Source organism: Pinus tabuliformis, chromosome 3_2, assembly GCF_031772625.1.
Source record: "Pinus tabuliformis cultivar Carrire ecotype Pingquan chromosome 3_2, CPIR1, whole genome shotgun sequence".
In the NCBI taxonomy this organism is placed as follows: domain Eukaryota; kingdom Viridiplantae; phylum Streptophyta; class Pinopsida; order Pinales; family Pinaceae; genus Pinus; species Pinus tabuliformis.
The window spans coordinates 927,482,115-927,554,203 of NC_142302.1; positions in this window are offsets into that span (position 1 = coordinate 927,482,115).

Below are 72,089 nucleotides of genomic sequence, written 5' to 3' on the forward strand. Positions count from 1 at the left end.
TTCTTCCATTTACCAAGTCTTGGTAGCTATGCCAGCTCTTAGGAAGACCAAGGAGAGAAAGGCTCACCATGTCATTGTCGGCAGTCATGATCCTTACACTCCCAAGCTCATCCATGCAGGTGGTGAGATTGGTCAGGTATGTTGAGATTGTGCTTCCCTTTTCACACTTGATTTTCTGAAGCTTGTCTTTCAGCGCCAGCTTCCTCTGTTCATTTTTCTTCTGATATAGATCCTTCAATTTTTTCCACATTGAATTTAGTGTCTCCTTCCAATGGAGGCTCGAGACAATGTGCTCTCGAACTCCCTCCAGGAGGATTCTCCTCACTCTAGCCACACTTTTCTTCTATTCCACCAATTCTTGGGCATTAGTTGTTGTGGGCCTGGGGACTTCTTGATCAATGAATTCCTTCAAACTGTTTTCCTCTAATACCACTTCCATGTGATCCTTCTAGGCTATATAATTCGAGCTACCATCAAGGGCATACTCGAGTCTCAAACCATTGAACGCCATTGGTGAAATTAAGATGTGATAAGAACTCGATTTCTATAATAAGGAACTTGAAACTTAGAACTTCTCCCTTATTTTATACTGTGATTTGCTTCGATCACCTATCCTCCAATACCATGTAGAAATTCCCACTGTAGATCACCCGATAATGTAATATACTAAAGTAAAATACTAGATCTACTTCTACAACAAACTTTGTGGAAGCTTAATCAATTTGAGCAAGATCAAATAGAACACATATAATAGAGAATGAGAAATCATACGCATGAAACACAGAAGAATAATCTGGGAAAGCCTCGGCTAAAAACCCCAATTTCTACATTATCATACAAGTGAGAATAGTCTGGATTACAGAAAGCATTAGCTCCGAAGCTGTCCAACTCTCAGTACAATCCCTCAATACAGCTCAAAGACTAAATAGACACAACATATGCATTCCCTCAATCCTCCAAGCCTCCTATTTCCTTGCACAATTTTTCTTGGGGTTCAATGATTCCAACCATGTGAAGTCTAGCCTCATACAACTCACGGAACTTAGAGATAACTGCAAAATCCTTAAGGAATGAATTCCTTCTGCATGTAATAGATATTCACAATGGAATATTCCTACAACTGATAGTACATTGTCCCACCATTTGATCTCAACTAGGTCTCTGATAGAACTAACATGCATGCATGCATTAACTAACTGAACTCACAATCAATTCCTCCAACTGTTGGAATTAATCTAACTGGACTTAAATCGGTTAACCGAGCTAACTAATTACAACGCAAGATTACAACTCATCCTTATCTCTTTAACTAATGGATAAATTCCTCAATCAATGGAATAACTATTGCATGTCCTCACATAGACTTCATGTTTGATTTTCCTCAACTAATTAACTCAGTATGAATTAATTAATTATTTTACAAGCAACTTCTAAGATCAAATTCGAATTTTAATTCACAATTTTAGTTCACGGACTAACTAAAATTGGAATGCATCCTGAAGTGCTATTTATAGCAATGCTATTTTTAACACTTTTATATTTAGAATTTCTTGTTGCTATTTTCAACAAATTGCACTAATAATAAACATATTAGCTTAGTTTCATTAGGAGGATTGATTTCTCTTTAGACATATCATTGAATCTCATGAAACGTTTTCCTAGGTATTGAGATCATGTTCTTATAGAATCATTTTGACATTCTGTTTTTCATAAGATCAAATTCTTGGACTTCTTCTATATGTTTTTCCTATGGAATCACCCTTTTGAAAGAAATACCTCTTCCTTTAAGCTAATCTTTACTTTCTTTGAGCCTACCAAACACCATTATTTTTTACTCTCCTCTCATGAGCTAACCTAAATTCCTTCTCCTTTTCCCTTTTAACCATCACAACTTTCGAAATTTTTTCAACTTTAAGTCCTCCAACGATCTTAACATAACAATCGATCATATTCTTTTATTAGATTTACATGTTTTCTTCCTCAGTAGCACCTCATCTTTTCACTTTTTTGTCATATGCCTAACTTCTTGTCTTCCTACAAAAAAACGTTTATGTTTCCCACATACACAGTTATTTTATGCCTACTATCTATTCTTTCCCTTCTTACCATTATTCCTACTTCACTTCTACACACTCAATACCTACAAAATCTATATTTTCACGTACATATAGGTAAGCCTTGTTAGCTCTACTACATACTGTTGATTTTCCAAGAGGAGGAATAGGTTTGGTCCTTGGTTGCTGGCTCAACAATGGTTTATAATGGTTATTTTTGCCTCTCCCTATTTTCATGCTCACTTCCTTTTACTCTGTTACCTCAATTTCATCTTTCCCTTTCATTTTCCCTTTTCTCCTTATAACTCGGTTTCCCGCCTAATCTCTTCACAAACTCGTTTAAACCCTTTTCACAGCGCTCGCACGTTTTGTTTTAAACACTACAAAAGCCCCGCATTAACCTATTTTTCACGGCTTTTGGGAATTTTTGTTTTAATTCTATTAAACCCCATATATAAACTTATTATTTGTTTTACCCCAGCACTATAGTCCTAACCCTTTATAATGCATGCATATAATAAAAATCATAACCAGGCCCGCCCCTTGCCTATCACATCACTCCGAAACATATGCATTCACCCACAGTCATCCGATCATCCTGCCTTATCATCCGACGGTGTTCGCAAGCCCTCACCTCGTAAACCGCTCATTCGTTAGCCCGCGGGAAAGTGGTTTCCCTCGCTGACCTACCTGCCACGCGTCGTCATATTACTGCATCACACCGCACTATACTTAAGCCGCCAAGCTAGGGTAAGCGATGTCAGTAAACTGCTTACCGCCATCGTACCCTCCTCCCGCTCATTAACGCGCTCACATCTTTGTTACCCGTCAACTGTCGGATCTCCCCGATCATGATCCGACGGTCCGCGATCCTCCTTTTCAAATTTATTCTTGGTGGCTTCCATAATCCAATATTCACCATTCATTTACGTGATCCGACGGTTACTATTGATCCTTGCACCTTTGTGCCTTCCATCGCCTCCAACCATTAGATCTAGGCCGTCCATTTTTTCATCCAACGGTCAGTATCCGTTTGCAGGCCATCATTCATTTTCATGCATTTTTCAGTGTTTTCGGCCTGTTTTTTGCGTGCGAAGAGGGAAGAGATCATCCAGTACACTGTACATTGAATTCTCAACAACCACAGTTAAAGAGACAATGCGGCCAAGGACGAGAAGGATGATCCTCGAGCAGTTCAATGATTGCAGCAGTTATTGAAAGTCATGCAGATAACATTTCACCTGTTCAGGAAGGACATCAAAGTACAGAAAGAGCCATATTGTTCATTAAAAACAATCAAACTGTTATCAGAGACCCATATCTGATTGCAAATGTGGTTGGTGGTCAGTTATGACCCCTCCACGCATGAGTGATGCAGAGAAATTTTGTATTCAAACACCATATATACTTAGAAAAAAAATGTAATCAGATTGATGAGTGTTATTATGTTGTAAGGTTCAACTTCTGGAGATTGTAATTGCTGTGACACCTACAACGTCTGCTCTTCATTTTCAGCTAATGCAAGCTTCTTTTTCTGTTAATTGCTCACTTTCCACTTCTTTTTCTTCTTCCAGGCTGTGCCTGTTTTGCATTTATTCATGTGCTGTTAATGTTTACCATTAGAGGGGCTGTCATCCCACCTCTTTGTTAGGTTTTAGAATGTATCATTGAATTTGTGTGCAGGTTTCTATTATTTTAATGCCAGAGAGCTATCATCATGTCTGTGTATTAAGAAACAGACTTACAGACCTTTAAACTGGTTGCAGCTGGCCATCATAGGGTCCTGTGCATCTGTTGGTGTGATCAGTGTTCTCCATCATCACATTTTCTTTAAAACTGTGAGTAATTGGTGGTTAAAATCCTTGTAGTCAGGGGGTTTTCACCCATGTTTAAGGTTAAGCACAGAAGAAGTGGTTATCTAGCTTGAATATGCAGCATTTTTTTCATTCATCCACCATTTTTCCAACATTTTTGTTGAGTTTGTAATGTTCCTGAGCATCTTTAATATACAACCTAGGAGAGTTTCTTGGGGTGATAACATTAATTGGCGTCGTTGCCGGGGAGAGGAGAATTGTAGCTCAGCTTCCCTAGGAGAATGACGCAGCTTCAAGCTTTGATGATAGACAAGGTTTGAACACAGTTTCTGGTTGTAATCATCTATCTCGTGACTCCATTAGAGGAAGACAATCATTTGGTGACTCCACGTTGAAGTTCTGGCTCAGTTTGTGAGACACACTCGAAGAAATCCTCAGAAATCATCAACTGAACTAGTACCTGACCTTGAGAGGACTGTCAAATCGAAAAAATCTTTACAGAAAGGGGCATCAGGATCAGGTAAGCCTAAGAAATCTTATTCATATCTGAAATATAAAGTTATTGCTGAAGATTTACAGTTTGAAGATTTAGAGCACAGCATTGTTAATAAGGAAAAACATTTAGAGATTAGTTTAGCCCTTTGTGCAGTTAGTTCCCCTTTGAATCTCAGTCCAAAGAAAGCTCCCATTTCAATCCAAAACATCCCTTTATCTCTGCCATCCATCACATTACTCCCTACCATTCGATCTGCTAGTATTCTTCCAAATATCCCAATCATGGCAGGACAACAAGCACCTACGAGGATAGAAAGAATTGTTGCTGCTAGATATGGACCTCTCCTTTTTCCTGTCCCTTTAAATCCTATGCCTATGGGAGAATATCAGAAATATATGCCTAAATTAATTGGTACAGAGGGAGTAATAGTAGAATAACACCTTGAAATTTTTTACAGTTTTGCTGATAATTTAGATATAAGTGAAAATGATGTGTGGATGAGAGTTTTTGTTCAGAGCCTTGATGGAGAGGCTATGAAGTGGTTTAGAGAATTACCCCAGAGATCAATAATAGATATTGAAGCATTAGATGATGCGTTTTTTAAGAAATGGAGAGATAAAAAATATTTGTTGTACTACCTTACTGAGTTTGGTAACTTGAAGAGGGAAAATGGGGAATCAATACCTGATTTTAATAAAAGATTCAATCATATGTATAGTAAGATACCAGTTGACGTAAAACCTACCCCCACCACTGCAGGATGTAGCCTTAGAGGTAGAATCTAATATCATGGTTGTAGAGAAACTAAAAGGTCAAGATGACAAAAGGAGGCAGAGAGGTCAGGCTTCTACTTCTTCTGCATCATCTTCAGAGCCTAAATTAGATAAAATTACCAAGATGATAGAGTCATTAGCTGTTGAAATTTCTAAGCTAAAGGTTGAGCAGAACTCAGGGAAAAGAAGGCAACAGAACACATTCACTCCAAGAAACCCCAATCCATTCAAAAGAACAAATGAGCAGTTACAAATAATCCAGAGGGGTGAAGATGCAAAAGAAGATCATAAAGCTAAAGCTCATTTCCAAAATGTAGTCATGGAGGAGGAACAATTAGAAGAGAATGAGGATGAAATTCACTGCATGGAAGATAAAGGCAGTGCTACATTTTTTACCTTGGCTACTTATGAAGAAGCTTTGCTACAGGAGCAAGACAGTCAAGAGTGGGATAGAGAAGCTGTTCTACAAACTAAGCGGAAGCAGAGATATAATCTAAGATCCAATGCAAAGAATTTCAAAGAAAATTCTGCCCAAAGAGCTATTGTCCAAACAGAGTCACAGAATAGTAGGAAGAGACGACCAGCAGTGGATCCAGTCATTCTCAAAGCTCCAGTTCAAGAGGTAAAAGGTTTTGATAAGTTATCTTTTTCTTTTAGCTTTGAGTCAGAAGTCCAGAAATTGAAAATATTTGTGCCTCTGGTAGAGTTAGTGAAGAGTGAAGTATTTAGGAAGCCTATCCTTGGAGCCCTTTAGCTAGAAACCAAACAAACCTCCACTGACTCTATTAATTTGCAAGATGAAAAGCCTTCCATTTTGCTCAGCCCCATGATTGAACCTGCTGATAATAATTCTCCATCTTTTTATGTCTCTGTTACACTAAAATTTGTCACCATGACTATTTGCATTCAGTATGGCCCCATCAATAACCATACTGTCCTCCTTGGCAAGTCTTATACCTCTGCTCCTCATGTCAAACTCCAAAAAAGAGAGAAAGCCTTTAAAAAATCAATATAACTCTAGTTCCGCACTTTCTCTTACTCTTACATGCGGGCCCGCACCTGAAGTTCATAACACCTGCGTACCTGTACGCTCTGTCTGTAAAGGGGTGGGTGCGTACCCCTGTAAAATTCAAAAGGCACAAGTTTTACTTTAAAAAACTCACTTGTGGTCAATTCTAGAGCATTCTAGAAGATGGTTTGACGTGGATTGAGCGCCTCCAGATGGTTCATGCATCCCAATGAAAGAGGAACTTATCCCATGAAGAGGGGAGCTATCCCAATGAAAGAGGGACTTATCCCATTGATAGTGGACCTGTTTAACTTCCTCCAAAGCATTATAAATACAGGCATTGGGCCAGAGGCAAGGGAGGTTGAAAGTTGAACATTCCTAAGGGTAGATGCTGCTGAAATTAGGACTCCCTTATAGAGCTTGAGAGGAGAGATTACATTCCTTTCTTAGCTTCATTTGGAAGTGGGTGAGCTGATCAAAGTAGAGGAGAACTCTTGCTGGACCCTGGGAGGGACCTGCACAACACCAAGGCATTGGTTGTAAGGTTTCTTTTGTTTCCAATTAATACAATTAAGTTCATTTTTCTCAACAAGTTGTTATACATAATTTGTTTCATAAACTCCTTGGTCTTTATGATGAATATGTGTCATTATATGAGTTATTCAGGTGCTATGTAATCGTTTGCTTGTTTGTGTATGCAGGGCTTCAAGGAGAAAGAGCTCATCTGGATCGAAGAGGTTTGGCTGCTACAAACAGCGTTGGACTAGAGGTAAGCCTTAAACACCTGGTTGCTTGTATGTTAAATGCATATTTAGGGAAAGATAGTGCTTAATTGTCTTGTTTGTCACTAGAAAAGCCTTAATTTCTAGGGAGGTCGGTTTTGTCCGCAAAATTGACTCTTTCCGCATGACAAAATGGCGACTCCGCTGGGGAATCCATGGATTTGATTGATTTCTCTTTTGATTGATACTTTGATTTGAGAAACGTTGATTTCTTTCTAGTTTTTGACTGATTGACTGTGAATTTGGGTAGAATAGCTTAGGGTCGAGTTAGATTTTTTTTTTTCTTGTTTTTGAGAGAATTATGCACCCTCTGAGTTAAGCACAGTGCGTACCTGTACGCACTTCTGCTATACATACAGAGCGGGGACGCACCTGTGCAAACGGGCTGCCTGCGTACCCTGTCAAAAGTTTAGAAAATTTCCATTTTTTCCTTTTTTACCTGTTAGATCTTGTTGATAGTTTGTTAATTGCTACCCAGATCCACTGGTTACCTGTCAGAAGCTCTCATCTAGACTCATTTCATTGGCATCAAGGGTTTTAGTGAAGTTCATAGAAATTCTAGCCCTAGGTTTGATTTTTGCATTGGTCTTGTAGTGACTCTGGCTTTAGAAGTTGCAAAAACCTTGGATATCCCTGGTCTTTTCAGTCTTCTTAGGAGTTAGACCATTCGTAAAATCTACCTTTGCATGAGAAACCTACCTTTGTGTTGTCTCTTTGCGGAATTTCGAAAAGGCTTGTTTGTTAAGCTGTGAGTTTCATTCTTAAGAAAAAGAACAAGAGTTTTTTATTTTTGTTTTTGACTGATTTATGATTCTGCATGAATTAGTCCTTGGTTGAATTATAACTGAGTAAAACAACCTGGAATTATATTTTGTAGGCTTTTAGCTCATTAGATTTGTTTTTATGTAAATTTTCCTTAGATTCTCATAGATCTTGAAATTGATTTTTGTTAAGTAGTTTTGCATGCCTTGTTAAAGTAGGAAAAATACAAAATCTCTTTTGAAGAAAGTTTGTTTAGTAGCGTTTGACGTCTTTGAAAAGAAAAAGGAAGTTTTCATGAAATAATTAGTGGTCTTGTGTTGTGTGCTCTGGAAAGGATAAAGAGTTTTTCTTTGATTTTCATTGTTGAGAAAGTTGTCTTTATAAGTTTTGCATTCTCCAACTCTCTTAGCTAGGGAATTCATTGAAAAGGAAAGATTGTTTCTCATCCTAGGTGCATATTTTTAGTGGATTTGATTCGAGTCTACACATCATAAGTTTCCTCTCCGCTACCTTTTGTCCTAAAGAAAAGCCATAAAAAATAACGCTTAAAGTAAAATTAACTTAGTAACTTTTTATTTACTAGGGATCTGATACACCAACATAGATCAGGCTAGTGTCTTGGAGTAGGAGAGTAATTAACTCTCCAAGACAGTAAAAACAAACAAGTAGCTTATCTTGCGGTACGATAAATCCAATTGTTACATTTATGCTCTGGGAAAGCTCCTCTTAAAGGAGAAGCACGAGATCGTGTCCGAACCAGTGAGGGGATCTTTCCTCCTTCATTAGGAACGACGCAAGATATGCACGTACTACAAACGGTAAACCTTGGATTAACCATTGTCGAGGAGCCTGGGGTCACTTGTCGGTAAACCTTGGATTATTGTCAAGGAGCCGGCAAGGGGATTGAGCTTGTTACTCTGCCCTTGCATGTGTATCGGATCGTAGACTGTTCCCCCAGGTATATTTGTTGTTGTTGGTGACCTTAGTGACTATTATCTTTAGGATTCTTCCTAAGGTGACGGTGGAGGGAAGATCCCACTGTACCTGGAGCAGACGTCGGCTAGACTCACTTGGATTTTCTAGGGGGTTCACTTCACTCGAGACGGATATTAGTGGAGGAACTTGTGCCAGTCTATTCATTAAGCAGGTTGTCGGGGTTACTATTCCACCCGCCATTTCTATGTTGAACTTTGCGATGTTGGATTTCATCACCAAATAGCGTTTTCAGTACGGAAAGTTACTGTTTGTGTGTGGTTTGACGCCCTAGATTCTTTAGGCATGTGATTCGAATTTGTTTGGTTCTTTAGAGACTTTAGGCGGTTTTCTTTGAGATTTTACTTTGTTTGTGTGTGCAGTAGTTAAAAGTTTTTAACTATAGCTGAATTACCAAGACAGTCCTGTAGACTTCGGGGCCAGTCTCCTGAGGTTGTAACCGTGGCTGATTTGTTGAGGAAGTCCCGTAGACTTCGGGGCCAACCTCCCGAAGAAGTCCCGAGCCATTACGAAGGTTTGAAAGTCCTCGTAACTCCTAGTGAAAGTAGAGTTGGATCACCTGAAGAAGGAGAATCTTCTGTGATAGTTCATCCTGATTTTCAACCGTCAGTAGCAGAGTTTAATCCACTGTCAGTGTCTGTCTCTGAAGTAACTGGTAGTTTTTCATCTACTAGTGATGTAGGTGAAGAACCTGAAGTGTCAGAACCTGAAAGTGAATTGGTTGCTACTCCTATATCGTCGGTAGCTTCTCCGACTTATAGTGCTCCTGATTCACCTAGGGTAGAAAGAATAATTACCCAAGATCTTCCTTCTGGGCTTATTGCTATTGAAGAATTTGCTTCTACAGAAGAGGAGGAAGGTTTATCTGTCCCTGAAAATCAACCTATTATCGAACTAAGGGAGCGTGAATCGATTTTTTACAGTCCACCAAGGAGTACTACTTGGTATCTTTCTTTAACCAATTTCATAGAAAACCCAGGGTTATGTTTTTCACCACCTCGAGCTCCTTTTCACCCGACACCTAGAGGTTTTTATCCATCGTCTAATATATCGATACAGTCAACCGTGATGTCTCAATCAGTTGAATCTTTTATTCATGGTGGTCCCTCTGTTCCCGTTGGGTATCAGTCCCTTGCTGGTACTTTTTCAGGAGCATCTCCTCAATCCAGTCAACAAGGGTTATTAACTAGAAATGACGGAACTAAACGGTTAAGTGTAGAGGACATTCTTATGATGTCAGGTACAGTTCCTAGTCAGCAACCTCAAGGTGGTCAGTTACCGCCTGGGGGGCAGCCTCAAGGTCTCCAAGTCATGCCTGGGGGGCAACCTCAAGGTACTCAATTTGTGTCTGGGGGGCAACCACCTTCCGGTCAATCTTTTGTTCAAGGAACCGAAAATGTACCTTTAAATTATCAACCCTACCCTCAACCAGGTTATGGTCCTCAATACGGTCAACCTGCTATGAGTCCATACCCCGGAATGACGTTAGTGTGGAATCAACCTCAACCGGTGGTGCAACCGAATGTGCAGTCGTCATCTTCAACTGGACAGCCTTTAGTCTCTAGTTCAATCCAGCAACCTGTCCAGTCTACCGTTCAAACCTCTGCACCTTCTGTGGTTTCACAGCTTGGGCCTAGTACACCTCGTACTCCGCCCCAAAGAGCTGCTGCAACTGTTGCAACATCTATTCCATCTACCACACTTACGTCCGGAGTATCTACAGCACCGGTTTCTACTGCTCCTACCTCAATCCCTCAAGCATCTTTGCCTCAGTCTGGACCTACAATTCAGACTACGGTTCAGATACCTGTAGGGCAACCTGGTCCAAGTACGGTTGTAACAAGTCAACCTCAGTTCACTTATCAACCGTACCAGGGGCAGTACCAATACGGTCCTGCTGTGCAACAACCAGTATATCAGTATCAACCGTACCCTGGGTATACATATCAACAACCTCAGCAACCCCAGTATGGTCCGGTTAATCCTGGTTTCCCAGGAGGATATAATATCCCTAATGCGATTCCCATTCCTAGTTATCCTGGATATCCTCCTCCTGGGGCTGGTATAATGACTCAGAGTTTTAGGGACCCTAACCGTCAGTTACCGTTCATCGCAACTTTGGATTTACCTGACTTGTCGCGCCTAACGAACGATCCAATCAATTATCTTCCGTTCTGGCCGACAATGCCGAATAAGTTGCCTAGTGACATACCCAAGTTCGAAGGTAAGCCAGGAGAGGACCCATCAAATCACGTGATGACTTATCACCTCTGGTGTGCCTCTAATTCCATCTCGGATGATTCGATCCACTTATGTCTTTTCCAGCGCACTCTCATTGGTCTTGCGGCCAAGTGGTATATTGAGTTACCACGGGACTCTTTTTATAATTTTAGCCAATTAGCTACCTCATTTTTAACTCATTTTCAGTTGTCGGTCAGATATGATAATGGCACGGAGTTACTAACTTCATTAAAGCAATCGACATCGACTTATATTTCCGATCATATTCATGAATGGAGACGTCGAAGGTGTTTAGTGAAAGTTTTTATCCCGGACTAGATCTTAGCTGAATGGTTTGTTAAATCATTGTTACCGAAGATTACTGAAGATACAGTGTTGGAGATCTCTTGGCTCTCCTTCGCTAAATCAATCCCCGACGATTCTTAAGGCCTTCTATGGCTGTGGGTTTCATCCGTTTGGTATTCTACAGGACTTACCTATAGGGGTTGAAGGAAAAATCGTTAATCTAGATGTGGAGGTGGTTGATGTCCCTCTAGATTACAACCTTCTGTTGGGTCGAAGTTGGTCTTACGCTATGACAGCAGTCGTTTCATCGATTTTTCGAGTAATAAAGTTTCCACATAATGGAAAGATCGTAACAGTAGACCAGCTGGCTTATTTTTCATCCGACCCAGCCTCTTCAAAGAGTATTCAACATGTTGGTAAGACGGTTATCCTGTATAAGGATGTTGGAGTAGGACTAGTTAAAGATGCCGGTTTACTAGGCACTTTTCCTTTTCCTCCAATCAACGCATCATCTTCATTTGCATCCATTCATATGATTACATCAGACACCATTGTTTATGATGATCCTTGGATCATTCCTTCTGAATTTGAGATAGACTCATTTGGCGATGCTATGCCTTTGAGTCCATATGAAATTGCCTATCAAGCCGTGCAATCGTTTACCGACACTTTTTCAACCAAAATCGACTTAATGAATGTGGTCCGTGAAGAATCACTTTTCACATCAAACTCGAAATTGCTAGCGTTTCCCGAAGTTGTTTCATCTGACGAGCAGCTTCGTGAAGTCCTGTGTGTAGATGATTTACCATGGGACGATCTCCATCACAGATCTTCGTTCTTACCCGAGGATGATCGTTTTGAAAATGATTTCTCATCAATTTTTATAGATGAATATGTCAAAGAAGCTCAGAATCCCATGAAACATCCTGATTCAGAGTTGAATTTGGGAAATATTTCTCAAACTATTCCTATCGACATTTCGGTTAAGCCCGGAATTGTTGAAAACATTCATATAGGTGCCTCGTGTACAGATGACGAAATTCGAACATACAAGGCCCTATTTCAAGAATTCCGCGACGTGTTTGCCTGGTCCTATGAGGAAATGCCAGGAATTGATCCCGCAATTGTTGTTCATGAGATCAAAACTTACCCGGACGCTAAACCCGTCCGGCAATGTTTGTGTCAGATTCACCCAAGAAAAGCTGCTGCAATTAAAGCAGAAGTTGAGAAATTATTAAAAGCAGGGTTCATTTATCCGATCCCGTTAACGGATTGGGTATCGAATATTGTTCCGGTTAAAAAAAATAGGGAACAATAAGAATTTGCATCGATTATAGGGACATCAATCGAGCTTGTCCAAAAGACAACTATCCAACTCCTTATATCGATCAAATAATTGATGATTGTGCCGGCAGCGAGATATTTTCTTTTATGGATGGATTTTCCGGATACAATCAAATCAATATTCTACCTGTCGATCAACCAAAAACGGCTTTCATTTGTCCATGGGGGACATTTGCTTATTGCAAATTGCCTTTTGGGCTTAAGAATGCCGGGGCAACTTTTCAACGAGCCATGTCTTACGCATTTCATGACATCAAGCACATTGTGCAACCATATCTCGATGATCTGTCTGCTCATTCGTTACATCGATCTGATCACCTTGGCCATTTACGAGCAATCTTTATGAGGTGTAGGCATTATCGGATTCGGTTGAATCCACACAAATGTGTTTTCTGTATAGAAACGGGTCGATTATTGGGATTTGTAGTTTCGAAAGCCGGCATTCGCGTCGATCCCTCGAAGGTCGAAGCTATCATCAAATTGCCTCCTCCTTTGAGTCTTCGCCAACTCCAAAGTTTGCAGGGGAAAGCAAACTTTTGACGACGATTCATTCCTAACTACGCCGAGGTTACAAAGGGTTTTACCCGGTTGTTGAAACAGAATGTTCCATTCTATTGGGATGAGATAGCTCAGAAATCTTTCGATGCACTTAAACACGCGTTGACCCATGCGCCGTTGTTGCATCCTCCCAACTACAACCAGGATTACTTCTTGTATCTCGCCGCCGCTCATTCCACCATTGGGATGGTCTTAGTTCAGGAAGATGAATTCGGAAATGAACATGTGATATATTACCTTAGTAGAACTTTAAATCCTACCGAGCTAAAATACTTGCATGTGGAGAAATTGGCATTGGCAGCCGTTCAAGCTGTCCAACGTTTTCGTCACTACAATTTACTCCATAAAACTACAGTCATTTCGGATTGCAACCCTATGATCTATATCTTGACTAAACAATTGCTAGGGGGCAAGTAATCTAAATGGATCATTATCCTGCAAGAGTTCGACTTAGAGTTTGAAAAATCTAAGTCTAAGAAATCTTTAGTCTTTGCGGAGTTAATGTGTGATTTCCCGCGTACTGATACAGAAACTGTGGCGGAGGAGCCCATTGCGGACGAATCCTTGTTTCTTATCAGTACTACAGATCCGTGGTATGGAGATATCATCGTCTATCTCCAGACCCAATCCTTTCAGCCAGAGCTTTCAAAGTCTAAACGACGAAAAATACGATTTCAGTCCCAAGAATTCAAAATCATTGGAGATACTCTTTATCGTCGTGGGGCAGACTCTATTTTTCGCCGTTGTTTAATTCACGAAGAAGCTGAAAGGGTTCTTAATGACTTCCACTCTGGAGCATGTGGTGGTCATATGTCTGGGTTTGCCACAGCCCAAAAGATATTGCGCGCTGGCTATTTCTAGTCGTCTTTGTTCAAAGATTACATCACTGCGGTCCGAAAATGCCACAACTGCCAAATATTTGATCGAAAGATGCGCGCTCCACCTACTCCTCTCCACCCTATAATTGTCGTTGGTCCTTTCGGCAAATGGGGTATCGACTTTATTACATGTAACCCTCACTCGGTCGGGGGGCATGCGTATATCATCCTTGCGGTAGATTATTTTACTAAGTGGGCCGAGGCAATGCCTACATTCGACACAGACGGCAAAACAGCCGCAATTTTTGTATTCAATCATATAATTATTAGGTTTGGTGTCCCACAAGCGATAATCACTAATCATGGACGTCATTTTCGAAACGTTATGATGACCGAACTTACAGGCCAGCTTGGTTTACCTCACGATAGTTCAACTCCTTATTATCCACAAGCGAATGGTCTGGTTGAATCCATCAACAAAGTCTTAGTCATCATGATTCGACGAATCATTGGGATTCATCGATCGAACTGGCATAACATGCTATTTTCAGTGCTTTGGGCGTACCGAACCTCAGTAAAAACATCAACAGGGTTCACTCCTTTCCAACTAGTTTATGGTTTGGAAGCAGTGTTGCCCATTGAATGCGAAATCCCGTCACTGAAAATGGTCGTCGAGTTACTTCCATCTACTTCCGAAGAGGAGAAGCGTTTATTATACTTAGCTCAATTAGATGAGAATCGACGTAATGCTGCATTAGCGATCGAGACTCACGCAACACGCATGAAAGCTCAGTATGATCAAAATGTGACCCCTCGAAATTTTTCGGAAGGAGATCTAGTCTTGGTTTATGATCAAGCTAATGATAAATTAGGAGCTGGAAAATTCGTTCCTATGTGGCATGGTCCCTTTGTCGTCAAACGAAAGTTAGCCAAAGGGGCTTATGAACTGGTAGACTTTGACGGGGACTCTTTGGGTAAACCCAGAAATGGACTTTACCTAAAGAGGTATTATGCTTAAAAGATGGGTATGGAGAAATTTTTAGTTAGGGTAGTTTTTCTTTTTAGCTGGTGTGTTTGTTAGTTTAGACAGTGTGCTTAGCTTAGAAGAGTGTGTTTTCGTCGTTATCCCTGCTTATCTTGGTTTTACTCTTGATGTTGCAGATGTCGATGCCTCTTCAAACGTACATTGGTTTCGCTGATGGCGCTTGTCGTAGTACACGGAATATTTCTTCCGCAGCATGGGTTATTTATTCGCCCTCTGACGAGTTAGTATCTATGCATGGGGTGAGCCTCGGTCAAACAACAAACAACATTGCCGAATACAGTGCAGTGATTGAGTTATTGTCTGAATCTATTTCATTTGGGATTCGGAGTTTGATAGTGAGGTTAGATTCTGAACTCATTGTATTACAGCTAAATAGAGTGTATGCCATTAGAAATCCAGTGTTATTTAGGTTATTTTTAAGAGTGCGTCTCTTGGAACGTGAGTTTGATTATATCGAGTATCAGCATATTCCAAGGTCTTTAAATACATTAGCAGATGCAATTGCTTCTCGGATGTTAAATAGACATTTGCAATAATCATACATGTAAATTTAAAAACATTTCATAACATGATTTACAAGATAAGTCAGTGATAATGATATATATATATATATATAGGAGTGTGTCAAAAAATACATCGTCTTCGATCATAGGTTGAGAGACACCTTATGATCGGCAAAAATGATAAGTACAAAAAACCAAAATGTCACATGTGTCTACAAAACGACCATCCAATCACTGGTGATGATCTCTATATGACACCACTGTACGGGCTACCCTACATAAGAACCTCCTAAAAGGTCCTGGGACACCGACTACATAGCGCTGAAGTCTGATTGGGATATCATCTATGGTAGTCTCCGGTATATCTGTTGTGAGACGCTTCAGATGGCTTTCCAACTCAGCCAAAGTCTCTGTGGCCTCGTCCTGTGGGGTCGGTGCCGCTGCAGCTGGTACTCTCCTCTCGTAAGGCCGAAGATTGGCTGGACGCCGTGGGCCTACATCTGCATTTTGAAAATTATTACTATCAGTTTTGAGACGATAAAAAACAAACAAAAACATTAGATAATTTAAAAAGACTTGTGAAAAATGAAGTTACCTGTATCATCCCATTGTTCTCCCGCTGGAAGAACCATGTCCGGATCTCCACGAAAATCAACTCCGGCATATGGAAAATCCTGTATCGCAAAGACCTGGTTTTCTAACCAGCGAAAGTACTCCGGAGTAAATCGGACGACCTTCGTCCCCTCATCAAGATGACGGGCCATAACCGCAACCCATCGCATCAACTTGGGCTCTCGAGGAAGCCCAACCTCAACAGTGAGCTGCTGTGGGATCAGCATCGGTACCCTCTCTAAGCCAAAACTGACGACTAAAGCCCCATAACCAAAAGTCTTTAGCTCTCTCTTTTTGGCTCTAGTCAGTTGGCCTTTCATATTGGCCAACACAGCATCACACCAATTGAAAATGGTGCCTCGATAGCAATCAACAGCCATCCGCATTTGGGACCCAGTGGCAATGTGCAAAGCGGCAGCCCCGCAGAGTCTGGTAACTGTAAATGCAATCACCATAAGTTCAGGTCGGGATATAGTTTTGATATCTATCCCCTTCTCCTGAGACGGAGTGTTACACCATTCTAGTCGGAGACTAGCGATAGACTGGCCACCTGGCCTAGTCCCGAACAGAGTCAAGTGTTCGCCTCTCTTAGGCAAACCAGTGATAAAGTAAATATCTGCTGGCTCTATCTCGAGCTGGTGTCCTCCAATGTAAAAACACTTGTCCTGGACATTCCATCTGTCTATCAGCCATTCTAGAAATCTCACTTGGGCCCTCATGCCAGGTATGGCCCAATATTTGTAAAGGCCGCATGCCTTCAAAGCATCAATGGATGGTTGGTGATTAATGGCGGCCAAATCAACGTCCTCGTGCTCCCTCTCACGCCAATCAAGCATGATGATCAACCTACATGCCATAAAACATCCATTAGAATTCACAAAATCAAAAAAATTTGGTCCATTTTGGAGAATTTAGGTTTTGAAAAACGTATTGCGCGGGGTACGCACCCCGCCTTTAGGAACAGAGCGTAGGTACGCAGGGTTCCTGAAGGTAGGGTGCGGACCCCGACATTTTTTCTAACTGAGAAAATGTCAGGGTCCGCAGGTCCCTAGTGTGGCACCTGCGTACCCCGAGAGGTGGTTTTTGAAACCATAAAAACCTCCCAAAAATGAAATTGGGGGCCTAAAAAACAATTCTAAACAGATGAAATTGAAGAGGAGGATGTTGTAGAATACCTGGAAGAGACGGCGTTCGATTTCGACGGTCGGATTCTCCGCAAAGTCCACGGGAAGTTTCTTGCCAAAAGCCCTCTTTCTCTCCTCCAATAGTAAAATGGTAAAAATGACTTGGTAAAAGCTCTTTTTATTGGTTTTTTGGGTAAATAAATGCTGAATTTGTTTATTTTTCACCATGAAAAGGTATTTTTCAACGTATTTTTATCTATCTTCAATAAGTATGAGTAATGTGCTGGTTTTTGTGCAGGATAAAGGATTTTCAAGGAAAATTTCATCATTTTTTACAAACAAAAACATCAGAGTCACCTTTAAGCTCTTTTCTGACTCCTAAAATGTGAAAAGATTGCCGAGCTTTTCTTTTTAGCTCGTTAAAACAGAATTAAAAAGATGGTCCTCTTACAGCCCTTTTCTGACCGTAAAAACATGAAAAGATTGCCAGATTTTTGTCGTTTCAAATTCGATATTGGAAATAAAACGACGTGTCGTTGATCGCTTTCTACTTTTCAGATCAGAGACACTACTTATGAAAGTACTCCTTGGTCGTAAAGATCAATCGGTTCTCTCAAGTATTATTTTACACCTTTTCAGGCTTGGGAGACACAAATTTATGAAAAAGGTCAACCCTGGAGTCTTCTTAAGTTTTTCAGACTCTCTAAAATTGAAAAACACCGAGTTTCTCCTATACTGGACGTTAAAATTTCACAGTAAAGGACCTATTCGATTACAAATAGGAATGGACCACTCCTTCTTAGGGTTCGAATCTAAACTAAGTTGGACTCATCTGAAGGATGCACTTATAATCAAGCAAATGTTATCCTCCTCAAGCTTGTTAAAAAATAAAGAGGTACTTGCCAGAAACGGTGGGGGAAAAAGAGGAAAATTAGCCTATTTGTTATATTTTGTCTCAGAAAAACCTTATCACTACTCTTGAACACGACACTTTTCATTCACCTGGGTTGGGGAATCCTTTGCCTAACAGTTGATCAAACCACATTGAAAGTCTTCAACCGGTTTCTGGGTATTAACTTTGGGTCAATTGTCACCAAACTATCTACTGTGTCGTTATGTGTTCAAGAGGAGTCTTGCAAATAAGCCATTCATCTGCAAAATACATGCCATCCATTTTGACCATCCCTGAGTCAGTCCTTACAGCGACATTTCTTCAACTTGATCAATGATTTCGTGTTGTGGGCTTGCCTGCGACGGATCGCTTTCTATCGACTTCAGCTCATTATCTAGAAAGATGATCTAGAAATCGGGGATCAGCATGCCTCAATGGCAGGTTTCTCTCCTTTGATGACAGGTTACATCAACGACCTTCGATCAAAGGATTCCGTGATATGTTCGACATCAACACATTCATTCACATCTCATGGATTGTACTGGGTACTTTGAGAGCCATTGACATCACTGGTGGTTTCTCTCACACTTGTTAACCATTTACATCATTGACTGGTAATCAAGTGGTTTCTACCATGTTCGACATCAACTCATTTATTCACATGGATAGAATCGTACTATTTCAGGAAGTAGAAGTGAAGACCCTGGATCTAGTTTCCACCATCCAGGCTGCGAGGAGTTTTGTATTCATTATACAGTAGACTAATTATAAACAGATGGCTGTGTCCATACTGTGTCTACATGTGTCTATGATTATGATGTATTGCAAAATCATTCCTGTATCAGAGTAGTAGTTAGTTTGTTAGTTAAGTTTTTGATTTGAGTATGGGAATGCCTACCTCAGCGATGATATGATCTCATATATGTATTTTGTGTTGAATATTTGCAGGTTTCGACTGGGCTCTCCACAATATAATCCTCGAAATGATAAAGTGCTTCACCCTTCCTAGATGATCTAAAACCCTAATCTACTACAGGCTTCGCACTTTAGGGGGCAATCTGTTACACTAAAATTTGTCACCATGACTATTTGCAGTCAGTATGGCCCCATCAATAACCATACTATCCTCCTTGGCAAGTCTTATACCTCTGTTCCTCATGTCAAACTCCAAAAAAGAGAGAAAGCCTTTAAAAAATCAATATAACTCTGGTTCCACACTTTCTCTTACTCTTACCTGCGGGCCCGCACCTGAAGTTCATAACACCTGTGTACCTGTACGCTCTGTCTGTAAAGGGGTGGGTGCGTACCCCTGTAAAAGTCAAAAGGTGCAAGTTTTACTTTAAAAAACTCACTTGTGGTCGATTCTAGAGCATTCTAGAAGATGGTTTGACGTGGATTGAGTGCCTCCAGATGGTTCATGCATCCCAATGAAAGAGGAACTTATCCCATGAAGAGGGGAGCTATCCCAATGAAAGAGGGACTTATCCCATTGATAGTGGACCTGTTTAACTTCCTCCAAAGCATTATAAATACAGGCATTGGGCCAGAGGCAAGGGAGGTTGAAAGTTGAACATTCCTAAGGGTAGATGCTGTTGAAATTAGGACTCCCTTATAGAGCTTGAGAGGAGAGATTACATTCCTTTCTTAGCTTCATTTGGAAGTGGGTGAGCTGATCAAAGTAGAGGAGAACTCTTGCTGGACCCTAGGAGGGACCTGCACAACACCAAGGCATTAGTTGTAAGGTTTCTTTTGTTTCCAATTAATACAATTAAGTTCATTTTTCTCAACAAGTTGTTATACATAATTTGTTTCATAAACTCCTTGGTCTTTATGATGAATATGTGTTATTATATGATTTATTCAGGTGCTATGTAATCGTTTGCTTGTTTGTGTATGCAGGGCTTCAAGGAGAAAGAGCTCATCTGGATCGAAGAGGTTTGGCTGCTACAAACAGCGTTGGACTAGAGGTAAGCCTTAAACACCTGGTTGCTTGTATGTTAAATGCATATTTAGGGAAAGATAGTGCTTAATTGTCTTGTTTGTCACTAGAAAAGCCTTAATTTCTAGGGAGGTCGGTTTTGTCCGCAAAATTGACTCTTTCCGCATGACAGTCTCATTGACCATTCATGACAAAATCCTCCACAATTGCGTGCTAGACAGAGGGGCCAGCCACAATCTAATGCCTAAAGCTATCATGGAAGAGTTAGGCCTTGATATCAATAGACCCTATCATGATTTATTTTCTTTTGATTCAATGAAGGTGAAATGTCTTGGATTGATTAAAGATCTGGCCATTACCTTAACTCAGCTGCCCATGAAGGGTATGATGATGGATATTGTGGTAGGAAATGTCCCTCCCAAGTTTGGCATGTTGTTGTCCAGAGCATGGATTAAGAGACTAGGTGGGACATTAAAGAATGACCTATCTTATGCCACTGTCCTAGTTTTTGGAGGAGAAAGTAGGAGGTTATACAGAGAATCACAATTGGCATATATCCTCAGTGATGAGAAGAATCCTACCAATCATCCTATTTATGCAGTGGACACTGATTTTGGAGCATGTATTCTCCAAATAGAAGAATCTTAGAAGGCCTCATTGCAGATCAGGAAACCAACAGTTCAGGCCGAGGAAGAGCAAGGAAGCCAGGTTTGGGAGATGTTCTTTGATGGAGCATGTTCCAGAGAGACTGCAAGAGCAGGGGTGGTGCTAGTATCTCCACAACAAGAAAGTGTTCAGTTGTCTTTTAAGTTGGTTTTCCAAGTCACAAACAACATAGCAGAATATGAAGCTCTATTGTTAGGCCTTAATGCAGTAAAATACAGAGGAATCAAGAATCTGAAGGTGTTTGGAGATACTGAATTAATTATACAGCAAGTAAATAAAACATTTTAGGCAAAGCACCCAAGGCTAAAAACATACAGAGATGAGGTATGGAGAATCAAATATTCTTTTGATTTTTTCTATATTTCATACATTCCTAGAGCCCAAAATCAACTCGCTGATTCCCTTGTTGTTTCTGCTAGTCTATTCATCCCTCCAATACCTCCCAAACTACTTTATGAAGTCGAAATGAAATACAGACCATCCTTGCATGATAATGTCCACCATTGGAAAGTTTTTGAAGATGTTGATGAGTTAAATAGGTTCCTTCAAGTCATTTATGAGTTTTCCAAATTGCAAATTGACCATGAAAATGAAGCCTTGGAAGAAAAACCCCAGTCCCAGCTTAGAAATAAAATTGGTAAAAACAGCATTCTCCAGCTTCCTAGTAACCATATTCCTAAGGGCCTAATTACTCTTGAAAGACTGTTTGACCAGAATGATGTGCCTTACAAAGCTGCCCAAAAAGAAGACCAATTTGCAGTCTGTAAGCATGATATAGGAAGTCCGGGTCAGCCTAAATATGTAAATTTGTCCACTCATTTGTTAGCTGATCAAAGTGCTGAATAATGCAATTTAATGAGGCAATTTGCAGATGTGTTTCCCTGGGAGTATAGTGATCTGAAAACGTATGATAAGAATATAATTCAGCATAAAATCCCTCTGGAAAAAGATACTATTCTTTTCAAACAAAAGCTGAGACCAATAAATCCGATGCTTCATCCTTTAATTGAAAAAGAAATTAAAAAGTTGTTGGCTACCAAGATCATTGTTCCTCTTAGATATTCTAAATGGGTAGCCAATATAGTGGTGGTGAGGAAGAAGAGTGGAGAAATCAGACTGTGTGTTGATTTCAGAAATTTAAACAAATGTTCCAAGAAAGACAATTATCCTTTACCAAATATGGAGCATTTACTGCAAAAAGTCTCAAGAGCTAAAGTAATGTCTTTCTTGGATGGTTTTTCAGACTTTAATTAGATTGTTGTACACCCAGCTGATCAAGAAAAGACTACATTCACCACTCCTTGGGGCACCTTTATGTATGCCAAAATGCCATTTGGATTGATGAATGCTGAAGCCACCTTCCAGAGAGCTATGGATATAGAATTTGTGGGAGAGAAGGACAAATTTGTGCTTATCTACCTTAATGATATAACAATTTACTCCAGCAGCCATCAAAATCATTTGCATCATTTAAAACAAGTGTTTCTAAAGTGTAGGAGTTTTGGAATCTCAATCAATCCCAAAAAATCACAATTTTCCTTAGAAGAAGGCAAGCTGTTAGGACATGTTGTGTCTGCTGTAAGTGTTCAGATTGACCCAGAAAGAGTAAAGGCAATACAAAATTTGTCTATCCCTAGATCGAAGAAGGATATTCAGTCTTTTTTGGGCAAAATAAATTTTGTAAGGAGGTTTATTCCAAATTTTACTGAATATGTGAAGCACATTACCTCCATGTTGAAGAAAGGGGCAAAAATCAAGTGCACTGATGCATCAAGAAAATCATTTGATTCCATTAAAAAAGCTATTATGGAGGCTCCCACTTTAATAAGTCCAGACTACAACAAGGATTTCCACATATTTTATTTTGCCTCTGAAGACACCATTGCAGCAGTTTTATCGCAGGCAGATGAAAAAGGTTCAGAACATCCAATGGCATTTTTCAGCAAGAAATTGAAGGATGTTGAACTGACGTATGATATTATTGAAAAACATGCATATTCTCTTATTAAATCCTTGAAAGCTTTCAGAGTTTATATCTTTCATTAAAAAATAATTGCATATGTAGCCTCTCCTGCAATAAAAGATGTCTTAACACAACCTGATGCTGATGGAAGAAGGGCAAAATGGATTGCAAAAATGATAGAATTTAATATAGAGCTGAAGCCCACCAAGTTGGTCAGAGGTTAGGGGCTTGCCAAGCTATTGGCTAAAGAAAATTGTAGATCTTTAGATATTGATTTCTTGTGCACAATTGCAAAAAATAGTTAGGCAGAAGAGGAAAAAATAGCTAAAACAGAGAGAAAGCAGTTAGTGGCCGAGAACCTAGCTTCTTGTAACTGGTATGCTAAAATAATTAATTTTTTGTTGAAGCTAGAAATCCCTTTAGAATTAAGCGCAAGTCAGGCCAGAACTTTAAAACTTAGAGCAGCAAAGTATTGCATTATGGATAATTTGCTCTACTGGAGGGATTCATCTAGAATATTTTTAAGGTGTCTGGACAAAGAACAGTGAAAAGAAGTTATGCAGCAGTTTCATAACAGCATGTGTGGAGGGCACCATTATTGGAAAACCACAACCCATAAAATCCTGAGAGCTGGGTACTATTGGCCCACTTTATTTTCTAATGTATTTTCTTTTGTTAAATCTTGTGACAGGTGCAAAATATTTGAAGGAAAACAACAGTTGAGGAAGAAGAATGGAAAATAGGATCTGATTTAGCAGAGTTACATCAGATTAGAGAACAACTAGTTGAAATGGCTGCAGCACATCAGAGAAAGGTCAAAGAAGCCTTTGACAAAAAGGAAAAAACAAATAATTTTCAGGTTGGAGACTTGGTTTTGAAATGGGATGCACTAAAGGAAAAGAAAGGAAATCATGGGAAATTTGATGCTTTCTGGACAGGGCCTTTCATCATTGCACAGATTCAAGCGAACAACACCTTCATACTGAAAAGTATGGGAGGAGAGATAGTTTTTTATGACCCAGTTAATGGGCGGTTTTTGAAAGTTTATGTTGTTTAAGGTCTTCGGCCTTAAAGGTTGTAAATATCGTGTTTTTATCAGTCTTAGTATAGATGCAGTAGACTCCATGCCCAATGGAACACTAGGAATTTTGGCTAATTTGTTTTCAGTTGGAAAGACATTGGTCTGCAGGTTCTTGAGACCTCACAGGGAGGATTTCATCCCGAAAAGGAGCCAGTGTTAGCTCTGCTACATGCTGTTGATTTTCCAGGAGGAGGAATAAGTTTGGTCCTTGGTTGTTGGCTCAACAGTGGTTTATAATGGTTATCTTTACCTCTCCATATTTTCCTGCTCACTTCCTTTTACTCTGTTACCTCCATTTCATCCTTCCCTTTCATTTTCCCTTTTCTCCTTATAACTTCGTTTCCCACCTAATCTCTTCACAAACCCGTTTAAACCCGTTTAAACCCTTTTCCCAGCGCCCGTGCATTTTGTTTTAAACACTACAAAAGCCCCGCATTAACCTATTTTTCATGGCTTTTAGGCGTTTTTGTTTTAATTCTATTAAACCCCATATATAAACTTATTATTCATTTTACCCTGGCACTATAGTCCTAACCCTTTATAACGCATGCATATAATAAAAAACATAACCGGGCCTGCCCCTCGCCTGTCACATCACCGTGAAACATATGCATTCACCCGCTGCCATCCAATCATCTTGCCTTATCATCCGACGATGTCCGCAAGCACTCACCTCATAAACCACTCATTCATTAGCCCGCGGGAAAGTGGTTTCCCCCACCGACCTACCTGCCACGCGTCGTCATATTATTGCATCGCATTGCCCTGTACGTAAACCGCTGGGCTCGGGTAAGTGGTGTTCGGAAACTGCTTACCGCCGCCATACCCTCCTCCTGCTCATTAACACGCTCACATCTTTGCTACCCATCAACCATCGGATCTCCCCGATCATGATCCGATGGTCCGTGATCCTCCTTTTCAAATTTCTTCCCGATGGCTTCCATAATCCAATATTCACCATTCGTTTACGCAATCCAACGACTACTATTGATCCTTGCACCTCTGTGCCTTCCATCGCCTCCCGCCATCAGATCTAGGCCGTCGATTTTGTCATCTAACAGTCAATATTCATTTGTAGGCCATCGTCCATTTTCATGCGTTTTTCAGTGTTTTTTCCTGTTTTGTGTGCGCGAAGAGGGAAGAGATCATCCAGTACACTGTGCATTGAATTCTCAGCAACCATAGTTAGAAAGACAGCGTGGCCAAGGACGAGAAGGATGATCCTTGAGCAGTTCAATGACTGCAACAGTTATTGAAAGTCATGAAGATAATATTTCACCTGTTCAGTAAGGACATAAAAGTACAAAAAGAGCCATATTGTTCATTAAAAACAATCAAACTATTATCAGAGACCCATATCTGATTGTAAATGTGGTTGGTGGTCAGTTATGACCCCTCCACGCATGAGTTATGCAGAGCAATTTTGTATTCAAACTCCATACATACTCATAAAAAAGATGTAATCAGATTGATGAGTGTTATTCTGCTGTAAGGTTCAACTTCTGGAGATTGTAACTGCTGTGATGCCTGCAACATATGGTCTTCATTTTCAGCTAATGCAAGCTTCTTTTGCTTTTAATTTCTCACTGTCCACTTCTTCTTGTTCCAGGTTGTGCCTATTTTGCATTTATTCATGTGATGTTAATGTTTAGCAATAAAGGGGCTGTCATCCCACCTCTGTGTTAGGTTTTAGCATGTATCATTGAATTTGTTTGCAGGTTTCTATTATTTTAATGCTAGAGAGTTGTCATCTTGTTTGTGTATTAAGAAATAGATTTACATACCTTTAAACTGGTTATAGCTAGCCATCACAGGGTCCTGTGCATCTGCTGGTGTGATCAGTGTTCTCCATCATCACATTTTCTTTAAAACTGTGAGTAATTGGTGGTTAAAAGCCTTGTAGTCTAGGGGTGTTCACCCATGTTTGGGGTTAAGCACAGTAGAAGTGGCTATCTAGCTTTAATATGCAACATTTGTTTCATTCATCCACCATTTTTCCAACATTTTTTTTGAGCTTGTAATGTTCCCGAGCATCTCTGATATACAACCTAAGAGAGTTTCCTTGCGTGATAACAATCCTACATAAATATGAATATATCAATAATCACCTATATGTGAATCACTTATATGTGTCTATCATGGGGACAGAGAAAAACAACATTATCAGTAAAAATTATTTGTGTTTTTCATATTGGCCATGCATCAGATTTGTTATTGTGTGTTTATTAATATGTTTTCATTCACAAAAATGTGTGTTTTACGTGTCTCAACTCATTTTGCATATGAATGATTGGGTTATTTCATAGTTTTGTAATAATGTTATCATCCATATACACAATTGCATGGATACTCTACTCATGTTAGCATTTATATTCCTTCTTTAATGCTTTTTTTTCCTTAGTCACATATAACTATCAAGGACATGAAGAACATAGTTTTTTACCAAACATGGTTGGCTCATGTTAATTTTTAATGTAATTAAATTAATAAAATTATTTGTATTTTAGGAATCATGTGTGACTCATGGCTTTCATTTGAATAATTAATTAAATTCACCTTAATTAATTAGTTTGATATTTTAGATGTGAGATTCATGGTTTTTTTAAGTATCATTATTTATATTACAATCTCATTAATAAACACTTTATTGACCAAAAACCACTTCTTTTAAAATTAAGATATATTCCATATTTCAAATATAACATCAATATACATTATATTTGATTTCTAAATCCAAAAAAATAAATAAGCTTTAGAATTATTTCATAAATGTATTTACTTTTATTTTATTACTGAAAGGTACATCCTTCCTACTCAAATGAAGTTTTTAGAACAATGTCTATCAAATTTGCACTTTGTTGCAATGTACCTAACTTCTTGTCCTCCAAAAAAATTGTTGACCCTATCGCCGCAGCGATTGCTTCACTGCACTAGCCAAGGAAACGATCACAACGAGGGAACATTATCGATGCCTTCAACTATATCAAAAAAATAGGGCAAGGGATAACTGAAGAATTTTACTATACTTACAAGGGTGAGAGGAAAAAAAGTTGTGTTGCTCACAAAAATATTGGATAATAAAAAACTCTTGGGGAACCACATGGGGAGAAAATGAATACATGAATTAAATGAGGCATTTACACACGAGGAGGAAAATGCGGTATTGTCTTGATGGGCACATACCCATACAATTAATGCATTGGCATTGAATTGGATGTTGATCACATTATCAAATAGTGATAGCAATTGGCTTGACAAAAGTTTGGCAAATTATTATACAATAGTGTGAAAATTTACCCTTTATTTTATTAAGCATAGGTAAAATAAATTCTTAATTTATTTTGTAGAAGTTTAATACTTCACTTATATTATTGTATTGCATTATTGGTAATATATTAAAATAATTTTAATTAGAAATTTTGTTGTGTTTTTGTAAATTTTAAATGGATGTATGAAAAGAATAAAATGATGAAAAATATTTATGTCAATTCCAAATTTAGATTTATGTTCAAAAACAAATTAATTTAGCTATATATTTCATTTATGTATTTTTTTGTTATTTTGTTTTATTTTCAATTCAATTCTTTGTTCAGAATCTAGATCTAGATCTAAATGATCTGCAGTTCTTCGGTGATCTGCGGTTCTTCGGTCAAGATCTAGATCTAATCTTATCTTCTGTCTTATTTGTCTGCGGCTGGGTTCTACAAGCAAGTAAAATATGGCTCCGAGCTTCGCAAAAATAACTGGTGGCTCATCCGCCTCTGGAGGGCAATCTCCTGCCCATATCGTGAGTGAAGCCCCAGCTCCCACTATCCAAGTGGTCCAGGACTCACTCGATGAAGCTTTGAAGTTCTCCGAAAGTGCCCTAATTTGCCGGTTCAATGGTTTTTGGCCGCGGCTGATAGCACTTCACAATTGGATCTCGGAGGTATGGAAGCCTATCATTTCTGATGAAATTAATATCTACCCCTGTGCTAGAGGTTTCTTTATAGTATATTTCGAAAATCCTGAAAGCAGACAATGTATTCTAGATTCTGGCCGTTGGTTTTGGGAAAAATCAGGCCTATTCATGAAGCCATGGAACCCATCATTCGATCCCTCTACAGTAGTGATAACCTCAGCACCAGTTTGGGTGAGATTGCCAAGCCTACCCTTGCATCTCTGGAATCTCTCCTCGCTAAAAGCCATCGGAAATACAATTGGGAAATTTTACTGCAGGTGCCCAGAAACAGAGGAATATGCCAGAACCACCTATGCACGCATCTGTGTGGAAATGGATTTCAGCGCCGGATTCCCAGTTGAAATAAACCTAACAAGTAAAGACTATGTGTGGAACCAGAAGCTTGATTATGAAAGTGTCCTCTTCAGATGTCGATCGTGCTTTGAGACGGGGCATCTAGCCAAAAATTTCCCAAAAGCCTCTGAGAAAAATTTTGCTAGAAAAAACCACCACAGATCTACATGGTGGGAAGGAGCACAAAAAGAACACTACAATGTCATCAAAGAAGAAGAATATTCTAGAGAAAATGAGTCACAAGAAATCAAGGAAGAAGGAAACAACTCTCAAAACAAGCAAGGAGAAATCCCGCCCCAACAAATCAACAGTTATGAGGATTTGAATACCGCGGAAAATAAATCTTCATTTAACAGCAAAGCAGATCTCCTAAACCAAACTTCTTCTCCGGCTATTTTCAAAAGAACGAACACAATAGATCGCGAAGCTAAGTCACCAATGTCCCAAGAACCAGAAGAGATGAAGGAGATGCAAGACAAAGGAAGTTGGAAGACCGTAGAGAAAAGAAAGAAAGCTACAACACCAATCTCGCCAAGAAAGACGAGGAGCCAGACAAGTAAAAATTAAGAAAATTGTAGGTCCAATAGACCAATTTGGTCTCAGTGGACGTTAACCATCATCATCATCATCATCATATATATATATATATATATATATATATATATATATAATTTTATGGCAAATAACTTGCTACTGCCCTTAGAGATGCTCTATAGTATAGGGGTACATCTCAGGTAAATGTAAATTGAACAGCATGTTCTACAGCATTCTACAGCCTAGTGTGGGTGTAGATATCACATAAAAACGTAAATGTAAATGTAGATGTAAATGTAATGTTTAACATTTAACATTTGTAAACTAATGTCTCCCCTATTTAAAAATCAATCTAATTGTTAGTATGTATAAACACAATATAAATTAAAAATATAAAGAGGTTTACGAACACTAAAAAAAGATGTATGGTAAATAAATAAAATATAAATAAACTAGACATATAGTAAATAAATAAAACCTCCTTTATATTTTATATTTACAAAAACTCAAAAAAGATGTTTTATTTAGGTGAAGCCTTCTCGTCAAATACCATGGAACAAATAATTATTAATACCATAGGCCAAATATCATATTTATAAAAGAGGTATGGTAAATAAATAAATATAAAAGAGGTATAAAGGGATATGATAAATAAATAAAAATATATCAATTAGGATTAGAAATCAACGTCTAATTATATATCAAGCCTAGAATCAAAAAATATGTTTTATGTAGGTGAACCCTATGGGCCAAATACCATGGGACAAATAATTATTAATACCACGGGCCAAATACCATATTTATAAAAGAAGTATGGTAAATAAATAAATATAAAAAAGGTATAAAGAGGCATAATAAATAAATAACAAAATAAATTAACAAGAGGCATGGTAAATAAATAAAACCTCTTGATACTTACTAACGATCAAAGAATACGTTTTATTGAGGTGAGGCCTATGGCCAAATACCACGGGCCAAATTATTATTGATGATGATGGTTAACGTCCACTAAGACCAACTTTGGTTTATGGGACCTAAAGACACAAATTATTTAGTTTGATTTAAGATTTTATTCCTATGCTCAAAAAGCTTGGAGAGAAGCCTCCCAAGCTCACTACAAAGATTATGAAACTGGGATCTAATGTGGTTGTATGCAGGGCACTCTAAGAGGAAGTGGTTTTCATCCTCAATGTTGCTATTCTCACAGAGATGGCAGATCCTTTCCATCCATGGTGCTTTAGGAACTTCCCAACCACTTGTTTCACTATATATATTATTATTAAATCTAATATTCATATTAATATATTATAATAGTAATATTATTAAATTTAATAGCTTTGGATTAATGCAATATTAAATTTGTTATAGTATAATATATATTAAAATATCATGATATATATTAACTCTAGATATACATGGGAGGGAAGAACAAATACATAGAGTGATAGAGGTGGAGAGATAGGGGGAGTGACAAGGGAGAGATGGGGATAAACTGAAGGATATGGGAGAGGAGAAATTAAGAGGGAGATGAGTGAGAGATGTAGAGAAGGGTAAGAGAGGGAAACACAAGGATGGATGGGGAGAGAGAGAAGAAGAGAGGGAGGGAGATAGTGAGAGGATTGAAGAGTGGAGAGAGAGAGAGAGAGAGAGAGATGGGGGAAGAGAGAGGAAGGTAGGAGAGAAAGGGAGAGACAGGAAGGATTAGAGAGAGGAATTGCAAGAGAAGAGTAGAGAGGGAGGGAAGAATAAATACATAGAGAGTGAGAAGTGGTGAGAGAGGGAGTGACAAGGGAGAGATGGAGAGAGAGAGTATTCTTATGGGTGAGATAAAGAGACAAATAAAGAGAGATATAGAGAAGGTGGGCAGAGAAGGAGAGAGGGATGGATATGGTAACATAGTTGGAGAGAGAGAGAGTGATGGGGGAAGAGATAGGATTCGAGGGAAGAAAGAGAGAGAGAGGGAGGATTGGAGAGAGAGAGAGAGGGAGAGAGGGAGAGAGATAATGAGAGACAAGACTTGAGAGAGGAGGAGAATCATGGGGGAAGAGAGAGGATTGGAGGGAAAAGAGAGAGTGATGGGGGAAGAGAGAGGATTGGAGGGAAAAGAGAGAGTGATGGGGGAAGAGAGAGGGAGGTAGGAGAGAGAGGATGAGAGAGGGATGGAAGAAGAAATACATAGAGAGTGAGAAGTTGAGAGAGAGAGGGAGTGACAAGGGAGAGATGGCGAAATAGTGAGTATCTTTGGAGGTGAGAGAAAGAGACAAAGAAGGAGAGGTGGAGCGAATGGGGGAGAGGAGGAGAGAGGAGAGAGGGCAGGATATAGTAACAGAGTTGAAGGGTGAAGAGAGAGAAACAGATAGAGAGAGAGAGAGGATGTGAGAGAGTGGAGAGAGGGAGGGAGAGAGAGATGGATTTGGAGGGGGAGAGAGGGAGGTAAGAATAAAAAATACAAAGATAAAGGTGGAGAGAGAGAGAGGGAGTGATAAGAAAAATGCATAGAAAGGGAGAGAGGATAACAAGAGGGAAGAGACGTAGAAGCAGGGGAGAGGGAGAGAAGGGGAAGAAAGAGAGAGAGAGAGGGAGGGAGAGGAGGAGGAAGGGATAGATGTATATATTGGAGAAAGAGCATGTATGTTTTGGGGGTGATATAGAGATACAAAGGGATATAGAGATATATATGGAAAGTGAAGAGAGGGAAGCAAAGAGAGATGGAGAGAGAGAGGGAGGGACAAAGTGATTGATATATATTGAGTGAGAGACCACCTGTGTTGGGGGGTTTGAGATAGAGAGACAAAGAAGGATAGATGGAGGAATATATATATATATGTATATATATATATATATATATATATATAGAGAGAGAGAGAGAGAGAGAGAGAGAGAGTATATATATATATATATATATATAGAGAGAGAGAGAGAGAGAGAGAGTATATATATATATATATATATATATATATATATATATATATATATATATGCCTAGAGAGATGGGGGGGGGAGAGGGAAGAATATTTATTGCACTACATGCATTGATTTTAGTTTATATGGTGATTTCTAGTCCTATTTCATTGCTTGCACTAGATGCATTGGTATCAATGTAAATGATTTCTAATCCTATTTGATTGCTTACACTCAATGCATTGATTTCAATGTAGATGTTGATTTCTAATAATATTTGATTTCTTGCACTAGATACATTGATTTCAATGTAGACGATTTCTATTTATATTTTATTGCTTGCACTAAATCCATTGATTTTAGTGTAGATGGTGATTTATAATCCTATTTCATTGCTTTCACTATATGCATTGATTTCAGTCTAGATGTTGATTTATAATCATATTTCATTACTTGCATTATATGCATATTTTTCAGTGTAGATGTTGGTTTATAAACCTATTTTCTGACTTGCACAAGATGCCTTGATTTGAGTAAAAATGTTGATTTCTAATCATATTTGATTGCTTGTATTACATGCATTGACTTCACTGTAAGTGTTGTTTTCTAATCTTATTTATTTTCTTGCATTAGATGAATTGATTTCAATGTAGATGTTGATTTCTGATTTGATGTAATTAGATGTATTATTGTACATTAATTTTAAACTAATTGGATTAATATTGTGCATTGATTTCAGTGTAAGCATAAAATATTATTGACGATGTACATTGATTTTTGTGTTATAGTAATTCAACCTATTAATATTCGAGAGAAAGAGATACAAGATATGATGTTTACTATAATATCTCGAGCTAAACATTTAAATGGTTTATGATTTAACCTGTCCTTTTCATATAATTGATATGAAAAGATGACAAAAGTAACAAGGGTGACAATAAAAATAGTAGAAGAAAATAGTTTGAAATTAATCACCTATTTGTAATTTACTATATTCTTATTATTCAAATTTTCTATCATTCAACGCTATTACATTGTCACTTTACATTCAAAATTTTAATTTCATCATTTCATCACGAAAGTTATTCACAATATTTATCATCTCAACAAACTAAGGTAACTAAGAAAATTTAAAATTAAAATGACTAGATTAATCTGAAACATATTTAGCATATTTAAAATATTGTATTAATATTAGATGGTTTTACATATTATTGATAAAATCAATCATCTGTTTGTTAGATTTTATTTGGCCTCACACGACTGAAACCAACCTAGATTCATGTTAACTCCGGATCTATCAAGCACCAAGAGGGATAAAATCTCTCGAGGTGAAAACCTTTCCTCAAGTTTTGCACTCAAAAAGGAGTTTTTCACCTCAAGAGATTTGATTCCTCTCATTGCTTGTTATATAACAAGCCTATGGGCCAAATACCATGGACCAAATTACTATTAATACCATGCAAAAGAATATTATTAACCCTAATGTTATTATTATTAAATTTAATAACTTTGCATTAATATAATATTAGATTTGTTATATTATATTATATTATATTATATTATATATACATATATATATAATCTAGATATATATGGGAGGTAAGAATAAAGACATATTGTGATAGAGGTGGAGAAATAGGGGGACTCATAAGGGAGAGATGGAGATAAATTGAAGGAGAGGGGAGAAAAGGAATGAAGAGAGAGAGAGGGAGAAGAGTGAGAGAGGTAGAGAAGGGTAAGAGAGGGAGAGGGAGACTTAAAGATGGAGGTAGGAGAGAGAAGGAGGGAGGGAGAAGGAGAGAGGGAGGGAGATAGTGAAAGGATTAGAGGGAAGAGGGATATGGGGGAAGAGAGAGGGAGGTAGTAGAGAAAGGGAGAGAGAAGACTTTAAAGAGAGGAGGAGAGAGAGAGGGGTAAAGAGATGGATTTGGAGGGGGAGATAGGGATGGTAGAAGAAATATATAAAGAGTGATAAATGGAGAGAGAAGGACTGACAAGGGAGAGATGGAGAGGGAGTGTCTATGTTTAGGGTTGATATAAAGAGAAATAGAAGGAGAGATGGATACAAGGGGGGAGAGAAGGAGAGAGAAAGGGAAAGGAAGGGATATAGTAAAATATTTGGATAGAGAGAGAGAGAAAGGGGAAAATTGGTGGAGGCAAGAGGGAAAGGGAGAGAGAGGAAAGATGAGATAGAGGACTTGAGAGAGAGGGAGAGAGTAATGGGGTAGGAGAGAGGATTGTAGGGGACAGAGAGAGAGATATGGGGCAAGAGAGAGGGAGGTAGGGGAGAAAGATAGAGAGATGAAGGATGAGAGGGAGGACTTGAGAGAGAGGAGGAGAGGGGGAGGGATAGAGAGACGAAGTTGGAGGGGGGAGGGGGATGGTAGAACAAATAGATAGTGAGTGAGAAGTGTAGAGAGAGATGGAGTGAAAAGGGAGATATGGAGAGAGAATGTGCATGTTTGGGGGTCAGAGAAAGAGGACAAGAAGGAGAGATGGAGAGAAGGGGAGCGAAAGAGAGAGAGATAGGCATATAGTAATGGAGTTGGAAGGTAAAGAGAGAGAGAGAGAGAGAGAGAGAGAGAGAGGTGGGAGAGAAAGGGAGAGAGAGGAAGGAAGAGAGAGAGGATGTGAGAGAGTGAAGAGAGGTAGGTAAAGAGAGATGGAGATGGAGGGGGAGAGAGATGGTGATCCGGTATCTCTTCGTCTATCAAAATTATCAAAGATCTTTTATTTCTGTGATGTTGTTAGAATTTAATTTAAAAGAGAATAAGATAATACATGTGCATGTTTAAACAAGAGGAAACATAACAACGATAAACAAATCAAGAACATGATACATTTGATAACAAATTTCACCTAGTGTGGGCTACGTCTCTGGGCTCAGTGTCAAGATAGTGGAGACATCTTCATATAATGCTGGAAAAGGTGATGATGTAAATGGAATATTATCTTTCATAACAAGTTCATATGCCTTCAACAATAGTGGTTTGTCTCTCCACGAGATGTTCTTCCTACAAGAACTCTCACTCAAAATGGGCTTCCTTCAACATGGAAAACTAAAAAGATCTCATATAATGTGGCAATGAGTTTCCCCTCAACATATTTACAAAGGGATACCAACAACAATACATAGCATGACAAGCTAATGACATCTCACATAATGTGGCAAGAATGATCCCTTGACATAGTATCAAACAGGGACCTCAAGAATAATACATCATCTCAACAATAATGAAAGGAAACATAACATGACTCCTTCATGTAACTTAACTTTTGAAGTTGACCAACAAATGAGAAACTTAGTTACAGACACTGACTGCACCAATAAATATATGGTGTCAAGTAGTGTAAAATCAACTATCCATTCGTCAATTTTTAACACTGCAAAATCTGGGCCTTCAGGAATCTTTTAAATTCCCCATGATTCTCTAAAGATTTTTCTCCATTCACTTACTGGAGAGATTCCCTTGAAATGTAAAATCTGATCTCACCATTGCAATCCTTGCAGAATTTTGAGACTTTTGAGTATAAGGTTGGCTACATTCTTACTCTGGCAAATTTCAGCCTCCTGTTACACTAAAAAATGTCACCATGGCTATTTACAGTTAGTATGGCTCTATCAATAGTCATGCTATCCTCCTGGGCAAGTCTTATGCCTCTGCTCTCCATGTCAAACTCCAAAAAGAGAGAAAGTCTTTGTAAATGTGTTTATCTCTGGGTACGTAGATTCTCTCGGCCTTACCTGCGTATACGCACCTAATGTTCACAAAAACTGCGTACTTGTACGCTCTGTATGTAAAGGGGTAGGTGCTTACCCCTGTAAAGGTCAAAAGGCGCAAGTTTCACTCCAAAAAAGTTACTTGTGGTCATTTCTAGAGGCTTCTAGAAGTATGTTTGACGTGTATGAAGCGCCTCCAGATGGTCCATGTATCCCTACCAAAGAGGAACTTATCCCATCAATAAGGGAGCTATCCCATCCAAAGAGGGGATTATCCCATTGATGGTGGACCTGATTAACTTCCTCTTGAGCACTATAAATACAGGCATTGAGCCAGAAGGAGGAGAGGTTGAAAGCTAAACATTTCTAAGGGTAGATGCTGCTGGAATTAGGACTCCCATTTAGAAGCTTTTGAGGAGAGATTACCATCTTTGCTTGTTCTATTTGGAAGTGGGTGAGCTTTGTCAAAGTAAAGGAGAACTCTTGATGGACCCTGGGAGGGACTTGCACAACACCAAGGCTCAGGTTGTAATTGTTCCTTTTGTTTCCTATTAATGCAAATGAGTCCATTCTTCTCAATAACTTGTTATTTATGAGTTGTTTCATGTACTCCTTGGTCTATATGTTAAATATGTTTTATTTTATGAGATTATCAAGTGTTATTTAATCGTTTGATTGTTAGTGAATGCAGGTTTCGAAGTGAAGGAGGAGCTCATCCGGATCGGTGAGGCTGGACTGCTACAACAACGTTGGACTACAAGTAGGATCTAAACACTCGATTTCTCGTATAGTAAATGCATGTTTAGAGAAGGATTGCTCTTGTTTGTCTTGTTTGTCACTAGAGAGTCTTAGGCTCCTAGGGAGGTTGGTTGTGTCCGCACTATCGACTCTTTCCGCCTGACAAAATGCCGAACACGCTAAACCAATCCCCGACCATCCTTAAGGCCTTTGATGGCCGTGGGTTCCGTCCGTTTGGTATTCTACAGGAATTGCCTATAGGGGTAGAAGGGAAAACCGTTAGTCTGGATGTGGAGGTGGTTGATGCCCCTCTAGACTACAACCTTCTTTTGGGTCGAAGTTGGTCATATGCTATGACAGCGGTCGTTTCATCGATCTTCAGAGTAATAAAGTTTCCACATAACGGCAAGATCGTGACAATTGATCAGCTGACATACTTTTCATCCGACCCAGCCTCTTCAGAGAGTATCCAGCATGTCGGTAAGACAACAATCCCTTATAGGGACGTTGGCGTAGGTTTAGTTAAAGATTCTGGTTTACTGGGAACTTTTCCTTTCCCTCCAATCAACGCAGACCCTTCATTTGCATCAATTCATATGATTACATCAGACACCATTATTTACGACGATCCTTGGATTGTCCCATCTGAATCTGAGATAGACTCATTCGGTGATGCTATGCCTTTGAGTCCATATGAAATTGCTTATGAAGCCGTCGTGTCTTTTACCGACTCACGTTCAACCCAAATCGACCAAATGAATGTGGTCAGTGAGGAATCACTTTTCACATCAACCTCAGAACGGATAACGTTTCCTGAAGTCGTGTCATCTGACGAACAACTTCGCGAAATCCTAAGTGTAGACGATCTACCATGGGAAGATCTCCATCACAGATCTTCGTTTTTACCTGAGGATGATGCTTTTGAAAATGATTTTTCATCTATTTTTACCGCTGAATATGTCAAAGACGCTCAGAATCCAACGAAACATTCTGATTCAGAGTTGAATTTAGGGAATATTTCTCGCACTATTCCCATTGACATTTCAGTGAAGTCCGGAATTGAGGAAAACATTCATATGGGTGCCTCATGTACAGAAGATGAAATTCAAACTTACAAGGCCCTATTCCAATAATTTCGCGATGTGTTCGCCTGGTCTTACGAGGAAATGCCAGGAATCGATCCTGCCATTGTTGTTCATGAAATAAAAACCTACCCGGACGCTAAACCCGTCCGGCAACGGTTGCGTCAGATTCACCCTAGAAAAGCGACTGCGATTAAAGCAGAAGTCGAAAAGTTGTTGAAAGCAGGTTTCATTTATCCAATCCCGTTAACGGATTGGGTATCGAATATTCTTCTGGTTAACAAGAAACAAGGAACAATAAGAATCTGTATCGACTATAGGGATATAAACCGAGCTTGTCCAAAAGACAACTATCCTACGCCCTATATCGATCAAATAATTGATGATTGTGCCGGAAGTGAAATGTTTTCCTTTATGGATGGTTTTTCGGGCTATAATCAAATCAATATTCTACCTGCCGATCAACCAAAAATGGCATTCATTTGTCCATGGGGGACATTTGCTTACTGCAAATTACCTTTTGGGCTTAAGAATGCCGGAGCCACTTTTCAACGGGCGATGTCTTATGCATTTCGTGACATCAAGCACATTGTGCAACCGTACCTCGATGATTTGCCTGCTCATTCTTTACATCGAGCTGATCACCTTGTCCACTTACGAGCAATCTTTATGAGGTGTAGGCATTATCGTATTCGGTTGAATCCCCACAAGTGTGTATTCTGTATAGAAACGGGTCGATTTCTGGGATTTGTTGTTTCAAAAGCTGGCATTCGCGTCGATCCCTTGAAGGTCGAAGCTATCATCAAATTGCCTCCTCCTTCAAGTTTGCGCCAACTCCAAAGTTTGCAAGGGAAAGCAAACTTTTTACGCCAATTCATTCGAAACTACGCCGAGGTCACTAAGGGTTTTACATGGTTGTTGAAACAGAACGCTCAATTCTTTTGGGACGAGATTGCCCAACAATCTTTTGATGCACTTAAGCACGCGTTGACCCATGCACCGTTGTTGCATCCTCCCAAGTACAACCAGGACTACTTCTTATACCTCGCAGCTTCGCATTCCACTATTGGAATGGTGTTAGTCCAAGAATATGAATTCGGAACGGAACATGTGATATATTATCTTAGTAGGACATTAAACCCCACTGAGCTAAAATATTCACATGTGGAGAAATTGGCCCTGGCAGCCGTTCAAGCTGTCCAGCGTTTTCGTCACTACATTCTTCTCCGTAAAACTACAGTTATTTCAGATTGCAACCCTGTGATTTATATTTTGACTAAACAACTGCTAGGGGGCAAGTACTCTAAATGGATTGTTATCCTGCAAGAGTTCGACTTGGAGTTCGAGAAGTCCAAGTCTAAGAAATCCTTAGTTTTTGCGGAATTGATGTGTGATTTCCCGCATGCTGACACAGAAACTGTGGCAGAGGAGTCCATTGCGGACGAATCTTTGTTTCTTATCAATACTTTAGATCCGTGGTACGGGGATATAATCATCTATCTCCAAACCCAAACCTTTCGGCCTGAAGCTTCAAAGTCGGAGCGTCGAAAAATTCGGTTTCAATCCCAGCAATACAGAATTATTGGAGATACACTTTATCGTCGGGGGGCAGACTTAGTTTTTCGACGTTGTTTAACTCACGAAGAGGCTGAGAGGGTTTTGAATGATTTTCACTCTGGAGCATGTGGCGGTCATATGTCTGGGTATGCCACAGCTCAGAAGGTGTTGCGCGCTGGCTATTTTTGGCCGTCCATGTTTAAAGATTGTATCGTTGCGGTCCGAAAGTGCCACAACTGTCAAGTGTTTGATCGCAAGATGCACGCACCACCTACTCCTCTCCATCCTATAATTGTCGTTGGTCCTTTCGCCAAATGGGGTATCGATTTTATTACTTGTAACCCTCACTCGGCCGGGGGGCATGCGTATATCAGCCTCGCGGTTGATTATTTTACTAAATGGGCCGAGGCGATGCCTACATTCGATGCAAGCAGCAAAACAGCTGCAGTTTTCATATTCAATCACATTATAACTAGGTTTGGTGTCCCACAAGCAATCATCACTGACCATGGGAGCCATTTTCGAAACATCATGATGACTGAGCTTACAAGCCAGCTTGGTTTGCGCCACGATAGCTCTACTCCTTATTATCCGCAAGCCAACGGTTTGGTTGAGTCTATCAACAAAGTTTTGGTTATCATGATCCGACGAATCATTGGTATTCATCGGTCGAATTGGCACAACATGTTATTTTCAGCGCTATGGGCATACCGAACTTCAGTGAAAACTTCAACAGGGTTCACTCCTTTCCAGCTAGTTTATGGCTTGGAAGCTGTGTTACCCATTGAATGCGAAATCCCATCACTTCAAATGGCTGTCGAATTACTCCCAGCTACTTCCGAAGAGGAGAAATGTTTATTATACTTAGCTCAATTAGATGAGACTCGACGTGACGCTGCATTGGCAATCGAGACTCACGCAAAGCGAATGAAAGCTCAGTATGATAGAAATGTGACCCCTCGAAGTTTTTCGGAGGGAGACCTAGTGCTATTATATGATCAAGCTAACGATAAGCTAGGTGCTGGAAAATTCGTTCCTATGTGGCATGGACCCTACATTGTAAAGCGAAAGCTAGCAAAAGGGGCCTATGAGCTGGTAGATTTTGATGGGGACTCTTTGGGTAAACCCAGAAATGGACTTTACCTAAATAGGTATTATGCTTAAATGATGGGTATGGAGAATTTTAGTTAGGTTAGGTTTTCTTTCTAGCTAGTATGTTTGTTAGTTTAGATAGTGTGATTAGCTTAGAAAGTGTGTTTTTTGTCGTTATTCTGGCTTATCTTGGTTTTACTCTTGATATTGCAGATGTCGACGCCTCTCCAAACATACATTGGATTTTCCAATGGTGCTTGTCGTAGTACATGGAATATCTCTTCCGCAGCTTGGGTTATCTATTCGCCCTATGACGAGTTAGTTTCTATGCATGGGGTGAGCCTCGGTCAAACGACGAACAACATTGCAGAATACAGTGCAGTGGTTGAATTATTGTTTGAATCTATTTCATTTGGAATTCGACGTTTGATAGTGAGGTTAGATTCTGAACTCGTTGTATTACAGCTTAATAGAGTATATGCCATTAGAAATCCTGTGTTATTAAGGTTGTTTTTGAGAGTGCGTCTCTTGGAACGTGAATTTGATTACATTGAATATCAGCATATTCCAAGGTATTTAAATACATTAGCAGATGCAATTGCTTCTCGAATGTTGGACATACATTTACGATAATAATGCAAGTAAATTTAAAAACATTTCATCACACATGTTAAACAAGATAAGCCGGTAATAATGATATATATATATATATATATAGATAGGAGTGTGTCAAAAATATACATCGTCTTCGATCATAGGTTGAAAAACACCTTATGATCGGCAAAAATGATAAGTACAAAAAACCAAAAATGTCATATGTGTCTACAAAAGTGACTAGCCAATCACTAGTGGTGCTCTCTATACGAGACCACTGCCCACGCTACCCTACATAGGAACCTCCTAAAAGGTCCTGGGACTACGACCACATAGCGCTGAAGTCGAATGGGAATGTCATCTATGGTGGTCTCTGGTATACCCGCCGTCAGACGCTCTAGATCCTGTTCCAGCTCGGCTAAGGTCTCTGCGGCCGCATCCTGTGGGCCGCATCCTGTGGGGCTGGTGCTGGTACAGCTGGTACTCTCCTCTCAAAAGCCCGGAGGTTGGCCGGACGCCGTGGACCTACATCTGCATTTTGAAAATTTGTGCTCTCAGTTTTGAGGCGATATATAAAAACAAAAAAAATATACATAATTTAAAAACTTGTGAAGAATGAAATACCTCTGTCGTCCCACTGTTCTCCCTGTGGAAGAACCATGTCCGGATCATTCCAAAAATCCATTCCGGCATAAGGAAAATCCTGAATAGCAAAAACCTGGCTCTCTAGCCAGTGAAAGTAACCATCAGGAAATCGAACAACTGTCGCGCCCTCATCAGGATGCCGGGCCATTACCGCAACCCATCTCGTCAACTTAGGCTCCCGAGGAGCCCCAACTGGAACAGTAAGATGTTGGGGGATTAGCATTGGAACTCTCTCTAAGGCAAAGCTCGCAACTAAAGGCCCATATCCAAAGGTCTTCAGTTGTCCGTTCTTTGCCCTAGTTAGTTGGCCCTTCATATTGGCCAACACAGCATTGCACCAGTTGAAAATGGTGCCTCGGTAGCAATCTATCGCCATCCGCATTTGGGACCCGGTGGCAATGTGTAAGGCGGCTGCGCCGCAGAGTCTGGTAATAGTAAAGGCTATCACCATAAGTTCGGGCAGGGATATGTACTTGATTTCTATCCCTTTCTCCTGGTTCTGATTGTTGCACCACTCTAGCCGGAGGCTAGCAAGGGATTGGCCACCCGGCCTAGTCCCGAACAGAGTCAGTTGCTCGCCCCTATTTGGCAAGCCAGAGAGAAAATATATGTCGGAGGGCTCTATCTCGAGCTGGTTCTCTCCGATGTAGAAGCATTGATCCTGAATGTTCCACCTTTCAACCAGCCACTCAAGGAATGGCACCTGGCCCCTCATGCCAGGTATGGCCCAGTATTTGTACAGTCCGCATGTTTTTAATGCATCAATGGAAGGTTGATGACCAATTTCGGCCAAATCAACATCCTCGTGTTCTCTTTCTCTCCAATCTAGCATGGTGAATGCCCTACACACCAAAAAACAATAGTTAGAATTCATTAGAAGAAATTTGATTGGTTGAATTTGGAGTTTGGGGTTTCAAAATGTGTGTTTCACAGGGTACGCACCCCGCGTTCATAACACAGAGCGGCGATACGCAGCTGGTCTAAAGGCGGGCTGCGTACCCCGACCTTTTTCCTATATACAAAAAAGGTCGGGGGACGCAGGTCGCCCATGGGGCACCTGCGTACCCCGAGAAACATATCCTAAAACCCTAAACCCCCTAAAAAATCAAACTAAAACCTAAAAATGAATTTTAAACGGATGAATTTGAAGAGGAGGATGTTGTGGAATACCTGAAAGAGACGGCGCTCGATTCTGACGGTCGGATTCTCCGCAATGTCCACAGGAAGTTTTCTTGTCAAAAGCCCTTTTCTCAACCTCAACAGTAAAATGGTAAAAATGACATGGTAAAAAGTCTTTTTATAGGTTTTTTGGATGAATGAATGCTAAGTTTGTTTATTTTTCACCATGAAAGGACATTTTTCAATGTATTGTTACCCATCTTAAACAGGTATGAGTAATGTGTCGTTTTTGTGCAGGACAAAAGGAATTTAGGGTAAAATCATCATTTTTCACGAACCAAAACATCAGAGTCATATTTTAAGCTCTTTTCTGACTCCTAAAACATGAAAATATTGCCGAGCGTTTCTTTTACACTCGTTAAAACGGAATTAAAAGACGGTCCCCTTATAGCTCTTTTCTGACCGTAAAAACAGGAAAAGATTGTCGGGTTTTTGTCGTTTCAAACTCGATACGGAAATAAAACGAAGTGTCCTTGATCGCTTTTTACTTTTCAGGTCAGAGACACTAATCATGAAAGTACTCCTTGGCCGCAAGATCAAGCGGTTCTCCCAAGTATTATTTTATACTTTTTCGGGCTTGGGGGACACAAATTTACGAAAAAGTTCAACCTGGAGTCTTCTTAAGTTTTTCAGACTCTCTAAAATTGAAAAACGCCGAGTTTCTCCTATACTGGGCTCGTTAAAATTTCATAGTAAAGGACCTGTTCAATTACAAACAGGAACGAACCACTCCTTCCTAGGGTTCGAATCAAAACTAGGTTGGACTCATCCGAAGGATGAGCTTATAATCAAGCATATGTTATCCTCCTCAAGCTTGTTAAAAAATAAAGAGGTACTTGACAGAAATGGTGGGGGAAAAGAGAGAAGAATTAGCCTATTTGTTATCCTTTGTCTCAGAAGAAACCTTATTACCACTCTTGAACATGACACTTTTCATTCACCTGGGTTGGGAAATCATTTGCCTCATAGTTGATCAAACCACATTAAAAGTCTTCAGCCGGGTTCCGGGGATTAACTTTGAGTCATTCGTTACCAAGCCATCTGTTGTGTCGTTATGTGTTCAAGAGGTCTACAAACAAAACTTTCATCTGCAAAATACTTGTCATCCATTTGACCATCCCTGAGTCAGTCCTTACAGCAACATTTCTTCAACTTGAATAATGATTTCGTGTTGTGGGCTTGCCTGCAACGGGTCTCTTTCTATCGACATCAGCACATTATCTAGAGAGATGACTTATAAATCGTCAGTACCTTGAAGTCTGCATGCATCAATGGCAGGTTTCTCGCCTTTGACGTCAGTTTACATCATTGACTTTCGATCAAAGGATTCCGTGAAATGTTCGACATCAACTCATTCATTCACATCTCATGGATTGTACTGGGTACTTTGAGAACCATTGACATTACTGGTGGTTCCTCTCACACTTGTTAACAGTTTACATCATCGACTGGTAATCAAGTGGTTTCTACCATGTTCGACATCAACTCATTTATTCTCATGGCTAGAATCGTACCAATTCAGGAAGTAGAAATGAAGACCCTGGATCTAGTTCCCACCATCCAAGCTGCGAGGAGTTTTGTATTCATTATCTAGTAGACTAATCATAAACAGATGGTTGCGCCCATACTGTGTCTACAAAAGTCTATGATTATGATGTACTGCAAGATCATTCCTGTATCAGAATAGTTAGTATGTTAGTTAAAGTTTTGATCTGAGTATGGGAATGCCTACCTCAGCGATGATATAATATTATACATGTATTTTGTGTTGAAAATTGTAGGTTCTGACCAGGCTCTCCACGAGATAATCCTTGAAATGATAAAGCGCTTCACCCTTCCTAGATAATACAAAACCCTAATCTACTACAGGCTTCGCACTTTAGGGGGCAATCTGTTACACTAAAAAATGTCACCATGGCTATTTACAGTTAGTATGGCTCTATCAACAGTCATGCTATCCTCCTAGGCAATTCTTATGCCTCTGCTCTCCATGTCAAACTCCAAAAAGAGAGAAAGTCTTTGTAAATGTGTTTATCTCTGGGTACACAGATTCTCTCGGCCTTACCTGCGTATACGCACCTAATGTTCACAAAAACTACGTACTTGTACGCTCTGTATGTAAAGGGGCAGGTTCGTACCCCTGTAAAGGTCAAAAGGCGCAAGTTTCACTCCAAAAAAGTTACTTGTGGTCATTTCTAGAGGCTTCTAGAAGTATGTTTGACGTGTATGAAGCGCCTCCAGATGGTTCATGTATCCCTACCAAAGAGGAACTTATCCCATCAATAAGGGAGCTATCCCATCCAAAGAGGGGATTATCCCATTGATGGTGGACCTGATTAACTTCCTCTTGAGCACTATAAATACAGGGATTGGGCCAAAAGGAGGAGAGGTTGAAAGCTAAACATTTCTAAGGGTAGATGCTGCTGGAATTAGGACTCCCATTTAGAAGCTTGTGAGGAGAGATTACCATCTTTGCTTGTTCTATTTGGAAGTGGGTGAGCTTTGTCAAAGTAAAGGAGAACTCTTGATGGACCCTGGGAGGGACTTGCACAACACCAAGGCTCAGGTTGTAATTGTTCCTTTTGTTTCCTATTAATGCAAATGAGTCCATTCTTCTCAATAACTTGTTATTTATGAGTTGTTTCATGTACTCCTTGGTCTATATGTTAAATATGTTTTATTTTATGAGATTATCAAGTGCTATTTAATCGTTTGATTGTTGGTGAATGCAGGTTTCGAAGTGAAGGAGGAGCTCATCCGGATCGGCGAGGCTGGACTGCTACAACAGCGTTGGACTACAGGTAGGATCTAAACACTCGATTTCTCGTATAGTAAATGCATGTTTAGAGAAGGATTGCTCTTGTTTGTCTTGTTTGTCACTAGAGAGTCTTAGGCTCCTAGGGAGGTTGGTTGTGTCCGCACTATCGACTCTTTCCGCCTGACACCTCCAAGGGAATCTAAAGATTCCTTAAGATTCTTTAGAGATTCCCTGCTAAGGGGAACTTGCAATTGTGTTGCTTAGATATAAAATATAAATTCACCATCACGCTCCCTTTGAAAATTGGAGAAAAATTATTGTAAACCTGATAATATTCTAACAATGTGAAAGTTTACCTCCTAAGGAATATTTTTGTCATCTCAAGGTTCTCTAAAAAAATATGTCTCGAAAAGCGTGCCAACATAGTTCTACCTAACACCTGAAAATCATGGTTCCATTCTTTTTCCCACTCGTGGTTCCGCCGGATAAGAATTCCGCCATCGTTGGCTTCGCCTTCGTCTGTTTTCTCTCTCCCCCATCGAATGGCAAAACCAAAGCTTATAAAGGGGTTGGGTGGCAAACTTTACAAAGCACCTACCCTTGGTGGATTGGTTAGGCATTTTGTTTGATGCAGGGAGGTCAGGGGGTTCAAATCCTACCGACCACCAACATTAGTATATAGTGCGGGTTTGATATATTTTTGTTTCATATTAATACATGATCATTTAACATTTTTCTTGAAATGGTCAGTTAAATACAATATGTCATTGTTGGTTACATTTTACTATATCTGGTTCTGGTGGTGGCGGGGTTTGACCACCCGCCACCATATATATGGTATGAGGACCATTGGGGTGGCAACGTTTGTGGCCCGCCACCGCACAGTTTTGTTTTTTTTTTTTGGTTGACAATAAGGTTTATTAGACAATTTAAGGGTTCAAAAATTCTACCATTCCAATGGCCAGATTGCATGTGTAGATTCTCTGCGAATTCGTAGGATCATTAAACCTACCACTTGTCCAACTTTCACCAGCCTTATCTTCTTCATACGAACTTGGATTTTAGTTTTATTCACACCGTTGGAATTAAGGCAATGAGTGCTACAACCTGATTCTAGTTCGAGAGAAATTTGACCACTTTTAATTTTGAGCTATTATAAGCCCTCTTTGACCTCTGAGTGTGTCTATAGCCACCTATATCATTCCTTCCCACTGACGATTTTTTGGTCCTCTAAAATTATGAACATAATCGACAACTTTTGTGCACATTTTCTACACCGCAAGTGTCCTGATAGGGCACCATTCTTTCTCCTTCACCTTTGACTTTCGGATCCATAAGAAACGAGCCAACACTTGCATCCTCTGCAAACTTGTAGTACAATATTTTTCAAATTACATGCTTAACTATATGAATAATTATTACCCAAGAATCACATACTTGTCATGTGTTTATAACACATACTTTGTGGTCAAGTTTACTTCAAAATGGAAACAATGGCCCAACTATAAATACAAGGCCAAAACATCATTGTTTCTTCAACAAGTGATGGAAAACACATCATCATTTTTACAGTTTAAAATGCAACACATGATTTACAAAGTGAGACCATGATAAGCTACCCAATCTAGAAAAAACATTTCTTACTCAACAAAGTAAACCATAATGAATGTGGTAGATTTTCTTGATGAACATTTTCACTGTCTGGTTTCTGCATGGGAATTGTGTCCTATTGAGGTTTCTCTAGATGGAGCCTCCAACATGTGGCTATTTGGTGACCACCTATGTTGCAATGACTACAAAAAGTCTTCTTCCTCTAGATCTGCTTCCTTCCCTATTATGGAAAATTCCTTTCATGCCTCATACTCTTTCCTGCTGCTAGTCTCTTCAAGCACTTAACAAACACATGGTTATGTACACCATAAAAGATAAAGCGTTTTCTATTCCATGATTTATGTTCATCATTAACAAGCTTGTAATGAAAATTAACTTTAGAATTCTAAGACTTGTTATACCTTTCCTAGCTATCTCTTGTGCAATTATGGTGATGACATCTTGCCTTAGCTCTTCCTCTGCAATGTGCACTGCCATGGGATGATGGCGATGTGTTCCCATCATTCTCTTTCCTTGACGGTTTCATCAATGTCTTGGAAGCTTCTGACACCTTTGAGCTTTCTCCTTCGGTGTATCCCAAACTAGAAAATCAAGATATTTTCACGACCTCCAATGGTTGACTCATGCCTTGGTCACTAACACTAAGTCCTCCTCCTTTGTACATCATCTTGGTAAGGAGTCTCATGATAGTTCCTATAACTGGCACCTCCACATTTCCAACAAAAATGACATCATGTGCAGATGAAACTAAAGAATAATTAACATTGTTTACCTCAGTTGTCGATTTTGAAATAGGTGATGAGGGATTCTCTAAGTCTTTACTTCTCTCCAACTTCTCCAAGGCCTCCGGCGTGGCCTATAGCTGAAGTTGTAGCCTCTGCTTCTCCTCTTTCTCTTATTGTAGAAGTTTCGTTAATTTAGTATGCTATGCTTGAAGACTCTAGTCATTTCACTTCAATCCTTCCAAGGTCTCTTCCATGGATCACAAATGAAGCTACAATTGGTTCTTTTCCTGTTTCTATTCTCATAGAAGCACCTTCAATTTAGCATTATCTTCCTCAAGTCTCTTATTGGTATCCTCATTTGAATGATGAGAATATGATGAAGGTGATGATTTTTCATTGGAAGGTGTGGATGGAGCATCATTCTCTACTCTGTCTTTCTCCCATTCCTCATAAGCTTCATACATTATGTCCAATATTTTGGATGTCCAGAGCAAGGCCTCGTACATTTATTTTTCATCCTCCGTTGTTGCATGTTCAATTTTTCACACTCGCAATTAACATTATTGATAAGAGCACCCTGATACAAAACTTCATCAGGGACATCTTCATCTATTGAATTATCCAAGATATTTGACTTATGTGATGTTAGAATTTCATTTAAAAGACCATAAAAAAACCACATGTTCATGCTTAAACAGGAGGAAAAATGAAAACGATTAGCAAATCATAGACATGATACATTTGATAATAGAGTCCACCTAGTGTGGGCTGTCTCTGGGGCTAGTGTCATGATAGTGTAGGCCGCTTCAAATAACACTAGAAGGGATGATGATGTAAATGGAAGACTCTTTGTCATAACAATGTCATACACCCTTAACAAGAGTGGTTTGTCACTCCATGAGACGTTCTCCCTATGAGAACCCTCATTCAAAATGGGCTTCCTTCAACATGAAAAACTAACAAGGTCTCACATAATGTGGCAATGAGTATCCCCTCGACATAGTTACATAGGGATCTCAACAATAATACATAGAATGACAAGCTAATGAAATCTCATATGATGTGGAAATAATGATCCCTCCACATAGTATCAATTAGGGATCTCAAAAATAATACATCTTCTCAGAAATAATGAAAGGAAGCATAACATGACTGCTTCATATTCCTTACCTTCTGAAATTGGCTGGAAAATGGAAGGCTCAACTACAAAAACTAACTTCACCACTAAATCTTTGGCGTCGCCTAATGTAAATTGACCATCCATTTGTGAAATTCTGACACCGTCAAAATCTAGGCCTTTATGAATCTTTTAGATGCACCATGATTCTCCAAAGATTCTGCTCCATGCACTAACTAGAGATATTCTCTTCAAATGGAAAATTTGATCTCACCATTGTGATCCTTGCATAATTCTAAGATTTTTGAGTATATATTTGGCTGCATCCTGACTTTGGCGAATTTCAGCCTCCAAGGGAATCTAAAGATTCTTCAAGATTCTTGAGAGATTCTCTGTTGCTGAGTAGCTGCAATTTTGTTTCTCAGATAAAAAATTTGAATTCACCATCGCGCTCCCTATGAAAATCTGAGAAAAATGACTCTAAAATTGATAACATTATGACAATGTGAAATTTTACCTTCCATGGAATCTTTTTAGCATCTCAAGATTCTCTGCAAAAAAATTGTCTTGAAAAGTGTGCCAGCATAGTTCTGCCTCGACACTGCAAATGATAGTTCCATTCTCTTTCCCGCTCATGGTTTACCCATATCAGATTTATGCCACTATTGGATTGGCCTCTATCATCTATTCTCTCTCTTCCCCATCGAATAGTAAAACCAAAGCTTATAAGGAGGATGGGTGGCACTCTTTAAAAACCCACCACCCTTGGCAGATTGGTTAGGCATTATGCTTGAGATGGTGAGGTCGGGGGTTCATATCTTGCTGACCTCCAACCTTATTATATAGCGAGTTTGATATTCTTTTGTAACGGTTTCATGTTAATACACGACAGTTTAATTATTTTTTGGAAAATGGTTAGTTAAGCACAATATGTCGTTGTTGGTTAGGTTTACCGTATCTAGTTCCACTAGTGGCGGGGTTTGACCACCCACCACCATATATATGGTATGTAGACCATTGGGGCAGCGTGTTGGTAGCCCACCACCCCATAATTTTTTATTTTTTTTTAGATATAATATATCATTTTGTTTATTTTTGGCCGAGAGTAGGAGTTATTAGAGAAATTAAGTGTTTGAAAAATTCGACCGTTCGGATGGCTGAATTTTGTGCATCAGGTCTTCGTGAATTTGTAGGATCATTAGACCTTCCACTGTCCAACTTTGAACAAAACTTTAACCAGCTCTATCTTCTTCATATGAACTCTTATTTGAGTGTCGTTCACACCAATGAAATCAAGGCAACAGGCACTATGACCTAGTCTTAGTTCGAGATCAATCTGACCACTATGAATTTTGAGCTATTATAAGCCCTATTTGACCTATAAGTGTGTCTAGATCCACCTAGACTAGAGGGGGGTAAGAGAAAATACATATAGAGATACTGGTGGAGAGAGAGAGAGAGGGAGTTATGAGGAAGGTGGAGAGTGAGAGAGAGAAGATACCAGGAGGGAAGAGAGATAAAAGCGAGGGAGAGGGAGAGCATGGGAAGAGATAGAGAGGGAGTGATAGATAGATATATTGGAGAAGGAGAGCGTACGTTTTGGGGGTGATATAGACAAACAAAGGGATAGTGATATATAGGTGGATGGTGAAGAGAAAGCAGGGAGAGATGGAGACAGGGTGGGGGGGATATACATATTCACAGATATGGAATGATAGAGGATGTATGTTTGCGGGGGTGATATAGAGAGACAAATAAGGAGAAATGGAGGGAGATACAAAAATATATGGAGGGGAGAGAGAGGAAAGAATATTTCTTGCACTATATGCATTCATTTTAGTGTAGATGGTTATTTCTAATGCTTTTTTATTTCTTGCAATATATGCATTGAATTTAGTGTATATGTTGATTTCTAATGATATTGGATTAATTACACTACATGCATTGATTTCAATGTAGATGATTCATAATCCTATTTGATTGCTTGAACTAAATTCACTTATTTCAGTGTAGATGGTGATTTCTAATCCTATTTGATTGCTTTCACTAAGTGCATTAATCTTAATGTAGATATTTATTTCTAATTATATGTGATTGCTTGCACTAGATGCATTGGTTTTAGTGTAGACGGTGATTTCTAATCCTATTGGATTGCTTGTGTTATATACCTAGGGGGGATAATATGGGGTACCAAGGGAAGTACCCAAGGTAATAATGTAATAATGGGATGGGCCATAGTAATAAATAAGGTGGTTAACCCATGTCATGTAAGGGACCACAAGTAGTTAATAATAATGTAATGGGCCCATGGTATTAGTTTGATGGTATGAGGGAACCATGGTAATGATCCATGGTATTGTATGTATGAGGCCTATATAGAGGCTAGAGACTCCACATGGGAGAGAGTGAAGGATTATTGTATGAATAGGCATATGGCTTTTGGAGTGTTCTCCTTCCTCAAGGAGTGAATGTATGGTGTTGCCCTACCTTAAGGGTTTGATCAATAAAGAATCATTTCATATTATTTCGGGGTTTATTTGCATTGTCTTATATTTTCATATCAGATATATAATATTTTTTGGTTAGATCTATAACAATTGGTATTAGATCTATAACAAGTGGTATCAGAGTTATTTCATATTAGATCTATAACAAGTGGTATCATAGCACTTTCTTGGGCACAAAAGTGGAGAATTTTTTTTTTATATTTTTTGCAGGGATTTTTGGGGCGATGAGTTTGCAGATCAGATCTGTAGGTTTTTGTGCAAGATCTAAAAAATATAATTCCTGATATAGATTGTATGTGAAAAAATACCTGATTTCAAAAAAAAAATCGGTCGAATCGGAGTCCGGATGAAGGAGATATCGTTGATTTAAAAATCAGTGGGGTTGCAGACAATTTTTTGGGGCAGCGAATTTGTGGCGCAAATCTAGATTCCTTGGCACACTATCTGCAAAATCTAATTGCAGATCTGGATTCTTTGTGAAAAAATACTCAATTTCAAAAAAAAAATCAGTCAAATTGGAGTTCGGATGAGGGAGATATCGCTGATTTAAAATCAGTTCTTTTTGCAGAAATTTTGGTGACGGCGGGAGAGTGGCAGCGCAGATCTGAAATTATAGTGCCTGTATCAGGATTTCTATCACATGGGCAGATGTATAATTATTGTTCCATTTCTGAAAATAGGTCATAATAAGGATTCTGAGCAATATTGACGCAACTGTGACAATTTCAAATTTTCGCCAAGTAAGTGAATTTTCCTCAAACCCTCTTCATGGCGACTCTATATCTTACAGGAAAAGATGATGGTCCTACTATTGAAGAATTCATACAAAGATACAAGTCCACACATGGGACACATTGGAAGATTCCAGTGATGCTTAATATGAGAGATAAGGCTGAAAAATGTAATTTATCACTTGACTACAAGCAGTTGACCACACTTTCAGATGCAGAATTTGAAAAAATCTTTTTGGACAAATAGTCTCGGGCTAGAAAAATGGAGAATGAGACACATAAGGGGTTAATTGCTACGGGTGTCTCCTTACTGTAGGTTTATGGATTGATTCAGAAAGAGAATATCAATGTTTCTATCAATCCTAGTTGTAAACATAATTTTATCAATGTTAAATTGGCAAAAAAATTGCAAGTTCCAACCAAACACATTGAAAACACACAGGTGGATGATGAGGATGTTCAAGTGTACAAGGATTTGAAGATTTCTATGGATAAGTATGTGTTGCATGGTGATTTTTGTACTTCGGCGATGGATAATATGGATGTTGTTTTGGGATACCCTTGGATGGAATCAGTGGGTACTATAAATATTAATGTACAGAAGAAATTCCTGAAGCTCTGGTATAAAAAGAAGAAAATTACATTACAAGGTATTTCCATCAATAAACAGGTAGAATACATGGAGGCAGAAGCAGAAGATGTTCCAGGGACTAACCTATCAGATAATGAGCCTTTGATTATCAACAATCAAACACAAACAGAGGATGAAGAAGAAACGATTACAGGTGATGATACATCAGAGGAGGGCTCAATGATTAAAGTCATATTGGAAAAGAAGACACCACAACAAGCACCATAGCAGGGAGAATTAAAGAAAAAACATCGTGGTTTAAAACTTCAACATATCATCACCCACATCACCCCGCAAGAAAACAAGCAACAAGATGGCAACCAATTAGCCACAAGGACAACAACCCCTGTATGATGGATAGCGAGGAGCGAAGATCCACCTACTACACATCAGCACAGAAGAGCTACCATGGTCAACTTCCATATTAAGCGAGCGAGGCACCAGCGAGATCGAGGGTTCACCTTTCTCTTGGATGGCTAGATGCACGTGCATGGTACCAGTGGACTACTCTTTTGAGTAGATCTTATTATTTGTGTTCTTCCCATGTTTCGGGGACGAAACATGCTTAGGGGGGTGGAATGTTATATACCTAGGGGGGATAATATGGGCTACCAAGGGAGGTACCCAAGGTAATAATGTAATAATGGGATGGGCCATAGTAATAAATAAGGTGGTTAACCCATGTCATGTAAGGGACCACAAGTAGTTAATAATAATGTAATGGGCCCATGGTATTAGTTTGATGGTATGAGGGAACCATGGTAATGATCCATGGTATTGTATGTATGAGGCCTATATAGAGGCTAGAGACTCCACATGGGAGAGAGTGAAGGATTATTGTATGAACAAGCATATGGCTTGTGGAGTGTTTTCCTTCCTTAAGGAGTGAATGTATGGTGTTGCCCTACCTTAAGGGTTTGATCAATAAATAATCATTTCATATTATTTTGGGGTTTATTTGCATTGTCTTATATTTTCAGATCAGATCTATAATATTTTTGGGTTAGATCTATAACAATTGGTATTAGATCTATAACAAGTGGTATCAGAGCTATTTCATATTAGATCTATAACAACTTGCGTTAGAAGCATTTATTTTAATGTTGGTTTCTAATCCTATTTGCTTACTTGCACTAGATGCATTGATTTGAGTGAAAATGTTTATTTCTAATCGTATTTGATTATTTTCATTAGATGCATTGATTTAAGTGTAGATATTGTAATCTAATCCTATTTGATTTCTTTCACTTGATGCATTAATTTCAATGTAGGTGTTGATTTCTAGTTATATTGTATTGATTGCACTAGATGCACAGATTTCAATGTATATGATTTCTAGTCCTATTTGATTGCTTGAACTAAATGCATTCATTTTATTGTAGATGGTGATTTATAATCTTATTTAATTGCTTGCACTAGATGCATTGATTTCAATGTAAATTTTGGTTTCTAATCTTATTTCCTTACTTGCAATAGATGTATCGATTTGAGTGTAGATGTTCATTTTTAATCATATTTGATTATTGCATTAGATGCATTGATTTCAATGTATATATTTTTTTTCTAATTCAACCTATTAATATTGGAGAGTAAGAGAGACAAGGTATGAGGTTTAATACAACAACTCAAGTTAAATATTTAAATGTTTTATGATTTCAACTGCTCTCTTTATATATTCGACATGGAAATATGACAAAACTAACAAGGGTGAAAATAAGAATAGTAGAAGAAAATAGTTTGAGATTGGTCACAGTGAATACTATCTATAATTGACTACATTCTTATTATTCACATTTTCTATCATCCAACACTATTACATTGTAACTTTGCATTCAAAAATTTTATTTCATCATTTTTCATAATTAAAGTTATTAACAATATTTATCATCTTAAGAAACTAACGTAACTAAGCAAATTTATAATTAAAATGATGAGATAAATCTTAGACATATTTAGCATATTTAAAATGATTATATTAATATTAGATGTATTTATATATTATTGATAAAATTAATCATATGTTTGATAGATTTTCCTTAGCCGCACATGACTGAAACTAGCCTAGATGCATCTTAACTTCAGATCTATCAAGCACCAGGAGGGATCAAATCTCTCGAGGTGCAAACCTTTCCTCAACTTTTTCAATCAAAAAAGAGGTTTGCACCTCGAGATATTTGATCCCTTTCACTACTTGAGAGATCCATAGTTAAGATGGATCTAGGTTGGTTTTTTAATAAAAAAGTCTTAAAAAATCAAGACTTTGGTTTTAACCTTTTCTTCCTTTTAATTAAAATGCACCTTAAGGATTATATTTATATTTACAATAATGTATACAAAATTATTATTACACTACCCTAAGCAATGTGTGTTTGAACTAGTGTAATCTTAAGTAAATTTTCTCACTCATGTAACACTAAATAGTTGCATGGACCCTTCATCAATGTAAGCATTTGTTGTTTGTAGTACATGATTGTGATTATTAATTGATTATAAACATAATGGTTGAGATGGTACTTTTAAATAATCATTTTTGAAATCACTTTTATTATTTGTAATATTGTTTTGTTATAATACTAAAAAATATTCTGAAAATAATAATTTAATATTTATTATTAATTAAGATTAAGTTAAATAGTATTTTCAGATATTATTTATATTTCACAGTTAAATTGTTTATTATAATGTGGTTCAAATGTTTTGATTTATCCATTAGAAATATATAATTCTAAAAAATCTATATTATGTAAATTGAAAAAATATAAATTGTTTGAAATATATTTTTGGTATTTTATTGTTGGTTTGATCCACGAGGAGTTCAAACCTTGAAACCCATGATTTGCATGACACTTCATAACACAACAATGATGAATTAAATTTCCCCAAAACATTATCCATATTAACTCCAGATCTATCAAGCACTGAGAGTGATCAAATCTCTCGAGGTGCAAAACTATTTTTTGAGTACAAAACTTGAGGAAAGGTTTGCATCTCGAGAGATTTGATCCCTCTTAGAACTTGATAGATAGATGGATCTAGGCTGGTTGCAGTTGTGTGTGGCCAAGGAAAATCTATTGAACATATGACTAATTTTATCAATAATATGTAAATACATCTAATATTGATATAATAATTTTAAGTATGATAAATATGTCAAAGATTTATCTAGTTATTTTATTTTAAATTTTCTTAGTTACCTCAGTTTGTTGAGATGATAAATATTGTTAATAAATTTAATGATGAAAATTTATTAAATGAAAATTTTGAATGCAAAGTGACAATGTAATAGTGTTGAATGATAGAAAATGTGAATAATAAGAATCAATTCAATTACAAATAGTCTTCATCATGGTCAATCTCAAACTATTTTCTTCTACTATTCTTATTGTCTCCCTTGCTAGCTTTGTCATATTTCCATATCGACTATATCAAAAGGACAATTGAAATTATAGACCATCTAAATATTTAGTTTTGGTTTTTATAGTAAACATCATACATTGTCTCTCTTGCACTCAAATATTAATAGGTTGAATTAGGAAACAACATCTACACTTAATTCAATGAATCTAATGCAAGTAATCAAATAGGATTACAAATCAATATCTACACTCAAATCATTGCATCTAGTGCAAGTAAGAAAAAAGGATTAGAAGCCAACATCTACACTGAAATCAATGCATCCAATACAAGCAATAAAATAGGATTATAAATCACCATCTACACTAAAATCAATGCATTTAGTGCAAGCAAACAAATAGGACTAGAAATCATCTACTTTGAAATCAATGCATCATGTGCAAGCAATCAAATATATTTAGTAATCAACATCTAAATTGAAATTAATGCATCTAGTGTAAGCAATCAAATGGGATTACAAAACATCTACATTGAAATCAATGCATCTAATGCAATTAATCAAGTAGGATTAGAAATCAACATCTACACTCAAATCAATGCATCTAGTGCAAGTAAGTAAATATGATTAGAAACCAACATCGATACTAAAATCAATGCATCTAGTTCGGGCAACCAAATAAGATTAGAAATCACCATCTACACTAAAAAAATGCATCTAGTGCAAGAAATCAAATATAATTAGAAATCAACATCTACATTGAAATTAATGCATCTAGTCAGGCTTGGAATTTCAAATCCTTTCTCCCTATCAAATAGAAATTTGTTAACATTTTTGCATTTTTCATGCCCTTCATTTTACGTTCTACGTAAATTTTTGAATGTCAACCTCCCCTTATCTCGAAACTCTTTTTCAACTACTTTTGAATCTCAATTTTCATTAATATTCCTCTAAAAGTGCCTTGTTTTTCCTAAGTTAGCATAAACATGTTAATTGTTGCAATTGTATTGCATAGTAATATCTTTTGTTTAATTCTCTCTCTTTTTAATCATATAGTCTCTTATTTTCAAATTAAAGGAATAATTTATTTCATTCTCAATTTTATTTTGTGTTATAAAACATTTCACATTAAAAATTATTTCAATTTGCAAAGTAGATTTAAGGATATATATTTTGTTATTCATATGATAACTTTCTATTTATATAATGAAAAATAATTAGACCTTAATTCCATTAATTTTTATATCTTTAAATTTTATATGATTTTAATTTAGTATATGTGTGTGTGTGTGTGTGTGTGTGTGTGTGAGAGAGAGAGAGAGAGAGAGAGAGAGAGAGAGATAATTGAAAAAGAAAAAAACTACTATGGCTCATACTTAATGCTCTTGACTAAAAGATTTATAATAATGAAATATCGATAATTTATTTTTATTCTATCCATAATTTATTTTTATTCTTACTCATACAAAGCATTATAAATTCTTCAAACTTTTGAAAATATAAGCAAAACAAATAATCCTTACTTCTTATCTAAGAGTTATGTGTTATAATTATATTAAATTGAACTTCAATTTCATTTAATCATTAAAACAATTAATTTATAAAACAACCCAAAATATATTATAACTAATTAAATCAACATTAAACCTAAAAAAACAATTAAATTATTTTTAAAAGTCCACCAAAAAATACAATTAAATTATTTTTAAAAATACACAATAGCATTTTGATTTTTTTTAAATAAGAAAATCCTCCAACCTCAAGTGCATACCACTCGCTGAAACAACTAAATTTTTATTAACCTCAAACCATGTACATTCATAAAACTCATAAAACTAGCCGCCTCAATCAAACGTACAACCTCAACAATCACATTGGGAGTAAGTCCTAGCATTTCTTTAACAATTCAAAAACACCTCAAAATACTTTAGCGCTTTACTGCACTAATAGCAATCATGTAAACTATAGACATTTTAAACCTTGGTTGGGCATGCGAGTGGGATCAGGATGGCCTCTCAACTCTTGAGGAAGTGTGAAGTGCATAGGCATGCTTATGTCAATAAATTTAAAGTTTTGGGTGCATTCAGTACTATTCGTATAAATGTTATCTCAATCCATTTAAATTTGAATATGTGAAGTTTCAAAATGTATATCACAAATTCACACAAATAAATAAGATATCACATTTGGAATTTGATATATGTAATCAATCATATTATTACATAATAATCATTTTAAAAACTTATAATCATATGGTGTATTCTTAAAATATTATTCCAGAAAGTTTTTAGTTGAGACAACAATTTGGTTACTAGGATTGTACAAAGTTTGAACCCTTAACCAATTTAGTTATAAACACATAAATTATAATTAGAAATAATTATGGGTGTTATACTACATTGCATTATACAACAAATTGACGTGAATTGTATTGATAAGATTCAATTGCATTCGGTTTCCAAAAATAAAAATATTTTACCAAAAATTTTATGAGTAATCCCAATTATAGAGCTTGAGAGTGCAGAACAGTTGTTGGAAACCTGAATTCCGAGTTATATATATTTAATGCAATTATGATTTGCAACCAACTACTTGTATTTAAAATTATGCTAAGTGTAAAATCCATTAAATTGTATTGGTATTATAATTTTTGACGGTTTAAATTTAAAATCAGACATCATTCTGACGGGTTGCAGATATAAAAGATATGTTATATTTGACGGGTTAAATTTTTAGCTTTCTTTCAAATACGTCTTGAAACCCAAATTACATCTTACAGAACGTCAAATCCCATGCTTGCATCTAGTGCAAGCAATCAAATAGGATTAGAAATCACCATCTACATTAAAATCAATGCATTTAGTGCAAGTAATCAAGTATCATTAGAAATAAATGTCTACACTAAAACCAATGCATCTTGTTGAAGAAATAAAAAAGGATTATAAATCACCATATAAACTAAAATAAATGCATGTAGTGCAAGAAATCTTCTTCCATCCCCCCACTACCCCCCTTCTATATCTATATTTCCCTCCATCTCTCCTTCTTTGTCTCTCCATCTCACCCCCCCAAACACACACGCTCTCTCACTCCACATCTATCAATATCTTTGTCCCTCCTTTTGATGAAAATGCATCTTAAGAATTATATTTATACTTACAATATTGTATACAAAATGATTATTACACTGGCCTAAGCAATGGAAATTCGAACTAGTGTAATCTTAAGTCAAGTTTCTAGGTCACATAACACTAAATAGTTCCATATAATCCTCCATCAATGTTATCATTTGTTGTTTGTGTTACATGATTGTGACTGTGAATTGATTATAAACCTAATGGTTGAGATGGTCCTTTTCAATAATAATTTTGAAATCAATTTTATTATTTATAATATTATTTTATTATTGTTAAACGTACACATGGCAAAGACAAAATAGGAAAGATAAACATGAGATTATATTTATTATTCACAACAATACGTATTTATAATACATAGGAGTGACCCTTGGTTTCATATTCCAAGTGGTCCCTTGGACTCCTTTTGGTTGTTCAACTTCCACACCAAACCTTAAAGGATTAGGTGTCCAACAATTATAATACTAAAAAATATTCTTAAAATAATAATTTAATATTTATTATTAATGAAAAATAAATTAAATAGTATTTTCAAAGATTATTTATATTTTATAGTTAAATTTTTTATTATTTTGAGGTTCAAATGTTTTTATTTATCCATTAGAAATATGTAATTTAAAATACATGTTGAAATATGGCAACAAGAATATTCCAATTTAATTTGTCCTTGAATTAAATTGTGAATTAAAATCAAATTTAGTCTTAGCAACTACTTGGAAATGATTAATTAATTAATTTTAAATTAATTAGTTGGAGAAATTCAAGTCAAAAGTCTTTCTGAAGTCATGCAAGAGTTATCCCTTAAATTAAGGAGATAATATTGAGTTATATTTGAGTTGTAATTAGTTAACTCAGTTTACTGAGTTAAGTCCAGTTAAATTAGTTCTAAACTATTTGAGGAAATAATAGTGAGTTAACAATCAGTTGATGCATTAATGCACTCAACTAGTGCTACTCCAGTTAACTAAAGATTCCCTCATCAGAAACTCATGCATGTCTATTCTGAGAAAGACCCAGTTGAGATTAATGTCAAGGACAGTGTATTATCAGTTGCATGTGTTTTCTCATGGAGAAAACTTATGCATGCAGTCAAGGATTTAATCCGCGAGGATTGCAGAGTTTTGGAAAGAATTTCTCCACTTGGTAATAGGAGAATCATCCACAAGGAACAATGCAAGGAAATAGGAGCTTCGATGGCAGAGAGGAAGGCTGGAGAGAAGCCAATATTTCCTGGGAATCTGTGAGGATTGTACTGAGAGCTGGCTAGCTATGAGGGCTAAGGCTTTGTATAATTCCTATGTATTTCCACCATGTATGTTAATACAATAGTGTGGGGTTTTTAGCTGAGGCTTTCCCCAAAGTATTTTCATGTGTATTGTTCCATTGATTCTTCTTCTTTTGGTTATATTGTTCAGCTCGATCTCTAATCTTCCACAAATTGATAGTAGAAGTAGGTTATAGTATTCTTCTTTGATTTATATTGCATTATCGGGTTAACCTACCATCATATTTTCTACAATATATATATATATATATATATATATATATATATATATATGAATTTTTTAAAATATATTATTTTATTTTTTTCTTGTTGGTTTGACCCACCATGAATTTCATCCTTGAATCCCATGATTTACATGATGCTTCATAACACAACAATGATGAATTAAATTTCCCAAAACATGATTTAATATTTTTTAGTTAACATATATCATGTGATATATGTTAATAATTAAAAACAAACAATTTACCCTTTTCTTTCACGAGAATTATGTAAGGAATTTTAGCCAAAATATATTAACATATATTTACGAGGCAAATGCGCTATATTAATGTCACTTGTTTTTTGAGCTCTACATCTTGTATAGGGATCATTGTATATATATTCCTTGATTAGGTAGAGATGCTACTGGGATTAGGTTAATATCATGTTGAATATTCTACTTTGGTGGAGGACCATTAGGTAACTCTTTTGTATAACATTAGCATATTATTATGTTACCTTTGCAGTTTTAGTAGGTTTTTGTATGTCGTTTTATTCTTTTCTTTCCATCATTGACGTGTAGAAGAATCTTGTCACCTTCACTTAAAAAGTTTTTTAAATTAGATAACATATTTTTAGGTTTCCCTTCATCGTAAAGGGGTGGTAAGATTCTTTTAGATCCATCCTTCCAAAATTTAAATGTATTCTACTCGCCATCATGCATCAAATTTTTTATCATAATTCCATGGCCTCCCCAACAACATGTCACATGCATACATTGGAATCAAATCACACCATATTTCATCTTTGTACTCAGCCTTTTCTATAGAAAACTTGATCAAACACATTTTTCTAACACTCTCTTTATTCCCCTTTTTAAACCATACAATTAGGTATGCATGGGTATGTTTATCACTACGTAGGTTAAATTTATCTACCATCTCTATGGAAACCATATTATGACTACTACTACTATCAAAAATAATTTGACATATGATGCAGGAGCATCAAGGGCGTTTTTTCTTATTTTGTAAATATGTTAAAAGGGGGTGTGATGATTTTTAATATTTTATAAAATAGGAAAATGTGAGGATTTTTGTAAATATCTTTTTATTTAATAAAAGGATATGAGGGAATTTAATTAGTGGAAGGATTTTAGGGATAAAGGGCTATCCTTTAGGGATGTTGAGAGATTTAGGGGTTTGTTGAGGAATTGAAGGGATTGAGCATTTAATTTAATGATTTTTTTTAAAATTGTATAAATAGGAGTAAGTTTTGAGAGAAGAAGACAAGGGAGATTGTGAGAGAATTGTGAGACTGAGAGTAGGCTTGAGCAGTAAGGTTGTAAGCCTTCAGCAATTGTAAGGGGCCACGACATTGAAACATCTGGCCAGAAAAAGTTGTAAGTCATTGTTTTGTTTCAGTTTACAGAAAAAGATCGATATTTATATAACAATTGTCCTCTGTATAATGAGCTTATCTATGTCAAGGGAGTAGTTATGTTAAATCGATCTGAATTTGATTATTAAGGGAAAGAGGAGAGCGCCAGTAATTGTGAAACCCGTTCTGCATGTTTGATAAGTGTAAAAAGTGTTAAACCTCTGCGTAAAGAGGTATTTTAATACATTTTAAAATTCACAGTTTAGTGAGAAATCCAGTGCGCTAAACTCTGTTATGTTAGACTGAGTGATCGATAGCAGAAATCGCTATCTGTTGGTGCGTTGAGACCATTGTTGAACTGAAGGGCAAAAAGCATATAATACTGTGAATTGAATGTGTTGAAGGAATGCAGGAACAGGTGTCGATTCTCTTGGCAGAGGATTAGATGAACGTCAATTGGATAATGATTTGGAAAGTCGACTTTATGAAAAGTGTTAAACTAAACAGGGTATTTTTATATGCGTTAATCAAATTGTCATGCGGTAATACAGAACAATAGCAGTTTAAATCGATCTCATCCATAGAGGATTTTGATGCGCTGTTTTATGTGGATCAGTATTTAAATTGTTAATTGCAGAAATCGATGGACTTATATTAGTTTGCAGCTTGTAAAAGTTTTTGAACAAAGCGCAGATTCGATTCAGTGGAAATTCGAAGCATCGATTATGAGTGCTGGAGGTTGAAAGTCGATTTTATCAGAGAAAGAACTAGAACGCTGCAATAAAGCATTTGCAGAGTTGACAAAAGACCGAATTTGAGAGCGGATGTGTAATTTCAAAAGCCGATTCATGCCATGATGCGTTGAAGGCAGAGAGCGGAGTTCACACATGAGGGCATATTGAAGGCGCTGAGACTTAAAGTCTTTGATTGATATTACAGGTATGAGTAGCATCGTTTCTAATTTAAATGAATAAATTAGTGAGGCTGCTTTGAATTCAGTTAATTGAAGATTGACCATAGAAGTGATGATATAAAAGGGGTGGAATAGTATAATGCAAGTTGCAGATGGTACAGCGCTGGAATGAAGTTCATTCCTGGTCAAAGATGCAGATATCCAGGTATGAAATTCAGATACAATTGTCTGAATAAGGCGCACATATAGATTGCCATTTTAAAATCCGAACAGTGATATTAATTTGCAATGAATTGGAGTTCCATTATGAAGATGGTATTGAAAGTTGTGGCATGAAATGTTTGTAAAAACAAACCAAGGGCGCATTGGTCGATTTTGATTGTATTAAAAATCCATGTTAATTGGGAAGTGAGTTAAATGCATTCTTAAATGAGAAGAATTGGGGCTTTTTAATTCTATTGAACCTGTTGAAAAGAAGATGGTTGGGTTGTGGGTTTTGAACCATTTGTTGAGGATAGTTTCTGCGAATTATTTTGATTTGAGGTTGCCAAGAATTGAAAGATAAGTTTCTGCATATTAATTGAGATTGCCAGTGGGTGAAAATTTCCGTGTATTGAAGTTTGAATTGGGTAATTGTTTGAGGTGCATGTTATCATATACATGAGTTTAGAAGATCCTGGAGATTGCAAGCTCTAGGCTTGCGTCAAATTTTGGTATCAAAGCTTGGCTCTGTTGAAATGAAGAATGTTTGTTTGAAGACAGAAGGTTTGTTGAACTGAATGTATAATGAAGATCATATTTTAAATCTGAAATGCAGTATATACAATTGCAAGTGAACAAAATGCAGGCGAAGGAGATCAGATTCTAATGTGACAGTCAAGCAACCAGAATGCAGCTGAATGAAGGAAGAATCGTGCAGGTATTGTGTTTGGTTAATTTTGATTTGAGTTTTACTGACAAATAAATGGATTGAGGATTGATGGTTGCAGCAAAGAAGAAACTCAGCAAAGAAGGAATTATTGCTGACAGCTGAAGTTTGCCGGATAAAGCCAGAAGATTGGAAGAGAGGATCAGATTTTAAAATCTGATTGACAGTGAAATTTCGCAGAGGAAGCATAAAGATTTGCCGGAACAGATTTGCAGAAGTGGTGAGATTCTGAAGGTAACTGAAGTGCAGGTGAATGGAAGGACAAGATCAGACGAGATCTTGGAGGTAAGATGATATGTTTTTGAAGAATAGAATATTGTAGTCTTTGCATTGAAATATTATTGCAACTAACAGATAAAGGAAGCTGGTGAAAGTTTCTAAGTGAAAACATAGAGGTGGCAGAACCTTGAGGAAATCCAATAGAGATTGGATAAGGAAGACAGTTGTGAACATGCAGATGAGTTGAAGCCAGGAAGAGCAAAGAGAAGTGCTCAAAGGAGGTTTCAGAGATTGAGAACCAATTGCTTGCCAAAAGACTGAGTGAGGAGAGCTTGGTGAGGTAAGTGGCGGCAGGACAGGACTTGCTGCTGAAGAGGCTTTAGTGCAACTCATAGAAAAGTGAGTAAGGAACTTATAGAGATGGAAAGGATGATGACTAGTGACAGTCGTAACAAAGGTTCTAAAATAAATCACAGCAGAGGACAAAAGGAGAAGGGCGTCGAGGCAGTTGGCATACAGAGACAGTTAAGCAAAGAGGAATATGAAAGGGAGAAGGCTGAGATAGCAGTTCAGCTTGAGGTGTTAATGGAGATGTTGCAAATAAATGAGGAAGACCAGAAGCATGGTTATGTCATAAGAAAGAAGCTGAGGTGGCAGAGACTACAAGAGAAGTGGAATCATCAGGTAAATTTGCAGTTGATAAAGGAACTAAGGGAACTTGAACAGGTTATAGATGCCAGACAGAGGGTAGAGAAGCTCGAAAGAGTTGAGCTACAACAAAATGAAGATGCTGAAGAAGATGTTGAAGTTTCGTTATGTTACCCAGAGAGTGGACCATTACTTTTTGAAAGTGATGAAGAGCTAGAGGAGTTGAATCATATGAATGATTCGAAGCAGCCCGAAGACTTGATGACTGAAGCATCAAATAAGACCGTAAGGTCTTGTGATTTTAAAACTAATGATTTGTGTGTGATTGCAGGTTTGGAAGAAGAGGAAGAACATCTACTGAAGGATGTTAAAGAAGATTTAGCAGAAGAAAGACCATGTGATAATGAGACAATAACAAATGAGGAAATGGAAGATCGTGTAAAGTTTCTGAAGTCCACTCCAAGTAAAATCATTGAGTTATATAGAGAATTAGACTTTCAAAGGAGGAAATTGGAAGAAAAGAGGATGAATGTCCAGGATAGATTGTTGATGAAGGATGACAAAGCAGTTGTCATAAAAGAAATTGCAGATGATAAGCAAAGGAATGTTGCAGAGGGAAAGGAAGATTGGGAGGCCGCAACATTCATATTGACAACTAGAGCAACATGTGAGGCGACATTTATAGTAGCAGCAGCAGAAAAGGTGCAAAACAGAAGCAAGGATGAAAATGAAGCAATCAAAACAAGTGAAGAACAAGCAAGAATGAGAGTTCAGCAATCAAGAGATGGAAATAATCAGCAAACAGAGGGCATACTGGACAGAGAAATTGAGTTGATAAGGAGGTTGATGGTAAAGACATCCCAGAGAAAGACAGCCGAAAGAAAGAAAAGGAGCGACAACAAGAGAATGACAGTGAAAGATTGCAAGAGCAGAGCAAGTGGAGCCCTACAGCACAAAATATGGAAACCTGGAAAACAACAGCAGATGACAACAGTAGTAAAGCAATCGACAAGCATGGGAAGATTACAAAATAAAATTTGGGATCCAGGAGGAGATATCCAGACTTATGACCAGGTGGTCATAAATTTTCTTACATGGGGAGTCTGATGCAGGAGCATCAAGGGCGTTTTTTTTTTTTATTTTGTAAATATGTTAAAAGGGGGTGTGATGATTTTTAATATTTTATAAAATAGGAAAATGTGAGGATTTTTGTAAATATCTTTTTATTTAATAAAAGGATATGAGGGAATTTAATTAGTGGAAGGATTTTAGGGATAAAGGGCTATCCTTTAGGGATGTTGAGAGATTTAGGGGTTTGTTGAGGAATTGAAGGGATTGAGCATTTAATTTAATGATTTTTTTTTAAATTGTATAAATAGGAGTAAGTTTTGAGAGAAGAAGACAAGGGAGATTGTGAGAGAATTGTGAGACTGAGAGTAGGCTTGAGAAATAAGGCTGTCAGCCTTCAGCAATTGTAAGGGGCCACGACATTGAAACATCTGGCCAGAAAAAGTTGTAAGTCATTGTTTTGTTTCAGTTTACAGAAAAAGATCGATATTTATATAACAATTGTCCTCTGTATATTGAGCTTATCTATGTCAAGGGAGTAGTTATGTTAAATCGATCTGAATTTGATTATTAAGGGAAAGAGGAGAGCGCCAGTAATTGTGAAACCCGTTCTGCATGTTTGATAAGTGTAAAAAGTGTTAAACCTTTGCGTAAAGAGGTATTTTAATACATTTTAAAATTCACAGTTTAGTGAGAAATCCAGTGTGCTAAACTCTATTATGTTAGACTGAGTGATCAATAGCAGAAATCGCTATCTGTTGGTGCGTTGAGACCATTGTTGAAATGAAGGGAAAAAAGCATATAATACTGTGAATTGAATGTGTTGAAGGAATGCAGGAACAGGTGTCGATTCTCTTGGCAGAGGATTAGATGAACGTCAGTTGGATAATGATTTGGAAAGTCGACTTTATGAAAAGTGTTAAACTAAACAGGGTATTTTTATATGCGTTAATCAAATTGTCATGCGGTAATACAAAACAATAGCAGTTTAAATCGATCTCATCCATAGAGGATTTTGATGCGCTCTTTTATGTGGATCAGTATTTAAATTGTTAATTGCAGAAATCGATGGACTTATATTAGTTTGCAGCTTGTAAAAGTTTTTGAACAAAGCGCAGATTCGATTCAGTGGAAATTCGAAGCATCGATTATGAGTGCTGGAGGTTGAAAGTCGATTTTATCAGAGAAAGAACCAGAACGCTGCAATAAAGCATTTGCAGAGTTGACAAAAGACCGAATTTGAGAGCGGATGTGTAATTTCAAAAGCCGATTCATGCCATGATGCGTTGAAGGCAGAGAGCGGAGTTCACACATGAGGGCATATTGAAGGCGCTGAGACTTAAAGTCTTTGATTGATATTGGGGCAAGAACGCTCTTAGGAAAAGCGTTTACAGGTATGAGTAGCATCGTTTCTAATTTAAATGAATAAATTAGTGAGGCTGCGTTGAATTCAGTTAATTGAAGATTGACCATAGAAGTGATGATATAAAAAGGGTGGAATAGTATAATGCAGTCGGACATTTTAGAAGTTCAACACTGTTGAAGACATGTATAGCTACTGTGGATGGAAGCGTTGAACGCACAATTGAAATTGCCAGAGCAATAATGAATGATGAAGGCGCAATATGAAAATGAAGACAGAGGAGGGTGTGTTGGCAAATAACGAATTGAGCAGTTAAGGTTGCAGCGTTCAAGGAGGTAAATAGAATGGCAGATCGTTGCAGATGGTACAGCGCTGGAATGAAGTTCATTCCTGGTCAAAGATGCAGATATCCAGGTATGAAATTCAGATACAATTGTCTGAATAAGGCACACATATAGATTGCCATTTTAAAATCCGAACAGTGTTATTAATTTGCAATGAATTGGAGTTCCATTATGAAGATGGTATTGAAAGCTGTGGCATGAAATGTTTGTAAAAACAAACCAAGGGCGCATTGGTTGATTTTGATTGTATTAAAAATCCATGTTAATTGGGAAGTGAGTTAAATGCATTCTTAAATGAGAAGCATTGGGGCTTTTTAATGCTATTGAACCTGTTGAAAAGAAGATGGTTGGGTTGTGGGTTTTGAACCATTTGTTGAGGATAGTTTCTGCGAATTATTTTGATTTGAGGTTGCCAAGAATTGAAAGATAAGTTTCTGCATATTAATTGAGATTGCCAGTGGGTGAAAATTGCCGTGTATTGAAGTTTGAATTGGGTAATTGTTTGAGGCGCATGTTATCATATACATGAGTTTAGAAGATCCTGGAGATTTCAAGCTCTAGGCTTGCGTCAACATACCTTTCCCCTCTAAATGCAACTATTTTGAAAGATATTTGTGAGAAATCATGAATCTTTCTTGTTGCTACTCTATGTTTGCTCATTTTTTGGAATCACAATTTATCTCCTCATCATGACATTTTCCTCCAAATCTAGGGGGATAATCCATCCTTTTCATGCAAGCCCACATTCAACTCAACAAGGGAAATTTTACAAGTTCACTGAAAACATCAAATTATTAATATGTGCACTCAAATTTAGTGTTGGTAACAACTCTAAATTATGGTTTTACCTATTTTAACTAAATTCTAGGAAGATTAAATGGTTTAACATTCTATTTTGATTGATTTATTATTAAAATATTGATTATTTGATAAATATATATAACTTTTGATTTTATTGGACCAATATATTTAAATATTATATATGACCATTAAATAATTATTACACTATTACCTAATATAACTAGATTCTAAAAGTAAAAATGATTGATTACCTTTGCTTGTATGTTTTAATAATTAAATATGGATTAATTATTATATATTTTGAGATTCAGGACCATCATAATTAAATAGGGATTAATACTTGTATTTTATAATATAGATTAATTATTACATAATTACCTAACATAACTATATTCTGTAAATAATATTGATTATTACCTTTACTTGTAATTTATAATAATTAAATATGGATGATTTAATATGTGTTATGAATTATAATGACCATCTTAATTAAATATAGATTAATTCTTGTAATTTATAAGAATTAAGTATAGATTAATAGATATAATGACCATCATAATTTGATAATTGGATTATAATAATAATATACCTATTTTTTAGATTACCATTTCGAGTAATATTAATTAACAAAGTTAGTGGTTTGACCAAGATCATTCGGTCAAAAGTAGCCGTTAGCATTATAGCTGTTGGAGTCTCTGCACACGCTATTTAATCACGCTAAGCCAGATCGGTTCCTCAACTTGTCCTGACGATGAACCACACTGGCTGGTTCGAAACGCGTCGACACAAGATTGGTTATGTGATTATGCTGAAGATTATCTAACAATTTTATGGATATTGTTTATATTTTTTCCTTATTTTGATTATAAGCCAAAATTTCCTTTTATAAGGATCTAGGGGATCCATCCCCTTTGTACTCCTATGCATACACACCATTTTAACCAATGTTTAAATGGTTCAACTACCTTTGGCATGCTAAAACAAATATTCTTACCTTTCCTTCACATCTCTATTGAAATGAAAAATTATCCTTGTGTTCCATCCAAATGACTACTTGAAACATAGCCCTCAGATTTCACTCTTTTTAATCTAGCAAGATGAATGAACTTAATCTGTGTATCCTGACTAACACATATTATTTTGGTCGTCATGATCATTTATGTACGACTCTTACACCTACAAAATAATTTATCAACTCTACAATTTTAAGCTTGTTCCTCTTATTAGGGATAACCAATATCCCATCGAATCAATTCTTCTAACAGAAATAAAATAATTATCATAGACTTATCACATACATAACAAAAAGTGGTTTAGATTCGAGTGCTTTTACTCTTGATACCTCAGGAATAGTGTTAGTGCCTACGATAATTCTACTTGCTACCTCAGGAACAACATTAGTGACCCTACATCAGTTTCTATGGGTCAAAGGAGCGAATTGACTAAGAAAATATCCCTACATTCTCTTCTATGTCAGCTCATAAAAGAAGGGAAACATCAGGACTCAACCTGTTTGGGGGAATTACTAATTCCTAATGGAGTATGCAAATGGGAAAGAGCACTAAAGCATGGAAACATCATTGCTTTTGCCTACGGTAACTCATGAAGGTCTTGGAAACCCTAACCCTACATGCTATATATGCAAGGCTTGGGGAATTGTGAAAGAGGTTAAAGAATTTGAAAGGATTTCCTATTTTACTATTGACCAGACTCTCAGTCTAAGGCATCAAAAGAGGTTAAGAAGGGTGATCCGTTAATGAAAAAGGTATTATAGATTTTATGTGAAGTTTCCTTATGTTACTTAGGGCAATGGATTGAAAAGATTGTGAATAACATAAACACATAAGAAAATTGAAACATAAACATATTCATCAACACAGCGACAATTTGATAACAGAGTTCACCATACTTCTTGGCTACCTCTCTGGGTCCTTAACTTCTAGTGTGACCACTTTATTAGTCTTCAAAACTATTTGACAAACATGAGCTCAAAAACAGAGAATCAAATTAGAAAAAGGATCTCACCTGGCCTGCATGGATGCAATTTTCCTTATTATAGTAGGCTTCTACTTACCCTGTAATATTATTCTCTCTCCAATTTCATCTAATCACTCGATTTCCTTTTAATAACATTCAACAACGGTATGATGCTTATACAACCAATCCATACCTAAAACCATATTGTACTCCCAATAGAAACACATTATAGGTTTGATATTGTTGGTATGCCTTGAAGCTCAAAAGCACATGATTTCACCTAGTGGCTTACTCTTCTCTTGATCCTTATTGCTAATGAAACCAGGCATGGTTCTTCATGTGCTTCCCTGGTAAATTGGCATTTCTCTTGAAGCCTTGCACTAATGTAGCCGTAGTTAGAACTAGGATCAATCAAAATATAAATAACTTGATTACATAGCTTACCTTCCATCTCAATAATGGATGCTTGGTAGTCTACTTGAAAATTATCCATTGCTGCATAAATCATGGGAAAATGATGTGCCATGTCTCCCATGGTGTGAACCTCTTGTGCACTATAAATATTTGGACTTACAATTCTCTATTGTAGGAAGTATCATTTCCAGTGGTATCATCCACATGTCTAGCAACACAAAGGATATTTGGCCTCATGTTAGTGCTTCTATTTTGTAGGCTAATGTGCATGAACCTTCTCAATTAAACTATTTTTTTGTTGAACTCAGCTTGAATTAGTTCTGATCGTGTTTCCTTCCTTATATTCAATCTCTTAAGCCACTTCCTTTTATCCTTTCCACTCCTCTTTTCTTTCCACTCACCCTTGGATTCTAGCCTTCATTTTTCATGCCCATAACAACGCTTCAATTTCTTAACGGAATCTTTTAAATTTTTACACTCATGCATATCAATTCAGTATCTAAATGATAAAGGAATCCTGTTGATGGATCATTTCACTTTTTCCACATTTGCATCTAGACTGCTTGTTGGTTTGATTTAGGACAATGCATATAGTGTGTGCTCTATGCTCTATGCTGAAAGAAAATCATCCCTCTTTCTTTAGTAGCTAGGATTTTCATTGCTAAAAGAAGATTAAACGATTTTTTATCATCTTAGACTGCATTTTAGGAATTGTACATCTACATCACGCAGTGAACCTGAAAGGAAAATTTCTTAAGCAAGATCAACTATAAAATAAATTCAATGAATCTAAAAATGCTTTGGAACCTAACACACAACATTTAGAAGTCTAGGCTAGAGACGTGTTCCAGCGTCATAAAACGTGGTAATTGTTGCTTTCATTGTTGGTTGGGTGATTCCTCCACTTTGAGACGACAAGTGCCAATACGGACTTGTGCTCCCACGTACCGTCGAGTATATATTGGGAGACCACAATAGGCTTTATCCTTTATCCATAGGAAGCTGTGTCTGCCGCCCTATCGATCGCAATGCACTAAACACAGCATTCGGGAAGATTGACTGTCGTACCATAAAAAGTATTATGCAGTTTTGCGATTGGTTTGGTAATCCCTCTGTCTAGACTTCCAGAGCAGTCTCTGTCGTTCCTTTTCAAACTCCTTAAATGAAAAGGTCCATCTGAGCACTTGTCACTTCAAGCTCATTAAAAATCGAAGGCGACTAGAGTCATATTTTGTTTTTTCTTGACTCTTGAAAAAACAAGTTGTGTCAAAGCGTCTAAAATTTATTTTAAACGGAAAAAACATCACCTTTCCTACGTTGATCTTAGGTTGAGGAAAATGGAGTCCACCAACCAAGGGAAACCCTAGTCCTTTCTCCTCTTGGGGAGATGTTGGTGCACCTCATATGGCCACATTGTCACTTCCTAGATTGACGATCGGCTTGCCTGTATGGCTTTTCTCAACTTCTGTCATTCAGAATACCGTAACTCCTGAGCAGTCAAGTCAGCAACTAAATGATACCAGAGTTACCCCCCAACCTTCTACTTCGTCCAATTCTTCCTCTCCTCCTTCCTCTTCGCTTGATGAAGCTAGTAAAGCCAAAACTCAAGTAACTGAGAAGAAGAAGGAGAAGAAGAAGAAATAGAAGAAGAAGAAGGAGCCAAAGGCGAAAAGGGGCAACCATACATCATCTAGTGAAAATCCACTAGATTGTCCTTGTATCCCTCAGATCTTAAGGGACTGGTCTCCTCGTTTGCACAATCCGGTGTCATCAACCTCTGATGATCATGTTGAGAATACACCGTCGACTAGTGAAAGTGAAGTCTCTAGACAGAAAAGGAATTGCAGATTTCCTTGTAAACTGTGTGAAGGCGATCACGCCATCC